This window comes from Phragmites australis, chromosome 21 (assembly GCF_958298935.1).
Source record: "Phragmites australis chromosome 21, lpPhrAust1.1, whole genome shotgun sequence".
Classification (NCBI taxonomy): domain Eukaryota; kingdom Viridiplantae; phylum Streptophyta; class Magnoliopsida; order Poales; family Poaceae; genus Phragmites; species Phragmites australis.
In genome coordinates, this window is record NC_084941.1 from 13,549,716 (window position 1) to 13,621,804 (window position 72,089).

Here is a 72,089-nt window from a genome sequence, read left to right on the forward strand (position 1 = left end):
ATTTGAGAAACCATTTGAATAGAGACATTCATATACCCTGGGAACACAATAATATAGCACGGGTTTGGGTAGATCATCTCCTAAGAGGAAGAACAATCAGCGGAGATGAGATTAGTGGCAATTGTGAAATACTACAGTTGGAAATCACGTTCTGGTCAAGTCGCTGCACAACAGGTGAAAGGCTCCTACATAGAAGACTGCATGGGACATGTTGTTACGTAGATGGCACATCCATACGGCTTCCGGATTAACGGAGAACGCGATAGAAAAATTGATGTGCATGGAGAACGCGTTCAGAAATAGGACTACGGGTATGTCAACCTTGATTCCGGCGGTTTGGCTGACCTACTGGTCGACCCAGTTGGTGAGGGAGTGGGCAACATGATAGTTCATTCTCTTGTGAAAGGGTGTTGCAATTTGACCTCTGGTCAGCTGGGAACGTCGATAACAATGGGCGATGGTGCAGCTGTCTGTGATGGGGCTAGGGACTTAGTATGATAGTAAAATAGGGGTAAGGAAGGATAAGGAGGGGTCCTCACCTTGCTTTGGCGATCGAGGAAGGAGGATTCACGGAGACGACGATGTAGTGCATCACGGGCGGCGACGACGGTGACACAAGCAAACAGCGGTGCACGGGCAGGGAACCTGTGGTGGCTAGGGCTTGGAGGCATATAAATGAGGTAGGAAGGACGTTCAACACCTATTTATAGGGCTAGGGGCTGCTGGATGAGGTGGAGTCCAAGCCAAAAACGATTTCCTTTTCCACATCTCTCTATTCTGAGGACAATATCTCCACCTTCCGTACTCCAAATTGGATGTTTCTGGACTCTAAATTGTAGTAATCGAAAATCTCGACAACTTTTGTACTCATTGGAACTTTTGGAAATGCCATTTTGATTTCCAAAAATCCGCCACAAGATAAACTATTTGAACTGAGACTTATCTGCGCAACACTGATTTCAGGGGCCATAACTCCTACCTCCATTATCCAAAAGGGGCCACAACTTTAGTATTGTCAAGATTTGCATTTGAGGCTGTCTTTAACTCTGAAACTATATGGAAATATAAGGCTGTCTAGAACTCCGTGAATATCCACTGATTTCGTGGATCCTTTGTGTTGGGCCTCCTAGATGACTTGTGTGTCAGCCAAGAGCTTTGGCTTGGGCAGGATTGGGTCTAATGGCACCGTAGGCCTATCTAGGGTTTTAAAAAAGAAACTTTTGTAGAGAATTTTGAATACGGTTTGAATTTGAATTGAGCTTGGTGTGAATTTAAGAGAAAAAAAAGAGGTTGAACAAGAATGTGAGTAGATAAGGAATTTAAATTTGGATTTAGGTAGAATTTGAGAAAGAGGAGAGATTGGCTTCAAACAAGGATTTAGATAAGATATGAATTGAACTAGAGAAGGATCAGGTATGATCAAGGATTGAGTAGATAATGAATTCAAAGATTTTTAATTCCAACCATTAAGATCCTTAACTAAATTACTACAGAGTTTTGTAAAAACCTTTTCAAAAAAAAATTTCACTCAAAACACCAAAGAGAAAGAAAAAGAAAAAGAACTCTAATGTATTTACCTGACTCATAGCAAAACTCAACATGCAATGCATATAAAATAATAATCTATATTGATTACTTGTTTATGAAAATAGGTTTTAAACCTATTCTACTGGTGAAGCTACTTACTAATGTTGTAAAAAAAATTTAAAAAAATTGCAAATTCTAAAACCAAGGTGTTACAGAGAGCTTGGAAGAGGAGGATTCACCTATGAAAAATAAGAAAAAGAACATGGACTTCACCGGCCTTTACTTCATGGTGGAAGACAACAACAGTGACCCCGAGCTAGATTCTTCTTAAGTGTCACCTTCTTATGACCAGCTTTCTGTTCAGGCTGATACCTTGAATGATGCGCTTGTTAGCCAAGATAGATTGCTCAATAATGTGGTTCGTGAAGTTTAGGAACTTAAGTCTAGGATAGAATGTTCATCTTCTGAGCTTAAGTTGCTTAGATCTAGGGTTAGGGACGAGGAGTGTGATAGTTGCCTTGTGGTCATGAGTGAGCTTGCCAAGCTTCTGTCTTTGCATGCTCAAGTCGCTAGTCCTCTTGAGATTGCTGAGAAGAAGCTCCTTGAGGAGGAATCTAAACATACTCACTTAGGCGCTTGTAAGAATTGTCATTTGCTCTCAAATGATGTTGATGTGAAAACCAAGCACATAAAGGGGCTAGAGTCTAGATTCGAGAGTGCTGAGCGTTCTAGTGATGTGCAACCAAACTGTTCCACATGCATCATCCTTAAGGACAAGCTCAGCTGTATTAGAGGGCAAGTTGAGAAGCTCATGGCTGAGAATGAGTATCGCCTTTCTCTTGTGGAGTAATGCTCAGAAGGCAAGGGTAAGATGAACTTGATTTTGGCCAAGACCAAAATATGCACAGATAAGGAGGGTTTAGCTTTGGGGTTGAATCCAAGATCAATATCACACCACAACTCACAAATGCTCTCGAAGGACGTGGCTTCGGGGGCATCGAGGGCTCTGGGGGACATGGGCTCTGAGAGACTCGGGCTCTGGGAGGCTATGGCTCTGGGAGGCCATGGCTTCGGAAGCATCGAAGGCTCTGGGAGACAGGGGCTCTGGGAGGCTGTGGATCTAGGGGCATCGAGGGCTCTAGGAGAAAGGGGCTCTAGGAGGCTTTGTCTCCGAGGGTGTTGAGGGTCCCTAGAGACTACCCCCACCCTTCCCTAGAGGATGTCTTCTTCTCCCATTTTGGGGATAGCTTCCGAAGGGACCCATGACCTCTGGAAGCTGGGCTTTCTTCTACGGAGATGAAACCCAAGGGTTCCAACAGAGCTCCTGGTGGAGACCTTTTAGTGATATCTATGGGCTAGGTTATTTCCCCCCAATAATACCCCATCATTTCCTGGACCGAGGTAAGGAGGGGTGAGCAGATGTAGAAGGAACTAACTCTAGCCCGGCCCCATATTCTGGATATCTCATGTCGTAGCCTCTATCAGTATAGGATTCTTTCGATGATAACCTTGAGCGACGATGTCAGAGCCGAATGGGGACGGCGAGGCTTAGTGGTGTAGGTGGCACCAAGGCCTAAGGCCGTTGCGATGCTAGTAGAGGCACCATGTTTTGGAGTCCGTGCGGAGGCCGGAATGAGCTCTTCAGCTTTTTTGATGGTAAATCTTCTTGCCACTTGAGCTGTTGTGGCGGGGGTTGTACATGGAGGCAAAAAAATTTCTTTGTCCTCGATGCAAGTACTGATGGCATATGGAAACGGCAGTGTGTCCGACTTGGTTATGTGCAGCCTCGCTTGGGGCCTTGCACCCATGACTCTTGCATGCGCTGAAAGGGGCTCAGCTCATGAACGCGATGAGACGTATGCGTGGGAACCCAGAGTGCCACTGTAGGGTGTTGCCATGTCGACATGGGTCAGCCGGGGTACAGTCACAAGCCCTTCAATTAGTGGTTGTGCGCCTGATAGAGTCATGTGCAGCCTTGCTGGGGGATCTATGCCCATGACTCTTGCATGCGCTGAAAGGCGCTTGTCTCATAAATGCGATGAGACGTGTGCGCAAAAGCCGAGTGCCACTGGGGTCAGTTGGGGTGTGACCATGGGCACCTCGTGGGAGTAATTGGAATTTCCATGAATCGACACCCGTGGCGATTCCACTTCCTTCCCCAGGCACATGCAACTAGATGGCCCGGCTATAAAGCCAGGGTTTGCTCCGTTGATTCATCACCATTTATGTATGTGAGAGGTTCTCCTTGACTTACCATGGCGTCTTCTTCCTCCTCATCATTGGAGATGTCAATTTTCTTGACAGCGAGGTCGCCCTTAGCGCCGACGCCGGTGTTTGCAGGATTAGAGCTAGCGACCATTGTACTCCCCACCTTGTAGAGGGGGCTACCACCCATTACTTTGTCTCGGTCTGTGGTCCAAGCAGTTGCTCCAGCTGAGACCATTGACATCTCTGATGACGAAGAGGATGTCCACTGGGGATCCTTTGAAGAGGAAGATTGATGTGGAAGAGAACATGGAGGCGAAGAAGGAGGTGGTCAAGGCAAAGAAGGAAAATGTCGAGGAGGGAAAGAGAGCCACGACAGAGCTTTTTCAGTCCTCCTCCTCCTCCTCTGGTGATTCAGTGATCAGCTACTATATTAGCTTCCGTAGTGTTAGGATGCAAATCAAGCGCATTAGCCACGACATGTGCCACTGATAAGGCTTGTAGTGTCCTTGATCGTCACCTTATACTCTTTCTCCCCCTGGATTCCTCTCTTAGGATTTGTTTTTCGTTTGTCAATGCCCCCTTTGTAAACGTCCTTCGGATGTGCAAACTATAAGTAATGAAATTGAATCCTTGGGAACTGCTTGATGTATTTTCTTGGATCAAAATGTGGGTGATCCCCCGAATAGTTCGCTAGATATGTGTTTTATATGCCTTCGATCCCTAACTATGGTACCTTCCCTAGCCACTTCGCAGGTAGTGGTTGTTTGGCGGCCGGAGCAACGAGCCTTCTTTTTTATCTGAAGCTGGTGCAGACTCTCACTCTAAATTTGTTCCAGATTTGTGACTCACGGCAATTCATCCGGAGCCCTACAGCAGTCGTGGGAGGCAAAGATGATGACTTGAGTGACTGTGTGATGGGCCGTAGAGGATTCCATATTAGCCTCTATGTTACGTTGAGTGGACTTTCACTTAATATCTGTATGCCTTCTCTCGTATTGGTTGGTTTATGCAGGCATGTTGATTGGCTATTTTGCGATCCCTTCGTCGGGTGTCAGAGGTGAAGCTGATGAGTAGGACGAGGGAGGCAAAGCCATCTGGAGCCTGGTGACAATTTGCTGGAGGTGAAGTCGACAAGTGGGCCAAGGGAGGCAGCATGCAACCCCCTCATCCCGTAGCTGCCACAAGGCTCCAGAGGCAGAGCCATCTAAAGCCTGGCGTCGATTTGTTGGAGGTGAAGCCGATGAGTGGCCCGAGGGAGGCCCGTTGGCTACACTAGCCTAAAACAAAAAAATTTCTACCACATTCACCCTGGAAATCATGCTAGTAGGAGATCATAGATTTTTACCGCTCGACACACAGTGCAGCGGAAGAAGAGTTGTAGGAGGCCGATTTAACGTCATGCGCATGAAACTCCTCGAGCAGCTTCTTGATCAGATCCATGACCAGCACCGCGCAGGTGGTCACGCTCCTCAACCAACTCCGAGCAGGTGGTCGTGCTCCTCGACCAACTCCAAACAGGTGGTCGTGCTCCTCGACTACAATTGGCAACCAATCCCGAACACATCACGTTCAACTCATAGAGAAGATCAGTGTCGCAATAGCAATAACACCTCTACGGTATCCACAAGTATTGGGCAGAAACACTGAGCGCTGATGTGCTAGCACTACACGCATGGCAACGGTTTTGGGAAATCATGTGGAAGGTTGTGGCTAGGGTTTCGGAGTGGCTCAACCTTAGCACGCCCTACTCATGCCTCTCCTTATATAGAACTCGTCAATGGGCTCCCACATTGGAAGCCCTTTAGGACTCCAACATCTCCTGGATCTCAATCCAATCAAAGCCCATATAGGAATCCAATTCGCATGTTTTGTTCCAACCCATTAAGTGTATGATCCATTAGGTTCTAGTACAAAAGGCTATGACTCGGAAACCCTTTCCAAACCGAAATTAATAGCGGTCCCTAGCAGGACATGTTGACTCTTGAGTATACATAAAAGATCATATCGGCTGAACCTTGATATACACATACACCAATCACTTCACCTCACGATACCAGTCAAGCTCAAGGTAAGATACGTGCCACCCTTGTGATAGCCCGACCATTCACTCAATCAAATAGTGGATTCATCATGATTAACTCTTTAATCATATTGGCATGTCCATGCACTTTCTCAATCCAACTACCTCGAGGGGCCCAGAGATATCTCTCCTGTTATCAAGGAGGGGCAAATTCTATCTTGATCGCTCATACCCTACGACATGTTTCATGGCAAACCCAAAAACTACCTTTATGACTACCCAGTTACAGAATAGCATTTCACAGCCTCAAAGTATGCCACTACACATTCTGGGAATCAATGACGATCTCAAGTCTAAGGATCCTGCAGATACACCATTTGAGATAACAACTGATGTCACATCATAAATAATAATCCCAGCAGTATCTCAAGGTGGGTCTATCCAACATCATGTTCTCTAACATAAATGTCCACATTATTGACCTGGTATCTCTATACCTATGATCTATGAAACGTGATCATCAATCAATTCAAGTGCTGGTCTTATGTGTCATCACAATGATATGTGACCAAGGATCGACAACGAATAACATCATGAAATAAACAAAGAGTTTCATGAATAAGTCACATACTTGCCAATCAATGTAAATGATAGTTATTCTTGGAATAACACATTATTCGGTACTATATGAACATAGACTTGTGATATAATCATCTCTATGTTTGCCTCTAGGGCATATCACCTTCAAGGCAGCCTACAACCCCCTCGGCCCTTACCATCATGAGGCTTTGGAGGCAGAGCCATCTGGATCCCAGTGTCATTTCACCAGAGGGCGAAGCCGATGAGTGTGCCAAGAGACGTAGCATGTGACCCCATCTGCCTTTAGCTACCATGAGGCTCCGTAGGTAGAGCCATCAGGAGGATGGCGATGGTTTGCCGGAGGGTAAAGCCGAAGAGTGGGCTGAGCTAGGCAGCCTGCAACCTCGTCGGTGTTTAGCCATTGTGAGGCTTCGAAGGCAAAGCCATCTGGAGCCTGGCGACAGTTTCCTGGAGGCAAAGCCAATGAATGGACTGATGGAGGCAGCATGCGACCTCCTCGGCCCTTAGCCACCACGAGACTCTAGAGGTAGAGCCATCCAGAGCACGACGATTATTTGTTGGAGGCAGAGCTGATGAGTGAGCTGAGGGAGGTAGCATGTGACCCCTTGCCCTTAGCCTCCATGAAACTCTAGAGGCAGAGCCATCTGAAGCCTGGTGATAGTTTGTTGGAGGCAGAGCCGATGAGTGGGTTGAGGGAGGCAGCCTGTGACCCTCTTGGCCTTTAGCCACTATGAGGCTCCGGAGGCAGGGCTATCCAGAGCCTGGCGATAGTTTATCAGAGGCGAAGCCATAGAGTGAGTCGAGGGAAGCAGCCTACGACCCCCTCGGCCCTTAGCTGCCTCGAGGCTCCAGAGGTAAAGCCATCTGGAGCCTGGTGATAGTTTGCCAGAGGTGAAGCTAACTAGTGGGCCGAGGGAGCAAGCCTGCAACCCCCTCGACTCTTAGTCTTCATGAGGCTCCAGAGGCAGAGCCATCCAGAGCTCAGCATTGGTTTGCCGGAGGGCGAAGCCGACAATTAGGCCAAGGGAGGTAGCTTGTGACCCCATCAGCCTTTAGCCGTCGTGAGGATCTGGAGGAAGAGCCATCTAAAGCCTGGCGATGGTTTTCCAGAAGTGAAGATGATGAGTGGGTAAAGGGGGGCATCATGCTACCCGCTCAGTCCTTAGCCATCGTGAGGCTACAGAGGCAAAGCCATCCAGAGCATGGCAATGGTTTAGTGGAAGCAGAACTGATGAGTGGGCCAAGGGATGCATCCCGCGACCCCCTCGACCCTTAGCCACCGCGAGGCTCCAGAGGTAGAGCCATATGGAGCCCGGCGACGGTTTGCCAGAGGCGAAGCTAACAAGTGGGCCGAGGGAGGCAGCTTGTAACCCCCTCAATCCTTAGCCACCACAAGGCTCCAAAGGCACAGCCATCTGGAGCCCGGCGTCAGTTCACCGGAGGGCAAAGCCGACGAGTGGGCTGAGGAAGGCAGCCTGGACCCCCTCGGCCTTTAGCCATCGTGAGGCTTCGGAGGTAGAGCCATCTGGAGCCTGATGTCAGTTTGTCAGGGATGAAGCCAACAAGTGGGCCGAGGGAGGCATCCTACAAACCCCTTGGCCCTTTGCCACCATGAGGCTCTGGAGGTAGAGCCATCTAGAGCCTGGTGTCGATTCGCTGGACGGCAAAGTGAATGAGTGGGCCGAGGGAGGTAGCCTGCGACCACCTCGGCCCTTAGCCATCGTGAGGCTCCGAAGGCAAAGCCATCTGGAGCCCAGCATCGGTTCACGGGAGGGTGTAATTGCTTCGGTGGTGCTTAGTGGCATTGGATGGTAATTTTGAGAGCTCCAGGTGCATCTCTGCCACCAAGGATGTCCCTCGGGTGCATGGCATCTACACTACCGAGGTTATGCCATGCCTTCTAGGAGGCCAAGGCATATTGTGCCTTCCAGGTGACCTAGGCATGCTGCACCTGCAAGTGTGTCTCTGCCACCATGGATGTCCCTCTGGTGCGTGGCATCCACACTATCGAGGCTATGCAATGCATTCCAGCTGACCTAGGAATACTCTACCTTCCAGGTGACCTAGGCATGTTGTGCCTGCTGGTGCATAGGATCCACTACCTACTGAGGTTATGCAATGCCTTCCAGGAGACCTAGGCTCGATGCCTTCCAAGTGACCTAGGCATGCTATGCCTATCTGTGCATGGACGTATCTGCCACCCGAGGATGTCCCTCAGGTGCAATGCATCTCTACTACCGAGGATGTCCCTCCGGTGCAAGGCATCTACACTACCGAGGCTATGCAATACCTTCTAGATGACCTAGGTATACTCTGCCTTCTAGGTGACCTAGGCATGCTGTGCCTTCAGGTGTGTATGCTCCACTGCCTACCGAGGCTATGCAATGCCTTCCAGGAGACCTAGGCTCGATGCTTTTCAGGTGACTTAGGCATGCTATGCCTATTGGTGCATGGGTGTATCCGCCACCGAGAATGTCCCTTAGGTGCGATGCATCTCCGCTATCAAGGATGTCCCTCCAGTGTGTGGCATCCACACTACCGAGGCTATATTATGCCTTTCAGGAAATCTAAGTATACTCTACCTTTTAGGTGACCTAGGCATGTTGTGCCTGTAGTTGTGTAGGCTCCACTGCCTACCGAGGCTATGAAATGCCTTCCAAGAGACCTAGGCTCGATGCCTTCCAGGTGACCTAAGCATGCTATACCTATGGGTACGTGGGCATCTCCAGTGTTCCACTGCCTACCGAGGATATGATATGCCTTCCAGGAAACCTAGGCTCAATGCCTTCCAGGTGACCTAGGCATGCTATGCGTATGGGTATGTGGGTATCTCCTGTGTTGTATACTATTTGAGCAAGGATGTAGCTTAAGTTTGATAGTCTACTATTGTCAGTGAAAAGCTAGTTATAGCATAAGTTATAGCTAGGTCAGATGACTGTTCCTAGCACATGCCAAACTAAGATATAACTTAAGTCTTGTTGTCTACTGTTGATCAGAGATATATGTTTAAGTTAAGTTTATGTACCTCTAGCATCGAGGCATATGCATTCAACTTGTCAGAGGGCCTTGTCGGCTGTGTGCTACATGGCGTTTGTGAGCAAGGGCACAATTCAGACTAAGTTTAATACACTACTATCTAAATTTGATATAACTTAGGTTTTACTGTCTATGGGTTTCACCTAGCAGTTGTCGGCTATAAGGGCTTTCAACAACTAGGCTTGCTACCTTCTATGTGCGTTGATCTTACTATATAAAAGATTAGTCAGCTAAGCAAACTATTACTAAAGGGTTATAGGCGTACCTTTGCCAAAATAAGGCCTCCTTAGAGGAGTCAGAGGCCCGGGGGCCCTCATAGCCCATAGCGGGGCAAGGGCTGATCCTTCCGGCCTATGAAGACTCCAGAGCCCATTAGGGTCCAGAGGCTCCAGAGGCCTGGGCCGGCCCCTGGAGGATTTTGACCTGTAGACCTCCAGAGCGCCCCGGACCCTCCTGCCAGGGCCTAGCATCCTTTTACCGTGATCGACTTTGCCCTCGCCAACCCTGACATGGGAAGGATCATCAAGGGCTCCGATCGTCTGGAGTTTAGGGTGCCTCCCCCCACCCCACATGTGCGAGACTCGTCGGGCTCCATTGAGGCCGGGCTGTTGGTGTGACTCAGTCCTCATCGTTTGGGTATTGTATCGACAGTGGAGCTGGCTGTGGCATAGCTAGCCGAGGGGGGCTCCAGGAGGCCCGAAGACCTAACCTGTGATCTACTCTAGTTTCACGACCCCAGGGTCGCTTATTACCCGCTTTTTCCCCCATCAAGTGTCTTGCGTGTCTCCCGAGGTATTCCTCCCAGAGAATTGTGAGTGTTCGGCAACCATCTATGTTGTGGCCATGTCCAACCCCGTGTGAAATACTCTGGTACCCCTCTAGTGGTACCAGAGCCTTTGGTTGGCACCGTGAGGGCTGGCAAGGGCTACGCGTACTGGAGCCCGTGGTCCCCGGGGTCCCTTTTCCACCAAGGGAGGCCGATGCGGCTGCCGAGCGACCAAGCCCCCAGAGCCAAAGTGATTCTAGCTATTCCTTCAAGATCGTGGCAGATTCGAAGCCCCTTGCAAGAGGTCAATGTTGTGACCACCGTGTCGAAGGCGTAGGCGAGGTCTGCGCACCCCAGGATCTTGGGCCTCCTTGGAGCCTCGTTCCGCTAGAGGGGGGCTAAGGAGGTTGTTGGGTGACCAGACTCTCTGAAGATGTCGACTCAACAAAGGCGCTTTGGGAATCATCACAGGAGACGCCTTAGGGCTGGGCCCAGGCATGGGTGCCCCTAGGTTCAAGCGCCCATAACCATTTGAGGGTGGCCCACCTGGCTGTGGCCTCGGGCGTAACCTCCTGGGGTGCAGCAAGGTCCTCATCGTGCCACTGCTGGAAGACCTCCACGTTGGCTTGGAGCTCCATGCCAACCCAAGCTATTGGGTTGGCGTTGTCTAGAGAGTCGATGTTCTGCCTAGCTGCAAAGCTGGCGAGGGCACATGGTATGCTTGGTCGCAGCTGCCACGCATATTTTTGCATGGGTGTGGTGGTGAAGAATGACCGCTATGGTTAGCGCCATGGTGTTTTTTGGTGGTGTCCTACCTCCTGTGGTATCTATGTTCAGCTTCCCACAGACGGCGCGCTATTGGTATAAGAGAATATCTTTCACGAACAAGTGCGGTGAGAGTACACTCACAGGAGTGTGCTCAAGCTTGGAGAAGAAGTGGATAGGGAGGAACACCAGATATGTGATGGTCAAGAAGGATTGGTCCCTTGGTCTGATGGCCAAGGGTCTGTATTTATAGTGTCATGCAGGGTCTAAATGTACAAATATACCCTTACAGAGATAGTGATATAAACCATCGCTATCCCGTAGAGATCTAGGACTGGTCGAATCACCCGGCATGGGTCCAGGTAGGATATATTTTATCCCTAACCAAAAGATATTATCTACCATGGCAATACCATAGTGCAAGTGGCCCTAGGGACATGGAGCCTAGCCGGTCGCCTATTACGGCGCCACACTATCCAAGGTGTCAGTCCGGCCTCCACTTGCACTTGGGATGTCAGGACAGCTCTCACATGCATCGTATTGAGTGTCGATCACATCCTTGCTAGAGAAGGATAGCTGGTGGGCCCCCTTTAGTTGATCTTTCTCCAAGATCAGATGACCCCTCCCTCTAGGTTCTAGGGGAGCCTACCCAGGTTCTAGGAGACAAGGGATCTGGAAGGCCGTGGCTTTGGGAGTGTCGATGGCTCTGGGAGATAGGGACTCTCGGAGACTAGGGCTCCGGGAGGCTGTGGCTTTGGGGGCGTGGAGGGCTCCACGAGACAAGGGTTTCAAGATGCTATGGCTTCAAGGGCACGAGGGCTCCGGGAGATAGGGGCTCCAGGAGGCTATGGCTCCGGGGGCGTCAGGGGCTTTAGGAGGCTGTGTCTCCGAGGGTGTTGAGGGTCCCTAGAGACGACCCCCACCCTCCCCTAGAGGATGGCTTCTTCTCCCATCTTGGGGATAGCTTCTGAAGGGACCCATGGCCTCCGGAAGCCAGGCTTTCTTCTATGGAGTTGAAACCCAAGGGTTTCCAACAGAGCTCCTGGTGGCAACCTTTTAGTGATATCTACGGGCTGGGGTAACTCTCCCCAATGCAACTTGCTTTATGTCTCTTAGTTGCTAGATGAGGACTTGGAAGTGTGCTTCAAGCGCAATGCTTCTCAAGTTCTTGATTCGTCGAGCACTTTGATTTCTCGGATTTCTCAAGTAGGGGGAGAGTCTTTAGAGCTGATTTTTCTATGTCTTTTGGTTCTTCTTGATGCTTAGCTCAAACCTCTTCTAAGCTTTAGATGTGGCATAGGAGACTAGGGCACATGAGTTTTGATTTGCCTTCTCGTTTGAGTGCCCTATGCTTTATTTGAGGATTGCCCAAGCTCAAGTTCGAGAAGAACCTTGTTTGTGCTCCTTGTTGGCATGGAAAGATAGTTGTCGCCTCTTATCCAATAGTTAATCTAGTGATGAATGAACAACTGGGAAAACATCTCCATATGGACATTGTTGGTCCTTCCTAGGTTCGTTCAGAGGGTGGGAAGTGGTATGTACTTGTCATAGTTAATGACTTTTCTTCGCTACTCTTGGGTGTTCTTTCTTGTGAGCAATGATGAAGTGTTCTCACACTTTCGAAGCTTAGCTTTGAAATTGTTTAAGGAACTCCCTGGTGCATTGAAAGTTATTCGCAATGATAATGGCACCGAGTTGAAGAACTATCTCTTTGATGCTTTCTGCCTTGAATATGGCATTGAGGATCAATTTTCTACCCCACGTATTCCTTAGCAAAATGGCATGGTTGAAAGGAAGAAACACACTTTGGTGGAGATGGCCAGGATGATGCTCGATGAGCATAGGACTACTAGAAAATTTTGGCCTAAGGTTATTAGCATCGCTCACCAATCAGATTTTCTTGTGCTCGATCTTGAATGTAACTCCTTATGAGCTGAGTTTTTGGAGGAAGCTGAAGGGTTCTCATTGAAAGTTTTTGGATATCATTGCTTCATCTTAAAGTGTGGCGATCTTGATAAGTTCAAGTCGTGTTCTTTTGATATGATTTTCTTGGGGTATTCTCTTCATAATCATTCTTACAGGTTTATAATCTTGACATTGACACCATCATGAAATCCTGTGATGTGACTTTTGATGAATCAATCCTGTGTGCTAGTTCTGCTTTCAAGTATGCAGGTGACAAAGATATCGGCGAAAGCATCTTTGTAGATGGAGCCATTTCAGCTCTCGGTGATGTTGAGGATGATCCACTACTTTCTTCTATTACACCTACTCTTGAGCTGGCTCTTACTTGTTCTACACCGGTAGAGGGTCCCACAGTCTCTACTTCCACTTCAGCTACTTTCAAGTTTGCACCAGCTACGTTTGAGGGGGAGGTGGTCTCATAACGCGAGGTCTCTCGACACATTCAGTGGATACATCCCCCTCAATAGATGATCAGCGACCTTGGTGAGAGGGTAACAAGATTCAAATCTGCTCACCATGCTCATTTTACTAATTCTGCATTCGTTTCTTCTTTTGAACCCCATGCTGTTGGACACGATCTTTCTTATTTAAATTGGGTCAATACCATGCATGAAGAACTAGAAAATTTTGAGAGAAACCAAGTTTAGGTCCTTGTGTATCCACCCTAAATGTTCACACCATAGGCACCAAATGGGTTTCCAAAAACAAATATGGGGGATGGGTTTGTAGTGAGAAACAAGGCTAGACTTGTGGCTCAAGGTTTCACTCAAATAGAGAGGATAGACTTTGGAGAGACCTTTGCATCGGTAGCTAGACTAGAAGCCATTAGGATCCTCCTTGTCAACTTATACCAAATGTTTCAAGTTATACCAAATGGATGTCAAAAGTGCATTCCTAAATGGGTTCATAGAGGAAGAGGTCTATGTCAAGCAACTCACCCCCCTAGTTTTGAGAAATCCAAATACCTACATAGAGTATGCAAGATTTAGAAAGCTTTGTATGGGCTTAACAGCACCTAGATCTTGGTATGATAGGCTTAAGTCCTTCTTGCTAGAGCATGAGTATGTGATGGGGTCAGTCGATAAAATATTGTTCACTCTCAAGCATGGCAATGATATCCTACTTGTTCAGATATATGTGGATGATATCATTTTTCTCATCTTCTTGTGTGCCCGCTACCAAGCGTCACCAAGGACATATCATGGTCAAACGGTAAAGCGCATATTGAGGTATCTTAAATATACCCTTGAGTATGGCCTTTGGTTTTTTGCATCTTCTTCTCTCTCTCTTCATGGTATTTCGGATGCGAATTTTGCTAGATGAAGAATTGACAGGAAGAGTATATCCTACTTGTCATTTCTTCGGTACTTCCCTTATGTTTTGGTCTTCTCACAAACAGTCTAGTGTTACATAGTCAACTACTAAAGCTGAATATGTTGCTACCGCTGGCTGTTGTTTTAAAATTTTGTGGATGGTTGCTACCTTGAGGGATTTTAGGTTACACTTCAAGAGTGTGCCACTTTTGTGTGACAACACCAATGTCGTTAGCTTAGCCAATAACCCAGTCCAACACTCCAGAACCAAACATATACATGTAAGATTCCGCTTCTTGTGAGACCACAATGAGAAAGAGATATTAACTTGAGATTCATAGATACCCAACACTAGCTTGCCGACATTTTTACCAAACCTATAGATGCAACAAGATGTGCCTATTTGAGGGGAGAGCTTAGAGTGTGCCATCTCTATAGCATTGTGTGAAGGGGAGTTACAGCTGGATATATTCTATCTTACTTTTGTTACATATGCATTGCATCTCATCTTGTAAGATAATCATAGTAGTTGAGCTTTAACTTGTATGTCTTTAGCATTTTCAATTAATAGACTTAAATTTGGACTAAGTTGAGTACTTGTGTAGAGCAATCTTTTAACTTAGGCTCCTCTTGATGCCTTGACATGAATCATTTCAAGCAAACGAGTTTTCCTAAAGATGAAAATTGACAATTTTATACATCATTTAGACTATGAAATGCTACATCCTTGATCACCGTATTTGTAATTTCTTTATCTTAGTCAATGCTTGTGTTAAGGCTAGTTCAGTGAATATCTTACTCTAGGCTTCTTGGTTAAGAACAGTGGATTGGGGAACATTGCACCATATTTTCTGTCTTTGTCAAATGTTTAGCTCATTATAGAACCTTAGGGGAACATGTGTTCTTTGTACTGTAAAGACACAACTTGATGTAATCTAAGTGAAAACTTAATAATTTGTGCAATTTGACTTGATCTAATGTCACGCCTGGTTTTTCAAAAGAACAACCAGGTGCATTCCACATGTATGCCAGGATCATTTCATCATACATGAACAACCAGGTGCATTCCATATGTATGCCAGGATCATTTTCATCATACATGCGGTGACATAAATAGTGATATACAATTCTATATCGAACAAAACAACTTTATTGAAAAGATTACCAAAGTTTTTTTTAAGCAACAGCGGAAGAACAAGAGGAAACTCCAACGAAAGCTTCAGGGCACGCCACAGGCAATCAACTGGGGGCAATGTGACCTTGGACGCTCGGTCTTCATTGTACTCTTCAGCTTTCTTGATCTTGATGAGGTCTTCTCTAACTGCGCAGCATTTATAATTAGAAATAGCAAGTGTGAGTACACCACGTACTCCGCAAGTATAGGAAAGTATGATATGGGGCTTAAGTCAAGAAATGGTTAGACACTGGCAAACTGCACTAAGCAACCTTATCCTATGACTCCAACAAACAAGCATCCTATTTACTAATTGTGAAGACTTAACCTAAACAAGAGAAATAGCTCATCGGATTTCATCCGACTACCAAACTCACCAGATATCCCATATCCGGCTACCAAAACTCACCAGGTAATCCCATTACCTTGTTACTCGACCAACCATACTAGAACCCTGATTCCATCTAATCCTGAAGAAGTCCAAGCTCGCTCTTGTCCGTGAGCATGGCTGATGAACTAGATTGATACTCTGCAGAGTTTGCACAGCTTTCCCCACGAGTCATGATTCCCGTGTTGCTTCACACTTCTAGGGTGTGGAGTCGGGCTCTCATTACAAGGCTTTTACAAAGCTCCCACCAACTTGTAGGCACCTACTGAGGTTTCACCTCTAACAGATGACTAAGTCACTGTAGAAGCCCCCTCTTGTGCCACTACTCCGTCCAATGGTGCCCACAGAATCGGAGGGTGACTAATTAGTCAGCCAAGCCGTACCCATTTAGACCTCATGGTTGTGCAGATTCACTTGGTTACATGTTCAAGAACCGGTCCTTAGGGCCCCACACAGGAACAATCACAAACTCGCTGTATAGCACCACCTCAAAACAACCATCCTGTTAGGATCCCTATACCATGTTACTACAAAAAATTACCATACCCGATTCTTGTTGCATAGACATTAGTCAAGATTAACATTTCCCTAACTATGACTGCATTAGCATATACTACCCATATTAACCCATGATCCATCAACGGCGATAAGGAATTATCATACAAAACTAGTAAACTCTAACATAGGATTCCATTTAGACAAGCATGCAATTGAAGGATAAAAACTACACATGAATCCTAAAACAGGGGCAAAATATTCAAGGACACTTGCCTGGATGCTGCTCAGTAATCTTCATAAACTCGGTTCTGGCATATCTCGAAGTCTCAACCTTGTAGCTCATCGAATCTCTAGAAATGCCATATTCTGCTCACAAGATCTACGGACAAAAGAGAAAGCACAAAACAACTAAGAAACAATACACCAAAAAGAGACAACACATCATAAAAACACTAGGGTTGGATAGGATATGATTTTAGAATAATTTGGGCACAAGAATCGCTCAAATCGGACATGGTGATGGCATGACATTGGCAGAGAAGAGAAGGAAGGGCTTGGTGCATGCGACGATGATATGGTGGTGGCGTATCGGAATTTTAGGGTCTTGCCGGATAGGATACAAAAAGGACGTCCGAGCAAGATGGTATGTGAGATCTTATTAAGCCCTAGCTAACCATTGGAAAAGAGTGGTACAATTGTAATGGGATTTTTATGAATTATGAACGAGGAATTGGATCGATTGGAATCTGTATGAAAAGGGGTGGATCAATCTAAGTTTGAGAATCACAAGAAACGATAGAAGAGAAAGATCGAGCAGTGTGACAAGTAAACCCAATGTCTAACCCAATGTCAAAGCTATCAAACATGAATTCAAATATTAAAATAGTACTTAGAAATTGCATAGACACAAATGTTGATTCGATATACAGATTTTCGAACATAACGACAGTGGTGGCATGAATGTATGAGCTTGGCGAATTTGGTCAAAATTTGCTGAAAAAGGATGACAAGATGAAATTGTATTTGAATTTTATTGAATAAGATTTGAACTCATGAATTCTATTTGAATAGAAAGAATGGACTGGAATTGGAATTATAGGCATACTTTAGGGGCTAGCATGCAACACATCCTACAGCAGAAAAAGAATAGAGACCGAAATTGTATGAGAGTTGGAGGATTTACCTACAAATTACCATAGAGAGAGGAAAAAATTTGGTGGAAGGACTTATTTGTATACATTAAAATCTTGCAGGGAGTATTCTAAGAAATTACCGATAGGAAAAGGAAAGCAACAGCTAGGCCTAGGAATTCGTCAACAGAATTTTAGAAAGATTAGAGATTCCAGGAAATAGAGAAAAATCTATGGATCGAGGGTTTTGGTAAGGGAAGGAAATAGGAAGAAATAATGATAGGGAACTTCGGAACTTTGGGAAAAAGGGTGACAAGATATAAAATGGAAGAAATTGACATAGGGATTTTGGATAATATTGGGAAAATGGATCAAGGATTTACCCAACTTTGAAATTCCTTAACATGTTCTAATATTTGATAAATATATTTTCATCACATAAAACCAATTCTTTTTAAACTCTAAATTTTTTGAAAAAGCTTTCAAAATTCAGGGAAAATGTTATTTTATTGATTTAAAATTCTCATAACCCAAAATAGAAATTTTGGGGTGTGACATCTAACTTTCTTGTGCTAAAATATAATCCAATACGGTTGTCCTGATGCTTTATGTGGTTTGCCAAAGAAGTAAACCTATAGTTGCTAAAGTCAACTTGAGCATAAATTGAATTACAAAGAAATGTCCACAAATGATCAATTTTGTTTCAATCACTTGATCTAACTAAGTCTTGGTTTCATATGTCCTGATGTTATATGTGAGCGTTTACAAAGCCTACTAGCATGAATACTTGCTTGTGTAGCTTGAGATTGAAGTTTGCTAGTTTTTAATACTTGTATTGCCTCACACAAGTAGATGCTTATGTGGTGGTCACTTTTAACATGATTTGGCTACTTGAACTTTAAATACCAAAAAAAATTCAGGATTAGCTTGTACAGCTTCATGCTCTTGAGTCACTATCTCTTTTTGAGCCTTCATGCAATTGTGAGCTCCACATTCTACTCTCCATAGCCCTTTGGTGTTTCTAGCTTGTGCAAATGCTTTGGGGTATACTTGTGAAAGCTCGTTAGGTTTGTATATTCATGCATTTCATGGCGTTTTTTGTCCTTGATGTTTGTATTGCAAAAGGGGGAGAACTTATGCACTAAATCACAAGGAAGAAGAATCATGAATTCTGTGCATTCATTAAGGGGAAGCTTTTGCATTTGGCTTGTCACTAACTCTCTTCAAGATTTTGTGATCCTTGTTATGCCAAGCAGCATCTTTTGTTTTTTCTTCAGTTTTCGGTTACTTGGATGAGCTTCTCTTGTTGAAAGTTTTCAAACCAAAATCTTTGTACTTTGAGGGTTGTCCATGCACCCATCAAGGGGGAGATAGAGAAACCAACTTAAAATGTGCATTGATTTATATGTGATGAGTGATTAACAATGACATTATTTTGGTTTGTTAATTTGTGAATTGCATCAGCATGGTTATGTACTGCAATTATGATCATGACTAACCAAAATATTGGAGAAAATGGAGTTAGCATTTTTTTTTCTCTAGGTCCAAAAAATTGCATACGCTGGATGGTGCGATGTTGGTCAATTTGTATGTAACACCCAGTTTTAAAGGAACAAACCCAAGTACAATACATGTATGCCAGGATCAAGTTTTAAACATGCATTAGATCATCAGTGTATCTTCACAGTGTTAATATTACAATAACGATAATAACTTATTACAAAAGGACCTGAGGGTCTAAAAGAAAACACAGCAAAACAAAAGAGAGCTTCAGTGCCAGCGGGTCTTCCATCTTCCACAGGTGTCAACTGGGGGCACACCAGCCTAGAAAAGGAGCTCCAGGTCGAAGTGGTCTCCATCAAAGAGTGCATCTTCATTAACTGCTTCTGAATAGTAAAGGGATGCAAGAAAGGGGGCAACGGGTGTGAGGACAAAATGTACTCTACAAGTGTAGGAAAGCATGATATGGGGCTTAAGTCAAGAAAAGGTTAGACACTAGTTTATTGCACTACGCAACTTTAACCTATGACCTTACCACAGGAATCCTATTTACTAAATGTGAAGACACAACTTAAATAAGAAAACCAACTCTTTGGATTCCATCCGACTACCAAACTCACCAGATATTCCATATCCAGCTACCAAAACTCACCAGGTAATCCCATTACCTGGCTACCCGACCATCCATTCCATAACCTTGATCCCATCTAACCAAGAAGAAGTCCAAGCCACTCTTGACCATGAGCGCGGCTGATTGATCAGGTTTATACTCTGCAGAGTTTGCCAATCCTTCCCCACGGGTTGTGACTCCATCATCTGCATTACCAGATGACAGCCTCCATGTTGCCGTATTGATCAAGCACTTACACACTTTTGAGGTGTGCGCTAGGAGATCACTACAAGGCCTTTATAATGCTCCCACCGACCCGCAAGCACCCACTAAGGTTTCACCGCTAACAGACGATTACATTGCTGCAGAAGCCCCCTCTTGTGCCACTCAACCGTCCAATGGTGCTTACAGAACCTGAGGGTGGCTAATTAATTGGCCAGACCAAACCCATATAGGCCCCGTGGATGGTTGCGGTTTAGCTTGGTGACATGTTCAAGAACCGATCCTTAGGATCCCACATAGGAACAACCACAAACCTGCTATGCAACACCACCTTAAACCAACCTTCCATTTAGGATCCCTATACCATGTTGTTACAAGATTACCATACCCAACTCTTATTGCATAAACATTAGTCAAGATTAACATTTACCCAATTATGACAGCACTAGCATACCTACCCTTCATTAACCATGACGCATCAACGGCGACAAGAAATAATCATACAAAAGCTAGTAAACCCTAACATGAGATTCCAGTTTAAACAAGCATGCAATGAAGGAATAAATAGCTACACATGAACAAGATGTTGAAGGACACTTGCCTTCAGCTGAAGGTTGCTCAAAGTCTTCAAAAGCTCGATCTTGCAGATTCCCGAACTGATCACCTCCTAAACGACACACCGAAAAAGCACACAAGGTAAACTACTAAGAACACTACACCAAACCATACCAAAACTAGGTAAAAATCCTATTACAAGATTCTACATGTCACTACGAACATTTGAGCGTGAAAATCATCCAAATCGGAGCTACAAGCAAAATGTTATAAGCTTTTCAAGTTCCATGGGCTTACTTGCTAATTCTACTTGATTTCCGAGAATAAACCGATTTGTTTTTATACTGAAAATCTTATTTATGATGTCATAAATCAAAATAAAATTATTTTCCAATTGAAAAATGCGTGGAAAAGGTTCATGGGCTCATAGACCACAGCCTGGAGGCCGGTCCATGGGTTTATGGTGGACCGATTACACAAATTGAAGGGGTATGTAATCTCGGCCGTTGCAGGAAGATCGAACGGCACAGAGGCGAAGGGGGCGGACCAGGTAGCCCTAGACATGGTTAGCAGCTGGCCGACTGTGGCGGGTGCCTGGAGCCTCATCGGAGATGCACGAAAACACGCATCCGGCCCCGGATCCTGACAGGGAGAGGGGGACATGGGGAATCTCACTGCAGGCTTTTCAATGACGGAGAGGGGTTGTGGAAGGCCAGCGATGGAGTGGGGCGGTTGGAGGAGCTCAGACATGGCGAGGACGACGCCCCGACGACAGAGAGAAGCCGAGGAGTAGCACGAGCTTTCGATGGCCCTGTGACACCAATGAGGGGAGAATTGGGGTCAATGGTGGCTCGGACACGGAGAAACGGCGCGACGGCGGAGCTCTTTGGCGTTCGTGAAGCAGATGGCACTGAGGATGAATCTGAGAGGGAAAGGGGGTAGAAGCAATTGGATTTGGTGTGGAACCTTGCCAAAGAGACAACGAGTGGCTTATATAGGCATGAACACGAGCGGAGCCGGGGCACGGAGTAGAAAGGACAACGACCGTGGCCATAATGGCGTCAGTTTTTCCGCGTTGATTGAGCAATAGAGAGGGGATAAAGAGGGGGAAACAAGTGGTAAGGCTTGATGGGGAAATTCTGCCTTGAGATCATCTTCTCTTTCCCAGGTTGCTTCCTCTTCTGAATGATGCTTCCACTGTACTTTGCACATACGGCTTCACCTAATCCAGGTAACCCGTTCTGACATCTCAAGAATCTCGACCGGATATTCTGAATAGGAAAGATCTTCTCGCACATCCAGTTCTGCTATTGGTAACTGTTGCTCGGGAACTCTTAGACACTTTTCAACTGTGACACATGGAAAAAATCATGCACTTCTGAGGGTTGGGGTTATAACTCAAGCTGGTAATCTACTTCTCCTCGTCTTTCCAATATCTTGTACGGACCAATAAATCGAGGTAAAAGCTTGCCCTTGACTTCGACTTTGCGTAGACCTCTTATAGGTGATATGTTGAGACTAGCTTGATAACTATTATACTACGAGAACTCTGCATAAGGTAAATTCTTCTCCCTATTATTACCATTCTTCCAATCACATGCTCTTAACATGTCTTAAAGGATTTGATTTACTCTTTCTGTCTGTTCGTCAGTTTGAGGATGATATGCTGAGCTAAAATTCAACCTTGTATCCATAGACTCATGTAAGCGTTACCAGAATCGTGAAGTAAACTAACTACCATGATCAGATACAATTATCTTGGGTATTCCATGCAGGCACACAATTCTGGATATATACAACTCAGCTAGTTTTGAATCTTGATAGGTTTCCTTAACTGGAATGAAGTGAGCTTATTTTGTCAACCGATCGACTATGACCCATATGGAATCATGTCCTAACTGTGTCTGAGGTAGGCCCACTATGAAATCCATACTAATCTCTTCCCACTTCCACTCGGGTACCTCCAAAGGTTGTAACAGTCCTACTGGTCTCTAATGCTCTGCTTTGACTTGCTAACAGGTGTCACACAAAGTCATGTATTCTGCTACTACACGTTTCATTCTGTACCACCAATACTAATCTTTCTTGGTACATCTTGGTACTCACTGGGTGAATAGAATATGCTAAGTCATGAGCTTCTCTTAAAATTGTATCCTGAATAACCTTCACGTCTAGAACACATATTATGTGTTTGCACCACACTGTGCCTTACTCATCTTCGGTGAAATCTAGGGCTTTGCCATTTTTGATAAGCTGCTTGATTTCTAAGATCTTTTCATCCTCTAGCTAACCGTTCCTTATATATTACTCAAGTGTTGAGTCTATTTCCATAGCAACTATCTCAGTGTTACACATCATTCCAAATTCAACTTCTCAAATTCCTTGCATAGATCAAGACTCATTTCTTGGAGAGTTATAGCATTGACCTAAGATTTCCTACTTAAAGCATTTGCTACTACGTTTGCCTTTCCTGGGTGAGATAGTTGATTCCCAAGTTGTAATCCTTGATAAGTTCTAACCATCTGCGTTGTCTGAGATTAAGATCTGATTGAGTGAAAAATATATTTCAAGCTCTTATGGTCTGAGCAGATCTCACACCTTTGACCTGTCAGATAGTGTCTCTAGATCTTGAATGCATGCACTACTATGGCTAATTCTAAGTCATGTGTCAGGTAGTTCTCATCATGTTTCCTTAACTTCCTGGATGCATATATCACAGCATGACCTTCTTGCATGAGCACACAACCCAAACCTTGATAAGATGCATCACAATACGCTGAGAACATCTTCTTAGTACCGGAGCTGAGGTTAATCTTTTCTTCAACTCATTGAAACTAGCTTCTCGAGCGGCTGTCCACTTTAACTCTACTCTGTCTTCTAGCAGTTCTATCATTGGCTTCGCTATCTTGGAGAAACCTTCTATGAACCGACGATAATATCCTACTAGACCCAAGAAACTATGGATCTCCGAAACATTCTGCAGTGGTTTCCAGTTCAGAGCATCCTTCATTTTGGATGGGTCCATAGATACACCTTCTGCTGAAATAATATGGCCTAGGAAAAGAACTTCCTTCAACCAGAACTCACATTTACTCAATTTAACATACAGTTGGTTCTCCCTGAGTTTCTGCAATACCATCCTTAGGTGTTCCTCGTGCTCTTCCTTATTCTTAGAGAAAACTAGGATATCATCGATAAAGAGTACTACAAACTTATCCAGGTACTCTAAGAATACTTGTTCATCAAATACATGAATTAAGCAGGGCCGTTTGGTCAATCCAAAAGACATGGTCGTACACTCAAATACATGAATTAAGCAGGGGCATTTGGTCAATCCGAAAGACATGGCCGTACACTCATATAGTTCATAATGGGTGATGAAAGTTGTCTTAGGGATATCTGATGCTTGAATCCTCAACTAATGATATCCTGAGTGAAGAACGATCTTGGAGAACACACATGCACCTCTAAACTGATCAAACAAGTCATCGATCCTAGGAAGAGGGTACTTATTCTGGATAGTCACTTTTGAGATCGAAGTGTAGCCTCTGAGTATTATCCTTTCTTGGCACATCGTATTACTCCATTACTCTTGCTGATTAGCCGCTTCCAAGAACAACATCTAGCTCTTTAGATTCCAAAGACAATAGATTGGCTAGAAAGTCTATCCCCCTTAAAAAGGTTTGAACTAAAGCATACACATCTTGCTCATGTTTCTTTCCGAAAACTTTATCATTGACATTGATAAGGTGAAACTTACAATAGAACTTGATTCTTGAAGGAAAACATAATCCATTCTGGAAACTTTATTACAGAGTTGATCAATGAATACATCACAAGGGATTTTCTTATGCATGCTAATCTTCTTTAGTCTTGATGTTGTTGAGCTGATACTCATCACGGTTTGGTTGAACTGGTCTTTTTTAAGTCGGAGTTTGAGACTTCCTGTGGCTAGGTTGAGAATTTCCTCTGAGTATTGAGGTCAGGTTGATCCATAGTAGGATACATTGTTGGACATTTGTAGAGTCGATGTAGGGGTTCTCCACAGTGAAATCAAGCTTTCTCATTGGGAGGAGCATGGTACCTATTAGAGCACACATTGACAAAGTGTCCTTCATCTCCACAGTGTAAACACACTTTCTTCGCGTCAGGAACAAGAATTCTCAGGGGACATCAGTTGGCATAATATCTTTCTTCTCCACAACAAAAACATTCCTTGCTTGTAGGGGTACTGTGGGATTTGCTTTTGACCTGTGGAACTTCCTGGTTGACAAAACCAAGTGCTTGTTCTGGCGTGGGACACAGCTAAGAACTGTTGTTTTCTTGTCAGTCTTCCAAGGCTATTTTCCTCTTCTTCGGTTTCTTTGGAACTTGACTGATAGAATTGCCTTGTTGCACTGATCCAACTTGATTTTTGCACTTCTTGAAATGTTTGGCCTTGTTCGGTTGAAATTTTTTGTAGGTGATCATCCAATCACTGATGTTGAGATCCTGAGGATCACTTTGCGTCCTGATGTCCTGTTGTCCACAGTTGTTCTGAGTGAGCATCTGGCTTCCATTACGTGCTTGGGTTTGAGATTGAGTATGCTTCAGAGTGTTGGTGTTGGCCTGATTTGGAAACTTCTTAGGACACCTATTCACATAGTGTCCTTCATCTCCACAATGGAAACATCCTTTGCTTGAGGCAAGAGTAGATGAGCTATTCTTTGCTTGAGGAGTGGCAAGCGGAGTAGAACAGTGTGTCTGATAATCAGAGTATTGAACAGGTTCTTGGGGTTGAGGCATGCACTGATTGTTAGGATGGAACATAGGCCCTTGCCAAGGAGCTTGAGTTGACACACATGGACATGTATTGCTTCCCTATCCTTGGAATGTTATCTTCCTCTTCTTCCTGTTGTCATGCTGACTATGTTCGTCTTCTGCACTCAGAACTTTAGTGATCTATAGCAACCTTTCCATATTCTGAGCCATGCTTTAGAGGATCTGAGTCTGTGTTTCTAGAAGTTGCTCCTAGTTGAACTGTGGCGATGTATACTAGATGTTGCCGTTGTTGCTAGGGTTGATGTCCTCACCATACTGGTCTTTCTTTGTATTTACCATCAGGTCAAGATTGAAGCGAAAGGTTGGAGCAACAAGAGAAAGGGCTAGAAGGAGAAAACCCAGCTATACTCTTAACTATAGAGATATATAAGGAATGTCGCTATTACCAGATGCTAAAACATCCACAACGCAATTCAAAACTCAAACAAAAAATCCAAATCACTCAAGATACAACACACAAAGGCACACTACCAACATCGCTCTAACATTTCCGAGGAAAAAGGGAAAGTCCTCCTATGACTAAAAAAACTAGAACCGGGAGGAACGCGGAGATAGAGCTTCATGCCTTTAGTGTTGTGGTACATGATTCCTCCTTGTAGCGAAGAGTCTTCACTTCATCATCGGAAACTTCATAAGAGGTAGACGAATCTAGTGAGATCTTCAGGTGCATCCTTCTCCATCGGAGTAGCCGGGATGGGCTCAACATCTAAAATTTTGAAAGGGAGAGTGTTGAAAATTTATTTTATTCAATAGATTGGAATATGAAAGCAGAGTGGGGAAAATCAGAGAGACTAGAAAACCATAGCGAAAGCATTTCAAAATAGGTTTTAAAATAAGTCCTTACATCACAACCATTCTATCTAGGCTTGCGACCTACGGTCAACACGGCTCTGATACCACTTCTGTAACACCCGATTTTAAAGGAATAAAATCAACAACACATGTATGCCAGGATCAAGTTGCATACATACGTTACATCATCAGTGTATCTTCACACTGTTAATATTATAATAACGATAATAACTTATTACAAAAGGACATGAGGGTCAAAAAGAAAACACAGCGAAACAAGAGAGAGCTTCAGCACCAGCGGGTCTTCCAACTTCCACAAGCGTCAACCGAGGGCACACCAGCCTAGAAAAGGAGCTCCAGGTCGAAGTAGTCTCCATCGAAGAGTGCATCCTCATTAACGGCTTCTGAACAGCAGAGGGATGCAAGAAAGGGGGCAACGGGTGTAAGTACAAAATGTACTCTGCAAGTGTAAGAAAGCATGATACGGGGCTTAATTAAAAAAAAGGTTAGACACTAGTTTATTACACTACGCAACTTTAACCTATGACCTTACCACAGGAATCCTATTTACTAAATATGAAGACACAACTTAAATAAGAAGAACAACTCTTCGGATTCCATCTGACTACCAAACTCACCAGATATTCCATATCCGGCTACCAAAACTCATCAGGTAATCCCATTACCTGGCTACCCGACCATCCATTCCAGAATCTTGATCCCAACTAATCAAGAAGAATTCCATACCGCTCTTGATCGTGAGCATAGCTGATTGATCCAGTTTATACTCTGCAGAGTTTGCCCATCTTTCCCCACGGGTTGTGATTCCATCATCCGCATTACCAGATGACAACCTCCATGTTGCCGTGCTGATCAAGCACACTTATGAGGTGTGTGCCAGGAGATCACTACAAGGCCTTTACAAAGCTCCCGCCGTCCCACAAGCACCCACTAAGGTTCCACCACTAACAAACGATTACATCATTGCATAAGCCCCCTCTTGTGCCACTCAACTGTCCAATGGTGCTTACAGAACCGGAGGGTGGCTAATAAATTGGCCAGGCCATACCCATATAGGCCCTGTGGATAGTTGCGGTTTAGCTTGGTTACATGTTCAAGACCGGTCCTTAGGATCCCACACAGGAATAACCACAAACCTGTTGTGCAGCACCACCTTAAACCAACCTTCCATTTAGGCTCCCTATATCATGTTGCTACAAGATTACCATACTCGATTCTTGTTGCATAAACATTAGTCAAGATTAACATTTACCCAACTATGATAGCACTAGCATATCTACCCTTCATTAACCATGACTCATCAACGGCGACAAGGGCATGACTCATCAACGGCGACAAGGAACAGTCATACAAAAGCTAGTAAACTCTAATATGGGATTCCAATTTAGACAAGCATGCAATGAAGGAATAAATAGCTACACATGTATCCTAAAATAGGAGCAAGATGTTCAAGGACACTTGCCTTCAGCTGAAGGTTGCTCAAAGTCTTCAAAAGCTCAATCTTGCAGATTCCCGAATTGATCACCTCCTAAACGACACACCGGAAAAGCACAAAAGGGAAACTACTAAGAACAGTACACCAAACGGTACCAAAACTCGGTAAAACCCTATAAAGATACTACATATCACTACAAACATTTGAGCGTGAAAATCACCCAAATCGGAGGTACAAGCAAAAAATTATAAGCTTTTGAAGTTCCAGGGGCTTACCTGTAAATTCTACTTGATTTCCGAGAATAAACACGATTTGTTTTTATACTAAAAATATTATTTATGATGTCATCAATCAAAACAGGATTATTTTCCAATTGAAAAATGCGTGGAAAAGGTTCATGGGCTCATGGACCACAGCCTGGAGGCTAGTCCATGGATCTACGGTGGACCAATTAAAAAGATTGAAGGGGTATGTAATCTCGGCCGTTGCATGAAGATTAGATGGCGCAAAGGCGAAGGGGGCGGACCAAGAGGCGCTGGACATGCTCGACAGTCTGCCGACGGTGGTGGGTAGCTGGAGCCTCAATGGAGATACACGAAAACACGCATCCGACGACGAACCATGACGGGGAGAGGCACAAAAGAGAGAGGGGGACACGCGGAATCTCACTGCGAGCTTCTCGAAGGTGGAGAGGGGCTGTGGAAGGCTGGCGATGGAGAGGGGCGGTCGAAGGAGCTCAGACACAGTGAGGAGTGCGCTCCGGCGGTAAAGATAGGAAGAGGAGTGGCGGGATGAGCTTCCGGCGACCCTGCAACACCAAAGAGGGGAGAATCGGGGTCAATGGCGGCTCGGACATGGAGAAACGGTACGGCGATGGAGCTCACCGGCATTCGAAAAGAAGATGGCGCCAAGGACAACTCCGAGAGGGAAAGGGGTGGGAGCGATTGGATTTGGTGCGAAACCTTGCCACGGAGACAATGAGCGGCTTATATAGGCATGAACATGAGCGGAACGGCCGGGGCTCAGCGTTGAAAGGGTGGCAACCATGGCCATAATGGCGTCGATTTTTCCATGTTGCTTGAGCTATAGAGAGGGGATAAAGAGGGGGAAACAGGTGGGAAGGCTTGATGGGGAGTTAAGGCGTTGATCCCGGCCATTTTGAGGAGAGGAGAGGGCGCGTGAAGGCACGAGATTTGAACGGGCGGTGTGAGCTCGGGCGGCAGGAGGAAGAAGGCAGCCAGCCTCGAGCGGCTCGGTGCGGGCCCACACGCAGAGTGACCGAGGAGGGAGGGGGCGGCTCGGGCGCAAGGCAAGGCCGGCTCAGGCAGGCGCAGGGCAATGCAGGCCCGAGGCCCAACGGCAGAGGGAGGCGGCCCACGTGGGAAAAGGGGAAAAAGAGAGAGGGGAAGGAAGGAAATTGAGCTGGGGAAGGGGAAAATTGGCCCGGGAGCACTTTTACTATTTTGAAAAGCTTTTCTTTTAAGATTTTGAACCAAATTAAAAAGGAGTTTAAACGAGCGCTTTCTAGCAAATTTTTGCAAACATTTATTATGCATAAAACCCTATGCAACTATTGCAGCATCAATGCATCAAACTAAAATATAACCTATGGAAAATTTAAATTTAGAAATAAATTTCTCTCTAAATTGAACAAAAATTCTACAACACCTATTTAATTCTAGCAAATTTTAAACTATTGCAAAAATTAAAAATTTAGGGTGTTACATTGTACACGCTGGATGATCCAGCGCTTAGGAAAACTTCACGCCAGAGCATTTAGCTAAGAAGCAAAAGTTAAAGTACATGTCGGATGATCTGGTTATGAAATGAAGAGAATGTCGAACTACTTCTTGCAAAGAGATTGCAAGAAATGTACACACCAGATGGTCCGACGAGGGAGTGAAGTGAATGATGGAGTTTTTCTTGCAGAGAGGTTGCAAACTAGCTCTAATGGACTTGTACCCGCCGGATGGTTCGACGTTCAAAGGGATGAATGCCAAATGCTTCGCCGGAGCATTTCTTGTAGAGAGGTTGCAAGATGGCTAATCCAGAGAAGAAGTACATGCCGGATGGTCCGGTGCTCAGAAGATGTGAACACGGATCATCTGGCATTCACGATTTTTCTAAGATGTGCTTTGACTAAGGATTTTGAGTTTGTACTAATCTATAATTGACTTGGAGATATGTGTGTGTGCTTGTCTCGTATTATGCAAGTGATGGATGCAACTTGGCGACCGATGGTGGGATGATCGGGACTAAGCGGAGTGCTTGGTGCCAGACGGTTGAGGAGGCTGGGTGGAATCAAGGGTAATCCTAGCTGTACATGTGGAGGTCAAGCAAAGTGTGTGAAGATGGATGAAGATGACGTATTGACAAAGTCAAGTGAAGGGGATGCTGGTGCAGCTCGAGAGATCGGGAGTGGGAGAGACTTGTTGACGGTCAACATCACAATATGAAATACACGTGTTGACATCAGGATGCTTGATTAAGGTGTAAGCAAGTGGCAGGGAGTCACGCTTTGAGAAGTGTGCAAGGCTGTTTCGTGATTTGACCTTAAAACCGTGGAAGGAAGGGTTGCATGTAGCATCATCGCAAAGCTTGTGTCAAGGCGAAGCTAAGTTATGAAGAAGCTATGGATGTTTGATGGACGGAGGGAAAAATGGATTAAAATACCCGGTGGTAGGTAGGAGGCCAGAGGGGTATTTTGGGAATAAGGAAGCTTAAGGGCTAAGCAACCTCTCTAGGCCTATAAATAGAGGTGCAGGCCTGTGCGAGAGGCTTGAGCCAGACACTTGAGTTTGTATGCTAGGGTTTTAGAGGAAAGGAGAGAGGAGAGCTTAGCCTTTGTAATATGTAAGAGTTTTTTGTGAAGAAAATACCTTGTAATCTGCCATAAAAAGGGTTGACCTTTGCAAGAAATTAAATGCATAATTCCTCTGATGCTTGTGATCTCCTTCTAGTTTTCTTCTATTGTCTCCCTTGCTTTGTTGTAAGTTATTTTTTATTTTTGTTTGTATTTTTTGTTTTGGTTGATGAGCTGAGATTTTCCCACCTTAGGAAGTTGTTCTCCTTGTTGGCAGAGGCATAAATTCACATATAGACGTATAAAGTGGGTCTTGAACTCCCTTTCCTCTAAATCATCAACTCGAAAAAACTCTTCTTCTGGTGATCTTTTATTTGGAGCAAAGGTTTTGTTCTTCAAGTTGCTATCTTTCTGTGGCAATGACTTGTGGGATATGTGCCAATGAAAACTAGAGTTTATTTACACCCATGAGAGCCATACTTTGAGTTTTTTTTAGCAACTAGTGTCTCTTCAGTTTTTTCTTTCGCTTTGTTTTAAGGTTGTTGGGTGACCAGAATAAGATAAGACCATCAAAGAAATTTGTAAGGCACATATTCACCCCTCCCCCTCTAGTCGCCATTTTTGCTCCTACAGATTGAAAGAAGCATTGTACTCTTTCTCCCTTTATGAGTTTTTACCAAAAGTTTTCTCAAATGAGGTTTTAAATGAGGCAATGTGTGCACTATAAGAATGGTGTATATGTTTCTCTTTTTTTTCTACTGGGCTTTTGGATGAAGCAGTGTTGTGAAACTGGCCCCACAGGAGGGGAGATCGGCTCATCCAAGAAGGCCGCCGGTTGTATGGTGTGTAGGGGTGAGGCCCACCTAGGCTCCCGTCCTCTGTGTCCTATTCGGTGTTGGCTCTTTATCAAACTTGTCCTTTAAGCGGGGGGGGGGGGGGGCTTCATTCACCCCTTTTATATATGTAAGGAGTTCCCCCATTGTATAACAAGAATAACGGAAGGAGAAAAGAGAAGAGTAAAGAAGAGAGTTCTACCCTTTATCCTTTGTCCTTGTGCTTTTTATTGGGTATGTGCTTGTGCTTTGTTTATTGGGAAAGACACAGAGGGAAAGGTCCTAACCACTCGCAATGTGAATTACAATATATTGTACAATCTCTTTGTTTGTCTTGATAATCATAATTATGTTAGTTCAAGGCCTGTTGACTGTAGCTGATGTTTATCTGACAGATTCTTTGTAAGCTTACGAAAGACCACGTAGAGATGTTCCATGATCCATTTAAACGCTGTGATAAGTAACATATGTTAGCATTACGAAACAAGAAAGAATGAGTAACAATGCCAGGGCAATGAATGAATAGTTCTACTAAGCCTTTGTCAAAAAAGTTTTCACAATAAATTACTCCTACCTAATATAAATTGTGAAAGTCATAGTTTTGTTCCTCCGCAAGGGATCCCATAAGTGAGCTTCTAAGCCTACTTTCTCCTTTCAGTAATCTTCAGCATCGTGATTAAGCTGCTCCTTTGCGCCAACTACAAAGCAATGTGTGATATTCCCATGGACCAGCCCAAACAGAATTCAAGGCAGAAACCTGGGTATTTCCATGGGTAGAGATGCTAGGGAAATAGAAGTCTCCATAAAATCCCTCAGGAACATGGAATTCGATAGACTAAAAGTGACTCCTAGAACTTCGAGAAAATGCAGAACAACTGACTTAGAAAAAGAGGCGACAGATTACAGTAGTGATCAATCAGATTATGAACCATGTGGTAACCTTCTAACCCACTTGGTGAATGATGTTACTGAGGTCAACATAGACGGGTGGTGCTTGGAAGCAGAATCTGCAATCTAAGGCAACCCCTTAGATATCCAAGTCGAACACCAAGAAAAAAAAGGTCCTGTTGGTAAATCAACTCAAAGTCAAAAAAATAAAACAAAACAAATGTTTTAACATGAGAGGCATCTTTTGGAATAGCATAGGTCTTAGGGGCTTGATTAAGATTCATCTTATCACAGATTATGTTCATGAATATAAATTGAGCTTCCTTGTCCTTTCGGAAATGGGGAAACATGATGTTGATATGGTATTCCTTAACCGCCTTTCTAGAAGCATGGAATTCATGTGGCATTGTCTACCCCCATAGGGCAGATCCAATGGTATTTTACTAGGGGCCAATTTTGACTTGTTCGAGGTCCTGAATATCTTTGATGCGGAATTCTTTGTCAAATTCCATCTTCGGAATAAGTCTTATCATTTGGAATCTGATGACAATCTATGGACTAGTCCAAATAGAATTCAAGGCAGACTTCCTTGCAGAACTCTCAAACATGTGTCACAATGATGAGTACCCCACACTATTGGGGATTACTTCAATATGCTGAGGTTTTCCCAACAAAAAACAATGATAGATTCCACAACATTTGGAATTTGCTATTTAATGTTTTCATTGACAGCTTAGACCTAAAGGAAATTCACATATCATGTCGTCAATTCACCTGGGCCAACAACAATCAAAACCCTACCTTTGAAAAACTTGATCAGGTATTAATGACCATGGAATGGAAAGCTAAATTTTCGTTGGCTTCAATTTACGCCCTAGAACAAACAGGATCTCAGATCATGCACCCCTTCTCTTAGATACTGGCATTATACAAGGCTAGATATATGATCCTCCTTCATATTTGAGTTAGGGTGGCTCAATCGGGAAGGGTTTAAAGAACAAGTGTGGATGGTGTGGAATAGTTCCTAAAAAGGATAAACTCCAATCCAAAGATGAAATAACAAACTCAACTCTTTGAGACGAAACCTTAGTGGTTGGGCAGAGAATACCACTAGAACATACAAAATCCAAACGAAAAATTTACTAAAATTCATTAATGAGTTAGATGAAGTGGTTGAGCTACGAGGGCTAACCGACTTCGAGATTGAACTAAAGAATCAATCGAACGAATAGCTAGCCTAACTCTTCGGAGAGGAGTTGAAGTGATATCAACAAGCCAAATCCAAACATATTCAATGTGGAGCTAACAAAACAAAATACTTCCATATGTGGGCAAATGGCAAACACAGAAAACATCGCATCTTTTGTCTTGATCAAGACTAAGGTACAATTGAGGGGGAGGATCAACAAAAGGCATAGATCACAAAATACTATAAAAGTCTTTTTAGTCCACTAGATGATAATCTCTTCATGATGTTAGAATCACAAAGAGATCACATTCCACATGTGTCTGGTGTCGAAAACAACTTCCTCACAGCTCCTTTTCTAGAAAAGAAAGTTCATGAGGCAGTGTTCCAAATGGAACATAATAAAGCACTCGGACCTGATAGTTTCCTGGCTAAATTCTACCTAGTTTTCTAGGATGTCATTAAGTATGACCTCATGACGCTATTCCATGAACTACATTCTGGAAGATTACCACTACACAGCTATTACCGAAACCAAAGAGGCAAACAGAATTCAACAATAGAGACCAACTTGTTTGTTGAACGTTATCTTTAAAATATTCACATAATTCAACCAACCACATGAATAGTTTGGTAGATGAGATAATCTAACCCACTCAAACAGCTTTTATGCGGAGAAGGAATATATTGGAAGGAATTGTCATTCTACGTAAAACAATCCATGAACTTCATCATAAAAAGTTGAACAGTGTTATCTTCAAAATTAACTTCGAAAAGGCGTATGATAAGAACAAATGGTCTTTCCTCTTATAGACTCTCCGGATGAAAGGTTTTCTCCTCAGTGGTGTTCCTAGGTGGAGAATTTTATCTCGGGAGGTAGTGTAGCTATAAAGGTTGATGATGACATTGGTCTTTTCTTTCAGACAAAGAAAGGAGTTTGTCAGGGAGATCCTCTCTCCCCTTTTTGTTTAACGTTGTGGCAGACATGTTAGCAGTCTTAATTGAAAGAGCTAAATCTGATGGCCAAATCAGCAAAGTTGTTTTGCATCTCATTGATGGTGGACTCTCCATTCTTCAATATACGGACGACACAATCCTTTTTATGGAACATGATTTGGAGAATGCTAAGAACATGAAGCTTTTGTTCTCTTCCTTTGAGGAAATGTTTGGCCTAAAGATCAACTTCCATAAAAGTGAGTTGTTTTGTTTCAAAGAAGCTTGAGATGATGTAGAGCAATATACTCAGCTTTTCGGCGGTGAGATAGGTGAACTCACACTACGATACCTAGGTATCCCAATCCACTATCGAAAGCTGAGAAATGCAGACTGGGAAGGAGTAGAATAATGGTTTGCTAAGAGACTAAGTTGTTGGGAAGGCAAGCATCTGTCATCAGGTGATAGGCTTGTTCTTCTTAACTCAGTTCTCTCCAGCTTGCCCATGTACATGATGTCTTTCTTCCAAATTCCACGAGGTGTCCTTCGAAGAGTCAACTACTTTCGATCAAGATTCTACTGGCAAAGTGATGGTTACAAAAAGAAGTATTGACTAGTGAAATAGAGGATTCTCTACCAGCCTAAAGATCAGGGTGATGTAAAGACCTCAAAGTTCATAATATTTCTCTCCTTTGTAAATGGTTATTTAAACTTCTAAACAAAGATGGAATGTGGTAGGACTTAATAAGAAATAAGTAGATGGGGTCTAAAACTTTATCTCAGGTCTAATGGAAACTACAGAATTCACATTTTTGGGCAAAATTGTTGAAGGTGAAGCGCTATTTACTCCGCTCTGGCACTTCCACCATCAAAGACAGTACACAAACTAGTTTCAGGGAGGACACATGGTTGGGGAATTCTCCACTTTGTGACCAATATCCTAGCTTGTTCGCCATAGTGAGACATAAGCAGGAAACCATTGCCCAAGTTTTACAACCATCTCCACCGAATGTTTCATTTCGACAAAACCTGGTCGGCCCAAAGTTGTTAGCTTGGAATGATCTTCTTGCAAGGCTAAACAACATTAACACAGGAGTGGGACAAATTCAACTAGAATCTGAACCAGAATGGTCAATTCCTCCCAAATATAAATAAACAGTTGTGAAAACTGAAACTGCTATCTAAAAGTAAAATATTCCTATGGTACCTCTGTCAAGGAATACTGCTAACAAATGATAATTTAATATAGAGAAAGCGGCAATGTAGTCAGAAGTGTTACTTTTTATCATAAAAACAAGACAATTAGGCACCTTTTCTCTGATTATTGATTCACTCGTTTCGTATGGTTTATTGTCCAGGTCACTTCAAACCTTTACCCGTCCCGTAGCGTAACTCATATGATAGGAAACTAGCTATGAGGCCTTAGTAAACAATTGAAAGCTCATATACTGGTGGCAATGATGGCATTATGTTGGTCACTTTGGCTATGCAAAAAGGATTTTGTTTTTGATAAGAGGAAAATCTCTTCTCCTTTACAGTTTATCTATACATGTATGCATTGGATCCGTACTTGATTTGTGCTTCTGTAGCTAGAAGCTCGAGAGGTGGATTTTGCGGCATGTACGTGATTGAAGCAGGTGGTCAGGAGTCTTTTTACCCTGTATGGATGGGATTTTGGACTTTAAATTTTGAACCCTCCACCTTACTTTCCCTCTTCTGTTATTTGTTTTATTTAGCATATCTACTTTGTTGCACTTGGTTTTCTTTATTTTTGTATTTTGGGCTATGTGCATCCTAATCATATAAAAGTTGGGGAATAAACTTATGTGTGATTGTATTATCTTAATATAATAATTAGAGTCAATAAAACTTCCTTTATCAAAAAAATTGAAGTGTATGCCATTTCTCCAGCGTGGGTATCAAGTATAGACACTAGTGGCTTGCGCACACCCCTGTGCGCGGAGAGCTTTCGATATGTGTTGAGAGTTCATGTTACGCTAAGGTTGTCTGGTTTTGTCTTAAAAGGAATGTGTAAGTGTTATGGTGTACATGTTTGAACATCTAGGAGCAACAAGGTCTTTTAATAGGTAAAGTATATAAAGCATAATATGGAGTCTATATAGCGTACTCAAATGAATCATGTTCAAGCATCATAGAAGTAAATCAGACATTAGAAGCATCTTAGGTGATGTTGATAGAATGTTAAAGGAGTGATGCAAATATTATAATTTTTTCCACCTGTTCAACAAGAAGGTTTTGGAGCATCAGTCGGGTGTCTATATAATATAGGTAGACACTAAGCGATTAGTTAAAAGAGGGAAATGGAAAGAGTTGGTATGTTTTATACAACCATTATTCTACATTTTTTTATCTAGGTAAAAAGAAAAGGAGTGTTATGTCAAAAAAAAAAGGATTAAAATGTTAAGATACAGAAATTGTACTTTACAAGAGTAATGTAGGTTGTACTTAATTTAGCGGACAAAATGCATATGGTAGTTACTAAGAGGACTTTGATATTTTACATTTATATATCTATTTGTGCATCTGTATTGATTTCCATTGTACAATATGATAAGAAATAAGACAGTAGATGTGACAACAGTGTGATATCTGAGCATGCAAAAGTAAGTGTTGTGAGGTGGTCTGATATGGTAAATTGTTGTATGCAAGCATCATGGAAAGCAAAAATCTAAGAATTATTGTTCGAAATATATTGGTAGAATAGTAAAGCGAATCAAAGTGGGTTGTGCTTTTTTGTCCAACAGTTGAATTGAAGTGATGCATTTAGTAGTGTCTTATATCCGAATCTAGAGGTAAAAAAAAGGTCACAACAAGGATGTAGGATGCAGTTAACTAAGGGAACATAATGCATGTGGCACTTATTAGGGGCAAATTTATTATCATGAAATGTGATAAGGGAGGGAGGGTTAAGATGTTGGAATACAGAAATTGTGCTTCATAAGAACAATGTAGGATGTACTCAATCAGGCCAATAGAATGCATTCGATAGTTAGCAAAAGGATTTTGAGATCTATATATATACACATCAATTTGTGCATTTGTATTGACTTCCATCACGCAATATGATAAGAAATAAGGCATCATATTTAAAACCGATGTGACATCTGAGTATGTGAAAGTAAGTATTGTGGCATAGTCTGATGGTGGAAATAGTTATATGCAAGCATCATGGAAAGTAAAAAAAACATGGGGATTAATGTTCGAAATATATTGGTTTACTGTTAGAGTGAACCAAAGTGAATTATGCTTTTTTGTCCAATAGTTGAATCAAACTGGTGTATCAAGTAATGCATCATGTTAGAATGCAGGGGTAAAAAAGAAAAACAATAATGGTAAAGGTAATGATATTGTGACACAGGAAGTATACTTGACTACAATGATGTAGGATATACTTAAATAAGGAAATAGAATGCATGCAACAGTTATTAATAGGAAATTTGTTATGTGTACATATATACATAAAGTTGTGTATGCGTATCGAGTTTGATGATGCGACATCATGAGAAATAAGTTATCATATCTAAGGTCAGTGTGGTACCTGAGCATGTGAAGATGAGCGTTCTGTTGTGATCTGATAGAGAAAATTGCTATATGCAAGCATCATGGATATGTCTATAGATGATATGATATACTTTCAGCAGGCGTATGCAGGTCAGCTATATTGAGCATCCTAGATAGTATTGTTGGTTTGTAATTATATACACTGATTAGTGTACCAGAGGAGGATTAGTGGCAATATCATCTCCTGGGGATCACGGGCTAAGAGCTTGAGGAACCAAGGTCCAAAAGTAAGTCCAAAAGGGAGGAAAAAAGAAATAGAATAAATGTGAAAGAGCAGGTTCCTTCATGCGGCAATTGCAAAGATTGTGTGTAGAGAAGCGGTATGTGAGTGAAAGTGACCTTCATTGGTTGGTTTTTTGTGTGTGAGTAGCTTTGAATTTAGGCACCTTTGTGGAGCTAGATGTGATCTGCTGGGAAATAGCCTGCGTGGATTTAAAATGATGCAAGAATGCTGTTACTAATGTCAATTATAAAAGGCAACATGTAAATTTTGGGATAGGAGGAGTTTCATTTTGGACCTTTGGCCTATCAGGTGAAGCAATGGGTCAGATGTTCCTCTGAGATTCTCTTCCTTGCTCTTTTTTTTAGCATCTTTGTCCTCCTAGACAAGTAGGGAAATGTATGAGTAAAAGTGGATTAGTAGGATCTGTTTATGATGGTGAAAATGCATGAAGGATTGGGTATTGAAGTGATGAAAGTATGCTTGCCTTTCCAGAATCTGTTGTATCTTCAAATATCCCTTTTCGAGCAGTTGGATGTTTAGACAAATCATTAGCATCCTTGTGTGTTATATATATAAAGACTCAATATACTATTTCATAGAGTGATGAGGATATTGACTTCATGTGTACTGCTTGTGGTCACTTACAGGAGCTCAGATTTCTTTAGAGGTGATTCATCATGTTCCAGCGTAAGGGGAGGGGTCTGCAATATAACTTCAATGTATCATTATTATATCATGGTAAAGAAGCATTGTATGTTTTATGTGTAACTAAATGGTTGATAAGAAAGAGTGCGATGTTACATTATCTGGTGGTACATTTTTTGTGGCTGCTTTCTGAATTTCTGACCGTGAGGAAGATGTTGTGCTCCTGAATCCAGATGAAAGAGTAGCATCGGGTAGAGTAGAATGAGGATTGGTGCTATAGTTGTCTGGCTAAAGCATTGGTTGGGCTGGGAGATTGCTGGTTCCTTGGGTTGATTGAGTCTTATATGTGGAAGTGCATGTTGTCTTCCATAAGAAGTGATATGTTTTTTGGGGATTATAGTAGCTCTGATCTTTTATGGCAATTGCAAAGGTGAATTTTAATGATACTATAGCTGCAATGTTGGGGGTGTGTCATTTGCAAATCTTGCTGATCTTAGGACCTCCTGGACTGGTTTACCAACAATCCGGCGAGCAACTTCGCAAAAGCTATCATTTCAGCTTCGGCGGTTCCATCACTCCCAATGAAGGATAGTTTGTACCAATAGAAATGGAATTGCACGGTGCACAAATCAATGTAAATTTAGTTTAATGAAAAGGAAAAGAGAATGGTCCATACTTGAAGTGGTAGCCAGTGCAGGAGCACGTGTTGCATCTATAACAATTGCCATTCGGTATGCAGGCTCTACTGCACCTGTTACATGATGGGAACCACCATGGCGTGTTCAATATTAGGCGTGTGATAGTAACGGTACAGCGGCATCCAGCTTCCGTCGGTGAATCAGGAACCAGGGGTCCCTGAATCCCGAGGCCAGGCCAGCAATCCGCCACGTGGCACCCTCCCGCGGAGGTCATCTCCGCGAGGTAAAAAAGACTAAGTCCCAGGAAAGGGTGCTCGGGGCCACAGTCAGTAGTCCCCGAGTACCCAGGTTCCCCGATGATCTGCGAAGGCCAAGCAACCGGGAAGAAAGTGCTCGGGAGATGAACAGTGACCGCCGAGCACCCAAGTCCCCCGACGACCAGGAGAACCGAGTACCGGGAGGGGTGTGCCCGGCGCTGCGAGTAGTGGCCCCCCGGGCACCCAAGTACCCCGAGGACCCAACGAAGGTAGTTCCGGGAGAGAGTGCTCGGGGCTGCGAGCAGCGGCCCTCGAGCACTCGGTTCCCCGAGGATCCGTACAGTCAAGCCCGGGAGAGAGTGCTCGGGCCATGAACAGTGGCCCCTGAGCACTCGATTACCCGAGGACCAAGAGAGGGCGTTTTCAGGAGAGAGTGCCGGGGGAGGTAAACAGTGACCCCCGAGCACTCGGTTCCCCGACGACCCAGGAAGCCCCCCGTCAGTGGCCCCCACAGGGGTCCAGCGATGAGGTGTCAGCCAGTGAAAGGCCCGATGCCGCATTTAAGAGCGCGCGTGGCCTGTTGCCTCCAACTGCTCCCACCACACTCGGTGTCAGTTCCTGCCATCCTCTGGCAGAAGGGCGTGGGGACATTTAATGCACAGGTCCCATCCCGTGTCATCCGGCACGCCTCAGGATAGAATCGCGAGGCCCGAGGCGTTCCGTCTGCCGCGCTACTGTGGCAGGCGAACAAGACCGGGCGAGCACGCCAGGCCGCTCTGTGGCTGCCCGGTGGGCCCTCTCCGCGGCGCCCGTTGCCAGCGCCATCATGACGACTGAAGACCGGGCGCGGGGTGCATTTTCAACCCCCGTCACTTCGCACAGAGGCCATGATGACGCCATTTCCATTTATGGCGCCTTGGAACTTGTGCCCTTCCTTTCGGGGCACGCTACCACCAGCGGGTATTTAAAGTGGCCGGCAGGCACGGACAAAGGGAGTCCAAGACGAACTCTTTCAGAGGTTCGGAGATCGAAGAACACCTTCGTACGAGCATAGAGACCACTGAAGAACAAGGAGCCCGAAGCTCTAGGATAGACAAACATTCTTGTAACTAGCACATTCCTGAGAGACATTCTCAGGGCATTTATAGCATCCACACAAGAGTAGGGTGTTACGCGCAGTGCGGCCCGAACCTGTCTAAAAATCCCCCCAGCGCATTTACTCTTTTCTGCATCAGATCATTCCATCCCACCTGCCATCGCATTTACATCCATTTATTTCTCCGGCAAACATATTCAGAATCATCTCCCCAGCCGAATCTCTAAAAAGGGGTCCCTCAGGATCCCTGCGACAGGAGTTAACCCTCCGACAGCTGGCGCGCCAGGTAGGGGGGTTGCATCCCTGAATTTGTTTGTTTGTTTTCTCCTGCAGAAAAAAATGGCAGGTGGCCATCGCCTCCAGCGCGCCGGCTCCAGCTCCAGTGCGGAAATGGAGCCCCTCGCTCAGGAGGCCCCAATCGCTGCTGCTTCCCAGCAGCAGCCGCGGTCCGCACGCACGGCGTTCCCCTCTCAGGGGGACCATGTCGCTGGGCCCAACAGGGCCGCCGTCGCCGTTGCTGGTGCACCATCCAACCCTCAGCAGTGGCCGAAACTCCTGCCGCCAGATCCACATCTGGACAGCGCCGGGCGCCGTTGCGGCGTAGGCTCGCCTTTGGCAAGGCCAGTCCCGGGAGCACGCTGCTTGCGGCGCAAGCTCTCCTCAGGCACCCGCCAGTCCAGGATACCAAGACAAGATATCCCCAAGCCCAGAAGCTACTCTACGCCATGCTTGTTGCTTCCCGGAAGCTGCGCCACTACTTCCAGGCGCACAAGGTCTCGGTGGTTACCACATACCCACTGGGGCCCATCCTCCAGAACCGAGAAGGCACCGGGGGCGTCATCAAGTGGGCGGTGGAGCTGGCGGAGTTCGACCTGCACTTTGTCAGCCGCCAGGCGATCAAAAGCCAGGCGCTCTCTGACTTCGTGGCAGAGTGGACACCCATCCCCGAGATCGACCAAGAAGAGATTTCCGCATATCCCGGGCACGATGTGCCCGGGTACTGGATTATGCACTTCAACGGTTCCCTCACGCTGAAAGGCGCGGAGGCCGGAGTGGTTCTCAGCTCCCCAACGGGTGAAGAACTCCGGTACGTCGTGCAGCTGTAGTTCCGAGCAACCAACAACATGGCGGAATATGTGGGCCTCGGGATTCATCGCCTCCTGGTCAAGGGAGACTCCCAGCTAGTGGTCAACCAGGTGTCGAAGGAATACCAGTGCACGGATCCTCAAATGGCGGCGTACGTGGCGGAAGTCAGGAAGCTGGAGAGGCACTTCGACGGCCTGGAGCTGCGGTACATCTCTCGCCGCGACAACGCTCTGGCCGATGACCTTTCTCGCCTGGCCTCTTCCCGTGCGCGTGTCCCTGCCAGAGTCTTTGAAGAAAGACTCACACGGCCTTCCGTCCTACCTGCCGAACAGGACGAAGGGGAAACCTCGAGCCTAGTTCAGGGGACCCCGGCGGTGCCCTCAGTGGGAAGCCCCGACAGGGTGCTGCCGCCCGGCGAATGCGCTGCACTTGCTGGCTATTCTCAAGATGCCTCATGGATGGACAAGATCCGAGGGTACTTGAAAGAAAAGTTCCTCCCCGGGGATGATGCCTCTGCTGAAAGAATTGCTCGGCAGTCCAAGCGCTATGCCATAGTAGATGGGGATCTCTACCGGCGCGGCGCAGGTGGCGTCCTCCTGAAATGCATCACCCAGGCAGAAGGCGGCGAGCTTCTCGCTGAGGTCCACGAGGGCGAGTGCGATGGCCATGCATCGTTCCGCACGTTGGTCGGGAAGGCCTTCCGGCAAGGTTTCTACTGGCCTACAACTCTCCAGAATGCTTCTGAGTTGGTTCGGCGCTGCAGGGCATGCCAGTTCCATGCAAAGCTAATTCACCAGCCAGCTCAGGCTCTTCAAACCATCCCCCTGTCATGGCCCTTCGCGGTCTTGGGGCTGGACATTCTGGATCCGTTCCCCCCGAGCAATCGGGGGCTATGAGTACCTCTACGTCACCATCGACAAATTTACCAAGTGGCCGGAGGCGATTCCAGTTGTCAAGGTAACCAAGAACACGGTGCTCCAGTTCATCCGCGGTATCACTAGTTGCTTCGGCATCCCGAACCGGATCATCACCGACAATGGCACTCAGTTCACAAGTGCCCTGTTCGGGGACTACTACGAGGACCTCGGCATCAAGCTCTGCTTCGCCTTTGTCGCTCACCCTCGGAGCAATGGGCAGGTCGAGTGCGCCAATGCGAAGATACTGAAGGGGCTCAAAACCCAGACCTACAACGTGCTCGCAAAGCACGGGAAAGGGTGGATCGACGAGCTGCCTCTTGTGCTATGGGCCAATCGGACCACGCCAAATCGCGCTACCGGGGAGACTCCTTTCTTCCTTGTGTACGGCGCTGAGGCGGTCCTCCCCTCCGAGCTCACTCTTAGCTCCCCTCGGGTGCATGCCTACTCTGAAGGCGAACAGGAACAGTGAAGGCGCGACGACGTCGACTACTTGGAAGAGCGCCGACGGCGTGCCGCCGTCCGAGCAGCCCGCTACGAGCAAAGCCTGTGGTGCTATCATCAGCGTCACATCCAGGCCTGGTCTCTCGAGGTGGGGATCTAGTTCTCCGATGCGTCCAATCATGGGAAGGAAGGAATAAACTATCCCCTATGTGGGAAGGCCCCTTTACCATGATCGGTGTCCCGCGAGAAGGCTCCTTTCGGCATCTACGCAAGTTCTTCCCGTAGATGGCATGTATGTGCTCAGGCCAACCAGGCCGGGGGCTACCAATAACCGGGTAAGTCACCTAGTCTTGTAAAAATTGTCAATACAATATATATGTTATCAATGTCCGGTTCTTATGTCAAAATTTTATTTTTTCTGGAAACCATATGTTTAATCTGTCTGGTGAGATGCTCGATTGTGCAAGAAAAACATGCTCTCTCTTTTTCCCCGTTGATAAAAGAATCCCGATCGGTATGCGTGCGGGCAATTGCCGCTGACCTATGTCTGTCGTGGTAGGCTGTGGTGTTCGGTGTCGCGGCAGTCCCCCGGGCATCACCGTGCCCCTGGGGTTCTCGGGTAATCCTATCGCTCGAGCAAAGAGTAGTCCGGAGCCTAGGCCCCAGGGGCGGGCTGTCGGTGCTCGGTCTGGTCTGTCATACCCGGGCGCCACCGAACCATAGGACCTCTGGGTTATGCCTCTGCCTGTATAGTCCACCGGTCCGGGTATTCGAGAGGTCTCGGGTCGAAAATGAGAGCAGTCTATAATGAGTACCGCACTAACAGAGCGCACCAAGCAAAGAATCTTTCTATTTTCTCAAATCACAGATCAACAACCAAGAGCAAAAGTAGCTCGACCGCGAGGGCCTCAGTGCCCAGGTCGCTGCTCGGGCCTAGGGGTCCTCGGGTGGTCCTACCGCGCGGGCATGAGTAGTTGGGATTGCCTGGCCCCGGGCTCCCCATCACGCTCCCCAGCGCTCGGGCGCTCCGACCGACGGAACCAAGTTCCCGGGCACCCCGAGCTCGGAGCGCATACCTCTCCTGGATCGGTAGGCCGAAAAGCTGACAACTGTCCGATGAGTGGTTAAAGTCATACGAATTTACATTCAGTAAATCTATTGTTCCCGAGTTATCCTCGGGGCCCTCGTATTCTAATATGTTCGGCGAGATGGTCTCCTCGCGCACAAAAACCTGCCCACGTGTCCGCTTTTCCCGGAACGACAGAACGGACAGTAGAAAAGTGTACCGTACGAACGGCGATGTCTGACCAAACTCCTTCATGGTGGTCGTGGTGTTCGGTCCACTTAAAAGGCCCCGAGCACTACAGAGCCTCTAGGGTTCTCGGGTAATCCTACCGCTCGAGCAAAGAGCGGTCGGGAGCCTAGGCCCTGGGGGTGGGCGGTCGGTGCTCGGTCCGGTCCGTCCTAGCCCAGGCACCACCAAACCGTGGGGACTCTTGGTCGCATTTCCGCCCGCAGCGTCTCCGGTCTACTTGTTCGAGTGGTCGCAAAATGGGAAAGCGTTCACTGGCCGTGGCGTGCCCCGGGCTGGATCGACCTATCTCCCGAGCAAGGAAGTTCGTGCCTTTGTCTCTTGACTTAGCCGCTACAGACTCGCGAGGGCTCAGGGGCTGAACGCGCGAAGAAGGTCTCACTACTCGGGCGATGAGTGGTCGGGGTGACTTTGTTCTCGGGGAGGGAAAGGTCGGGCTCGGTCTGACTGAGTACTCCTCGGGACATCAAGCAAAAGGAACAGAAACTTCATCAAGCATCTGAGAGAACACTGGAGTTGCGACCCCAAAGAAAGGCTTCCATTATATTCAAAAAGAAGGGACAGCTGTTTTGATGGATCACTCCTATATTTACATCAAGTCAAAGAAAAAGAAAACTACAAAAGCCTAATCGGAGTCTGAATCGGCAGGCTCAGAAGGTGGCGCGGACTCCTCGCCGCTACTGCCCGCGTCCAGCGGCGGTGGCGCCTCCCGCATGAAACAAGCCGCCACCTCAGCGGCGATGCCCCGTATAGCTTCTCGGGCGGCCTCCTCCTCGGCCTCGACCACCCCTTCCCGAGCTGGCTCTAGCGAGAAGTTCGGGTCCCAGCTCCGGTAGCAAGCCAGGACGTGCTCGGCCACCGCTTGGGCCAGACCACGCCCTTCCCAGACGGCCAACTCCTACACGGCCTGGGGAAGCGCCTTGAGTCGCTGGCTGATCTCCTCGAAGCTGAGGGCGATGTGGCCGATGGTCGCTCGCTCCATCCCCTTCTTGCCCACGTGGACCCGCCCGAGCCCGGCCACCCTCACGGACCTCCGTGCCTGCCGAAGGATGTCTCCCATCATCAACTTCACATTGGTTCGCTCGTTGTTAATGGTCTCGAGCTCATCCTTCAGGATCTGTAGCCGCTCTTCAAAACTCAGTCCCTCGGCCGTGCTAGTCGGGACGACGCCGGGCGCCGAGACTTTGGCTTGCTTCTTCACCTGCTCGGTGAGGGCAGTGAGAGCCTGCTCCTGAGCAGTCAGCTCTGACTCCCATGTGGCTGCCCGCTCCTCCCAAGCAGTTAAGGCCGCCGACGCCTCGGCAGCCTCCGCCTCCCGGTGAGTCAGCAGCTCCTCTCGGGCGTCCAGAGCCATCGCCGTGATGTCGACGTCGGTCTCACGGATCGCGACGTCGTCCTCCTGATGCTGCAGCTCAGTGCGGCGCTGCTCAACCTCGTCCTTCTGGCGGGCTAAGTCTATCTGGGAGGCCTCGACCACCCTCTCACGCGGCAGGATTGCGTCCTCCCGAGCCCACACCATTCTCTCCCTGGCGAGTACCTCAGTGGCCCGCCGCCGCGATATCTCACCCAGGCGGGTGGATTCTTCTTGCTCGGCGATGGCCTCCGCGCGTACTTCCTCCAGGGCCTCCCGCTCCGCGTCTATCGTGCGTCGCTCCTTCTCGTGGGCGGCGCGCGTCGCGACGACGCGGGCCTCTAAAAGGAGGCTGACCTCGGCCAGCCGCTCAATCTCCTCAACAAGGGCAGCGCGGTCCGCCTCAAGTTGCATCCTCTCCCCAGCCACGGCCGCCTCCAGCCGCTCGATCACCTCCCGAGAGCTTCCTGGCACGTCCGAGAGGGGTTCTGCGGCCCGGCTGAATGACGGCCGGGCGCTGGGTCCCCTGCGAGCCCTCTCTGAGGGGCTCGGGGTCCCCGAATGCTGCCACAAAGGCACCACCCTCGACGAGGCCATCCACCCCACACTCGATGTGCTCGGGGCGGGCTCGATCGGCGCTAGCTGCTCGGGCGCGGCCTCTGCCCTCGGCTCAGGGCAGGGCGGCGCCTGCGGCTCTAGTTCGGCCCGCGCGCTCTGCGTCTCCGGCTCCACCAGCGCGCTCAGCTCAGGCACGCTCGGCTCGGGGGCTGGAGCCGGCCTCGGCACCTCCGGCCGTCCTTGGTCTCCGGTGGCGTCCTTAGGCGACCCGAAAGGAAAAAATAGGTCAATCTCCGAACTCACTCCAGGCGGAGCATGCTCGGAGAAAAGGAAGAAACTTACGCAGTCTTCGGTCTTCGGTATTGCCATCGCAATTCCGGGATATTGTACTCCGGGCCCGACGGCTTCGGCCCGGAATCTTCCCTCCTCCTCTTCGCCGAGGGGCTCTACGGGGCCGCCGCGGAGTCCGTCTCTTGCGGCGGGCCGGGTTGGGCACTCGCTGTACACACGCTCCCGTGCCGGCCTTGGCCTCTGGGCTCTGACGCCTGGGTGCCCGTCGCCGGCGGCGGGCCATCTTGGGCACTCGCTGCAGACCCGCTCGAGTGCCGGCCTTGGTCTCCGGGTTCCAGAACCGCAGATGCCGCCCATCGCGGACCCCGCACTGGATGATTGGCTGCCCCGGCCTCCCTCCTTTGCGCTGCCCATCGGCGGCCGCTGCCGCGGAGGCGACGGCGACGACGAGGATGTCGGCGTAGGAATGAAAGTCCGGGGGCATTTCCCTCTGTCCCCCGGTGATGTCGCCGCCCCACTGCCGGCGGCGCCTCCTCCAGCGGCCTGGCGGCTGCTGCCTGCGGCAGCCCCACGGCCTGCCTACGGCCTGCCACCCGTGGCGCTCGCGCCATCGGTCTACGCTGGGCCGCCCGCAGCCCCCTTGTCGCTCGTCTGCGGCCTGCTGCTGGCGGTGTCCCCACCGGAGGTCCTCGTAGCGTGGCCGGTCGCCTCATCCACCCCGGGAATCTGGATAGTCCCGGGGTTCCAGCGCCCTGGCCGGTCGACCAGCCCCTGGGCGTCGAACTCGGGCAGCGTCGCTTGCAGTGCCACCCGATTCGGGTTAGCGCAGAGCGCCAGCTGCTCCCAGGGAAGCTCCGCCCGGGTCAGGTCCTCCACGCCGGTCACCACCCGGAGCAGGCCCCCCAGCGCCGCATCGTCCAGGTCCCACTATGCACCGATCTGGGTCCTGGTGATGTCCTGGGAGCCCGTGTACATCTAGTAGGGCCAGACCTGCTCCCGCAGAGGCGCCAGGCGACGGTGCAGGTAGTCTGCCACCACCATCACCGAAGTAAGGCCGGCCTGGCGTAGGAAGTCAATGCGATCCAGGACCGGCTCCATCCGATTGTCCGTCTGAGGTGGCGCCTTCCACATTGACCTCTGGGGCTTCGCCGCTATCTCTGGCAATGTAAGGCGGTCGTGGGGACTGACATCGACGTAGAACCATTCGTGCCGCCAGTCGTCCCATTTGCTCCTCAGCACCTGGGGAATGTACTACTCCGCCAGGCCGTCCCGCAGCCGGAAATTGCAGCAGCCGGTGACATCAGTGGTGGAGAAACCCCTCTTCTTCCCGGCTGGCCGCAACACGAAGAAATGTGGGAAGAGCGACACCGACGGCAGCACCCCCACGAACATCTCACAGAAGTGGGCAAAGATCGCCAAGGCGACGACCGAGTTCGGGCTGAGGTGCACCAGCTGGATCCCGAACGTGTCGAGGATCTGGAGAAAGAAGGTCGAGAACGGCGGCACCAGCCCTGCCGCCACGAAGGAGGCAAAGAGAACGATCCGCCCTGGCTGGTCCGTCACCGGCGGGAAGCTCACCGGCCTCACCACCGAGGCCTCCCGCTGGCCTTCGGGCACCATCATCTTCCGCACTTTATCCGCCGCCTCCTCATTGATGAACCGGGACTCCGGCAGCACGCTGTCAGGTGTCTTGTCACGGCGGCTACCTCCCACTCTCGGCATTTTGTCAGGGTGGGGGATGAGTTGGAACGGTGGGGGAAGAGAAGTGCGCTGATCGCCTAAAGGAGGGCGAGAGATCAGGAGCGCAAGGAAGAAGAAGACTTGATCGCAAAGATGGCGTAAAGAGGGGGGCGGTTCGCTCCCCTCCTCCTTTTATACTCCAAGGAAATTCAAACGTCGCCTGCCGCGGTGCGCTTGGCGAGACAACTTCCTCGGCCAGCGCAACCGCCAGGCGAATCTCCCTCGGGCCGCGCGGTTGTCAGTGGTTGCTAGGCGCACTATCCTCAATCTGCGCAGTTGCCACGCGCGCCGCCTGCCTCGTTATCACACACCACCCGCCTCGTTATCACGCACCTCGGGAGTCGGCTGGACGCGCGTCCGTTCGGCTCCCCGTTTGGGCCATACCAGAAGCCCGGGCCGGAAAGGCCAGCGCCTAAAAGCGTGCTGTGTGGCGTCGGTGCTGGGTTCGGCCTCAATGACGACGAAGGGCCCATTCTCAATCTCTGGGCCATTGCCTGCCAATGGACCCAGGGGCTGCTGTCGGTGAATCAGGAACTAGGGGTCCCCGAATCCCGAGGCCAGGCCAGCAATCCGCCACGTGGTGCCCTCCCGCGGAGGTCATCTTCGCGAGGTAAAAAAGACTAAGTTCCGGGAGAGGGCGCTCGGGGCCACAGTCAGTGGTCCCCGAGTACCCAGGTTCCCCGATGATCTGCGAAGGCCAAGCAACCAGGAAGAAAGTGCTCGGGAGGTGAATAGTGACCCCGAGCACCCAAGTCCCCCGATGACCAGGAGAACCGAGTACCGGGAGGGGTGTGCCCAGGGCTACGAGCAGTGGCCCCCCGGGCACCCGAGTACCCCGAGGACCCAACGAAGGTAGTTTCGGGAGAGAGTGCTCGGGGCTGCGAGCAGCGACCCCCAAGCACTCGGTTCCCCGAGGATCCGTACAGTCAAGCCCGGGAGAGAGTGCTCGGGCCATGAACAGTGGCCCCCGAGCACTCGGTTCCCCAAGGACCAAGAGAGGGCGTTTTCGGGAGAGAATGCCCGGGGAGGTAAACAGTGACCCCCAAGCACTCGGTTCCCCGACGACCAGGAAGCCCCCCGTCAGTGGCCTCCATAGGGGTCAAGCGATGAGGTGTCAGCCAGTGAAAGGCCCGATGCCGCATTTAAGAGCGCGCGTGGCCTGTTGCCTCCAACTGCTCCCGCCACACTCGGTGTCAGTTCCTGCCATCCTCTGGCAGAAGGGCGTGGTGACATTTAATGCACAGGTCCCATCCCGTGTCATCCGGCACGCCTCAGGATAGAATCGCGAGGCCCGAGGTGTTCCGTCTGCCGCGCTACTGTGGCAGGCGAACAAGACCGGGCGAGCACGCCAGACCGCTCTGTGGCTGCCCGGTGGGCCCTCTCCGCGGCGCCCGTTGCCAGCGCCATCATGACGACTGAAGACCGGGCGCGGGGTGCATTTTCAACCCCCGTCACTTCGCACAGAGGCCATGATGACGCCATTTCCATTTATGGCGCCTTGGAACTTGTGCCCTTCCTTTCGGGGCACGCTACCACCAGCGGGTATTTAAAGTGGCCGGCAGGCACGGACAAAGGGAGTCCAAGACGAACTCTTTCAGAGGTTTGGAGATCGAAGAACACCTTCGTACGAGCATAGAGACCACTGAAGAACAAGGAGCCCGAAGCTCTAGGATAGACAAACATTCTTGTAACTAGCACATTCCTGAGAGACATTCTCAGGGCATTTATAGCATCCACACAGGAGTAGGGTGTTACGCGCAGTGCGGCCCGAACCTGTCTAAAAATCTCCCCAGCGTATTTACTCTTTTCTGCATCAGATCATTCCATCCCACCTGCCATCGCATTTACATCCATTTATTTCTCCGGCAAACATATTCAGAATCATCCCCCCGGTCGAATCTCTAAAAAGGGGTCCCTCAGGATCCCTGCGACAGGAGTTAACCCTCCGACAGCTTCCTATGATCAGAAATTGTTTAAGTAATTGTTAGAAGGTGAAGTTAGTGGCGGAAAGAAAACTGATTCTGATGTATTATTTCAGTGTAGGGGGTAGTATTATTATGGGAAGAATTGCTATTTCAATAGTTAGTATCAAAGATGACATGCATCGTGCATACCGGGAAATCATATGGATCCATTGTTTCTAAATCATGCAGATGCTTATCTTCGGTTGAGGTGGTCCTTGCAGTGGTGTTGTTTGATGTGCAGGAGCGGTGGTACATTTGATTGTGAGCTGTTGGTTGTGAGTGTTGTGTATACACACATGTTTGTGAGTAAGTATGTATTGATGGTCTAAGGGAAAGTGGTACGTAGAATCATCATAACAATATTATATGCTGGTAAGTAGCAGGCAAAGATCTGCATACCTGTTATAAAACTCTTCATCTTCTGGAATTGTGGGGTTAAAATACCAGTGACATGCAGTATTTTCACTTAGGTATTCTTCACCTGTTTAAGTTAGGGAATTAGTAATGAAGCTGTGTAATTGTGAAATACTGATATTTGCTGGGAGTAATGTATTACTCACCTGCGAAACTTTTCATGAGATTGCCGACAACGAGGAGAACAATTGGTTTACCTTCTTCCTCATTATAAATTTCATCAATGGTAAACTCAGCAGCACGTTGTCCCCATAGGGTCAGTTTAACCTCGACATTGCTATGGATAAAGATAGTTAATTCTTAATATAGCTTTGTCTTTTGTATATGTTATGGAATGTAGTGTATTTAACTATATAATTTCAAGGGTGTAGTTTGGTTACCTGAGATCCTTGAGGATTATATTTCTGTTTATAGTGGTAGTTGATTGATTTGGAAGTTGCAGCAAGGTCATGTCAAAAACTTCAGAGATGATGCCAAGGACATCTGCAGTAGGTGTGTGTGTGTGTTCTCTGTAAGATTTGTGGATAGGGAAAGCAGGAAATTATTCAATTTTAGACAGGGATGATACTGACCTAAGAAGTGTCTATTTTCACTAGCGTATTTTGGTAGCTCTGTAAAAGGCGTGAGTTTATAGACATATCTTGGGAATGTTTCTGCCATATTCTTTGCTGGAGATATCTTGGTGTAGCAAGTGAGCTCGATCATGTAAGGCGCATCAACTGGCCTGTACAGAGACTTGGCCCTTGATACTCTAAAACGGCTGATGATGCCACCTTCTTGGACCAAAGGGCTTATAGTGTCTATTTCAGAGCTTGGTATTTCATCATATATGGCATTTCCCTGTGTTTTAGGATAAAAGCTAAGTAGTTTATATTTTTTAAGTAACTATTGTAGGAACATGTGCGCAAATATAGTCAGAGTTATAGATGAAAGGCGTGTAAAGAAACATAGTAGTGTAGTGTATGAGATATATAAAGGAATGTGATATAACCTTTTCATCAACAAGAACAAGGTCTATGTGAGCTATTGGTCCATTGTCCATTTGCGTGAAACACGGACAAACTACCCAGTGCTTATATTTTGGATGGAGCGTGGAGTGGATCAAATGCCATCTTCAAGTCCTGCAGGTTGGACATTGATTCAAAAATATAATCTTGCAGCGGTTATGTTATTATGATCAGTAAGCAGGAAATAAAAAGATAAATGGGTTGTTGTTTTAGTTTGTGGCAGTTAAATATGCGGCTGGTGATAGTAAGCTTAGAACATCTAATGTAATGCAGGAATTTATAATACTCCAGTCATTGATTTTACTATAACAACAAAAAAATTAAATTTGATCTTTTTTAAACCAGAGCAATCAGATGTTCCAAAGATAAACACAATGACTGCATTTTCCTACCAAAACTAAAGCAAGTTGATATGGCATAGCGCATAAGCTACCATGGATTGATTCAATTAGTTCAGTCCCCTACTGAACGTAGTTATCAAGCTAAAGCAAGTTGATATGGCATGTCACACAAGCTATCAAGCTAAAGCAAGCTGACATGTAAGAATTTGGGCTATTATGAAAAAAATGGTAAGCTGTTGGTTGCTCAAACCGATGCAAGAAAAACCATCACAACTGACCTCATTTCCTTGAGGATTGATGTGGTAAACATAGAAATTGTGAAGCAACAGCGACGCAGCCTCTCTGTTGGAATATGTGTATATCACTTGGAAGATTGTTTTGGGGATTAAAAAAAAGAGGGGAAATGGGCTGATTTCTAAGTTTGTGGTTGTGAAATGTGTTGTTGAAGATAATAATCTGACCACGTTTTGATGCCGCTGCAGAATTTGCTTCTATGTGCAAAGTCGGGAAACATAGTTTCTTTGTTTGTGGGGGAATTTTAATCTATTTTATGTGTGAGTACTTGGAGGCAAGGTAAATGACAATACTTCTTTGTAAACTATGTTATGTGTTGTATCAGTACAGATGCCGTCATCATCTTGTATTCATATCTTGAGCCCATGTTTTGAAGTAACATAGGACACTGCAACATACAGTTGACCATGGGTGAAAACAGGTTTTTTTAGGTAGACGCCTACCTTGTCAAGTGTTTGTCCTTGACTTATATTGATGGTCATAGCATAGCAGGCGTTCAAGTATAAAAGTTAGTTTGGGGTTTTTTAATGTCAAACAAATGCAAGGAACAAAGACAACCTGACATGCGTGAGTGCCAACGATTATATGTGCTTCAATGACCATATCACCCATTGTTGTAACTATTAAGCGTGTTCCATTGCATAAACCACCAGATTGATTCAAATTGCGAAGTAACATTATTGGAACTCTTTTTTTAAGGTTTAATTTATGGTGTGGGAAATTGTTTCCATTTAATGAGTTCAAAAACTCAATGGGATACAGTAGATCATATGAGTCATGTACACTATGTGCCTTTGATATTTTGTCACAAATTAGATATTCTTTTTCCTTATCAGAAATAAGAGATATTACATGCGAATTTATTTGATCAGCTAACTCGTTAGTTGGAGTTAATATGGCTCTTGCCTGAAGGTATGAAACATCAAGAAATTTTGTCTCTAAATCTGGGTATATGGCATTTACTAAGCAAGCAACGCTATCATCATTGATCATTAGCAACAAATCATGTGGTATCTTTATCCATGTGGGCTCTAATTCATTGTCATGGGCTCTAATTTTCCTTCACCTAGGTCTAGCACCCACTTACTAAATTCAGCCATTCCTTGTTGGGCTTGTGGGTTTAAATCTGGGGAAAGGAGTCTCATTTTTTTTAATGTTAAAATGGTAACATACTTCCATAGGGGTGAGTTTATTATTGCTGCATTTATGATCTATGCCCTGGTACCACTTTCAGTAACTGGAAGGATTTGCCTTATATGTCACAAGGAATTTTGAATCGAGAGTGAGTTGTTCTGCCACCTAGCAATAGTAGTGATGCGACACCAGAGGAAGCAACTGTAAGCACAAATTTTTTACGCGCTCGCAAGTATGTTACTATGGCATTCCATAAGTAGGTCTTACCAGTACCTCCATAACCAGAAACTAAGAAGAAGGCAAGGGTATTATTAAGCACTGCACTTGTTATGGATGAGGCATGATGTTGTTCATCATTAAGTTTTGAAATCAAATGATCAGATTCAAGTAGTAGCTACTCGATGTTGTATGATAATTCTTCATTTATGAGTCGATTGGTGCATGTTGTCTCAATGCTACCTGTTTATGTGGCAAGTTGTAGTCTCTAATTCTCCCTCCGTTTTTTGCAATCAGAGTTGAAAGGTCATCAAGTAAATAATCTCTCAATTCAAGATCAGTCATTTGATAATTTTGGTTGTTGATAGCCTGTCTAAACCTATACTGGATATCATCTACTAATCCTCGCCAAACTTTTTCAAAGAAAGTGTATTCGTCGTTAACTTCACAAAATAGAAGCATTGTCACAATCTAAGCTGTGTAGAAGTAGCCTAGGTTGCTGCCTCGTCAAAAGCATTATACCATTCCTGATCGTTACCAAGGAGTCCACATGTGTTGCATGCTTCTTTGAACATCGCATATGTAATATCGTTGTATGTTTTAACATCATCATAGTGCACCTTTAACAACCATTAGCAGCATTCTGAGGTAATATCGCTCGTCAACAGATGGGTGTACATAATATAAGCGACCTATGCTTGATCCTATCTTCCTAGGTTGCCATATTCATGATGTTTTATCCCATCGCCACATTGAAGGGAATTCGCAATATGTTAGATTTCTTCTTTGGGGGTATGTTTGGTTGGCCATGAACCATTCGGTCAGCATGTTTCTACACAAGAAGTCTAGGGAAATGATATTGGCTAAATTAGTATCAGCGTTATATGTCATATTGTTTCATTCGGCAAGTGGACTAGGAGTCTTTGCACAGCTGGAAAATGTCAATGGATATCGAATGCGAAGATGCTCTAGCATGCATCTTGTTCGCAAATATAGCGGCAATCTAAGTACTCTTTAACTTCATTTATAGTTTGGGTTTCACTGTCATATGGCGCATCCTGCCCATTTCTTATTCTCTCAATGTAAACATTGTCGCAATCTATACCTTTTGTCACATATTTAAACAAATATTTAATAAAAATGCCTTTGTTACACCACTCTACGTTGATATACGCTTGAAATTTTTTTAGCAAATACATATTGTAGGGGACTATCCATCGGTTGTCTAGCCTTGTATTCCCTTTTTGGATGTATCGGTCATTATCAGGTCTTTTATATATTGTGAAGCCATTTTCATCTACTGTGGTCTTAGGCTCAATAGATTTAGGGTACCCTTTTGAACATTTGCCATTTTTCATGCATGGACTATCTTGATGCTTCTGACCGCATGGAGCATGTGTCATAAGCTTAGCAACTAATGCGTATCCTAAGGGATCAATCTTTGGGTCTGAAATCTCTGTGCTTATATATGAATCAACGAATGCAGGTGTTGGCTGTGAAGTGTCATGGGAGACCCATACAATGATGTGTACATGAGAAAGGCCACGTTTCTGAAATTCGACGGTGTGCAATACTAGGGATGTGAGGATAAATTTCATGTGTTAGTAAGCATAAAGCAATATAATCATTGTTGAAGTTTGAATCAACAGAGAGGAATCCTGGGAAACACGATATGTAAATAGCAGTACGCACTTGCAGTAATAGGCCCAAACACTACACCCTTTTTTATATCTTCTAAACATTCTTAAAGTTTCATGTTGTATACTGTAACGATAATATCAGCTCTGTCTGTTGGCTTTTGGCCTGGCTCAAAACTCAGCGCTTTAGAAATTTTTGGCCATTTTGAATCGCATGTAAACGTCGTGAAGAAATCTGGTGGGCCATACACTCTACATATTGCTATGTCGTCATGATAATTTTGGATCTTGTATCATCTACCGCCAATGTGTGAAGCTGGTAACATAGTTTTGTCAATCTCATTGCCATCTATACAATAGCGACTAATAGCATCAGTTATACCTTGCAAGTTTTCTATTCTAAGTTTAGCTTGGTTCTTAAGTATGTACCATAATCTTGCCTCGTCTATGCAAGAACGGGCATCAACCTTGGCCTGGCTGAATAGAAGACTGTAGCATAGATATGGATTCGGTTGATTTTTTCTATAATACAACATGTAGCAAAAGTAGTCCTGCATTGTCATTTTAGAATGCGCTCTTATACAAGATGGAAAGACACCACTATAGGGTACTCCAATTTGGAATCCGCGTTCACCATATGGAAAGAGAAGAGGATACAGAAGTGGCATGTAAGCAGGATGCAACGCGGATATTTGTTGAAGCTGGCTAGCATGAGTTTGTATCACTATGTCTCGGTTGAATGTGTCCAATGTGAAGTCGCCACAACAAGTATGGCAAGTTGATCGATCGTAGGTAAGTTATATTGTACTGGATCACCTTCTTTCGCGTCTATGATCCTAATAATGAACTCTTCATTGACATTGTACTGGATCACCTTCTTTCGCGTCTATGATCCTAATAATGAACTCTTCATTGACGTGGTCTCTTAGCCTATCTCTTGTAAGCCTGAATTTCTTTGCAAATGGATTGTGGCTATCTAGCATTTTTATTAGATTTTCAATTATCCTTGGGTCCAAAGGGTCACCTGGTCTTTCATCTGGATTGAAAGCATACAATCTAATTCTAACTTCGTTAGCAGTATCATATATGTGCAATTGTATGAACTTAGGAGGACTTCCATCCTCTGGAAGCAGCGATCCAATGTGGTGGTGGACTTGCCCATTAATTTTGAAAATAGGTGGGCCCTGACCATCGTTCATAGAGCAATCTATGTGTGCCACCCATTGATGTAAAGATAAATAAACAGTTGTACTGGTGTATATTTTTTAAAAACTTTTTGGCACGAGCATCACCATTGAATTTAGTCAAGCTATTCAGCAGTTCAGGTCAATTCCTAAATAGTGGTATACAAATATTGCCTCCTTTACAACAAGAATTGTAAATGATACTATTGTTTCGTATGGATGAATCAGATTTTACCCTTTCCCCAAGCCAAAATATCGCATGGCAATATCTACACTTGTAATCAGGTGGGCCAAAATAAGAGCGATGAGGATACGTAGCTGTACAGTCATATATTTGAATTAGAGTGTAGGACATGGTGCAACATAGTTGGACACCGCCATGGAAAAACACGCAGGAGTAGAAATGATTAGTTAGATAATAAGCATGCTAAAAATGTGGAGAACTAATCATTTATTTGCAATAATTGGGGAAAAGGGCATAGCGGGGAGCGGGGAACCAAAAAGGAGGGACGGGGCATTAGGAGACGAAATGATATTACGGGGAGTGCTGGTACATTGTGTTGGACACACATTCCTTTCAATGCGTCAATGTAATCTTGGTTGAACCGTCCACATTCTAATGGTGGCTCGTTGTTTTTAATGGTCCTAGAATAGCATGGCAATAAACATGGCTTAGATAGCAAAAGAATGTACCATTACAAGGCGCAAGAGGAACATAGTAATGCTAGGAATTTATAGTGATCACCTGTTATGGCCAATCTTTGTTGGTCTTGTAATTTTTGATGTCGATGGTGGCATTCAGCTGGGTTCAGAATTAAGGGGCAGTGCTGCGCAGCATCTTCTGCAAGATCGCCTATGGACCAATAACAGCTAGTTATATCTAGGCGCGCAATAAGTTTCGTAGCAAATCTAGTATCGCGTGGTTAAAGAACATACTTCATTTTCTGCGAGCTCCACTCCTAGACCGTGTGGGGTGCAGAGATGAAGGTGCTGAATGTCATCAAAATAGTAGACACGGGAAGCAGATAGAGTGGGGAGGGAACAGGGAGAAAAGGTGGCCAATAGTGCGGAGTTGGTAAGCTTAGAAGCAGCACGCACTAAATACACCAAACAGAGGTAGAATCAAAGAGCGAGGTTGACGAACGCACATGCCGCAGCACCAGTGTCATTGTGCGTTTGAATTGCACATGCCTCCATTAGCTACCAATGGGGAAACATATTTACCCAGGGGCCAATCGCGGGGGGAGGGGGAAAACAAACAGGCAATGGAAAAGAGGCTATGGCAGCTTAAGGCGACGATATAAGGGACAAATGGTAATGAACATTTTTTTTATCGATAGCAAACAGTGAAAATAGTATTTATTAACCAACAGTGTAATGCTTAGCAATGCAAGTTATACACAACACATCGGACGAATAAGGGAAAGATGACACTGCAACTAGAAACTAAGCAAACAATTAAGCGATACAAGCTCCTTCAAGCAATGGTGGGTGTCGGAGGGTGAACTCCTGTCGCAGGGATCCCGAGAGACCCCTTTTTAGAGATTCGGCCGGGGGGATGATCCTGAACGAGCTTGTTTGGGAAATAAGCGGGAAACGGAAATAAATGCAGTGGCTGGTGGGAGATGATCGTCCTAGTGCGAGAAAGATGGGTGCACCGGGGTTTAGACAGGTTCGGGCCGCACGGGGGCATAACACCCTACTCCTGTGTGAGTGCTATATCTATCCTTGAAGGGAATTCTTCAAGGATGTATTTGGTTACAAGAGAGAGCCACTTACAGAGAGCTTGAGGCTCTCGTGTTCTAGCTTGGCTTGAGCTGGTTCGAGCGTCTGCGTCCTCTTTCTTTTTCCCTTCACCTTTTACGTGTTCTCCATCCTTTCCTTTTATAGGCGCGCCGACCTCGACATATCCTGAATGGGAAAGAGGGGGTGCGAGTGCCAAGGTGCCACGGAGAAAGGCGTCATCATTCCGTCTTGGCGAAGTGACAGGGGCGGTGGAAAAATGCGGCGCGCATCCGACCACCCGCCATTGCGGATGCCCTCGGGCGCCATTAAGGGGGCCCACCGGGCAGCCTCAGAGGTGTCCGGTGCGCCCACCCTGTCTTGTTCTTCTGCCAGGGCAGGGTGGCAGGCGGAGTGCTTCGATTCTGGCAACGTTATCCCGAGGCACCCGGATGAAACGGGACGGGACCCGTGCATTTAATGGACCCACGCCCCCCTGCCAGTGCATGGCAGGGTCTGACACTGGGGCGTGGGCAGCTGAGAATGTCAGGATGTCAGGCCGCGCGTGCCTATTAAATGCGGCATTGGGCCCTTGACTGGCTGAAACCCCGACGATGGGACCCTTCGGGTCGTCGGACGATCTTGCGCGAACGGTAGGACCTTCGGGGAACCGAGTCCTCGGGGGCTGCCACGTGCAGCCCCGAGCACTCTCTCCCGAGCACTTCGGTGTTTGGATCATCGGGGGACTACAGTACTCGGGGATAAGTGAGAAACCTTCCGAGCACTTTCTTCCCGGTACTTGGACTCTGTGGATCATCGGGGAACTGGGGAAGGGACTTAGTTTTTTCTTATCCTGCAGGGTGGACCTCGCGGGATGGTGACATGTGGCGGATGACCGGCCCGGTCTCGGGATTCAGGGACCCCTGGTTCCTAATACACCGACAGTGGGGTTGTGCCTTATGTTGATTATAGGACTACAAACCACCATCCCTAACACTTGTACCCATACCTGATAAACATGGAGAGTCAACAGCTATGCTCAACGCAGCAGAAGTTGTCTTTTGTTTTTTTTAAATATTTGAAAGAGATAACCTCTAAAAATTATAATCAACCACAACAAAACTGTATATGCTCTAAAGGTAGGCAACAGCCTGAAGAGCAGCCTGCTCATAAGCGGTTGCGCACCTTGCCTCAACGCATGACCAAAAAAAGAGCTGGCATGGGCTGCTCTGGAAGCTCAACAAAGGCAATTCAATTTCTACCCTACAAAGAATACTTTCATCATCAACAACTTCACAGATCAATAAAGCGTATGGCAAGCGGCATCTAACAACTAACCGCAATAGCTTGTAGGAGGAAGATATAAGAGGCTCCAACGGCAAACATATAGTTATTCTAGGTTACTCTGCCTAAGGGGAGGAAACAGGGTACCAACAGCGCCATACCAGAACCGACGAACAAAAGTAAACTCCAACAGATCTCCCTCTGTTAGTCCTTTGCTGCAATAGGTAGTGAAGCACAGCTCACCCCGGGAGGGAAAAAAGAGGCTTCATTGCGCATGCAAACAAACTTTTTAAAAAAAAAAACTTAGATGTTCAACTGACAAAGCATTCCAGAGACGAAGAGGAAGAACAGACCGGAACGGATCCCCTTTCGCTACTTCGTCGCTGCAACACATAAAGGAGCACAGCCAAAGTAAAAAAAAAAAAAAAAACAGAGAGAGAGTTCAGTTTGTGCTCCATCCCTGTGTACGGGAACAAGCTAAAAGGGGAAAAAAAAAAAAGAAGCTATATATCCAACCAACAGGCAGTAAAGAGAGAATAGCATCAGGCTATAGAGTTTCAATCACAAGGAGGAACAGACAAGCACCTGTCAAAACGAACACAAAGAAATAAGCAAGCACAAGAAGAATGGCCGAGAAATAGCAGATTCGAGTGGATTCCCTTTCGCTACTCCATCGCTCCAATAAGCGTAGCAGCGGGGCATTAGTACAGATTAATCAGAAGGAAGAACAAGCAAACACACGACAAAACCAACACAAAGAAATAAACAAACACAAGCACAACGGCCAGCCACATGAAGGAACCGAAAGTGACGGGCGGAATAAACGGCACACGAGCCAAATATCCAAGCAAAGTTTTTTGGGAAAAGGCCATGAAAACCCTAAAATCGTGGAAAGAGAAATCGATAGTTACAACCAAGCAGCACAAGAAAACATTAGAAAATGATCTGGGGAGGGTGGGCAAAAAAGAGCTAGCAACACCTCCTTTCGATTCCATCGACAAAGAAAGCGACCACCCAAAAAGGGGTAACAAATCAAAGAGGAGACAGGAGGACCAATATGGCTGCAGACGATTAAAAAGCAACCAGCCAAACAACCCAGCCCACCGGGATTCAACACGGACCGCAAGCGCAGGCACAAGCACAGCCACTGACTGAAGCAGCCAAGAGCGAGGAACCAACGTCGGAGGCTAAGAAAAGCAAGAAACATACCTCGCAAGCAACAGAGAGACAAAAAAGCAAAGAGAAGAGAGGGGCAGGGAGCCTGGATAAAAAGCAAAGAGAAGAGAGGGGCAGGGAGCTTGGATCCCATCGCCGAGGGGGAGGTGGGCCGATTTCCGTAGCTAGCCATGATCCGGACACGTAGCGGCACCAGAAGCTTCCCGTGGCACCCACCCCGGTGCGCGCGATGCGCGATGCGCCCAGCCCAGCGCACGCAAGAGCGGCCACAAGATCCAAATCGGGTGATCAACAAAATTTTGGCGACATGGACAGCGCGGCTGGCTGAGAACCGCGCAACAGAGAGACGAAAAAGCAAAGAGAAGAGAGGGGCAGGGAGCCTGGATAAAAGCAAAGAGAAGAGAGGGGCAGGGAGCCTAGATCCCATCGCCAAGGGGTAGGGGTCAGTTTCCCTAGCTAGCCGCGATGCGAACACGTAGCGGCACTGGAAGCTTCCCGTAGCACCCACCCTGGCGCGCGCGACATGCGAAGCGTCCAGCCCAGCACGCGCAAGAGCGGCCGCAAGATCCAAATCGAGCGATCAACAAAATTTTGGTTACATAGACGGCGCGGCTAGGAACCCGCGCGGTTTCATATTAAGTAATAGGGGAATTTGCAAATATCTTTCTGGTTTTTTATTTTTTACAAAGATGTCACTCGAATGATAGTTTTAATGGTATTTTTGTAATTTTTTAGTGATAAATTTACAATAACATCAGGAGTAGTAGTTTCTTTGTAATTATCTCTAAATAATATGCATGCAAGCCCATCAAAACAAGCCTCTATTATTTTTATATTACCGAGTACTATGAATAGTAATGTGCACTATAGTCCCTAAACTTGTGCGGGCACATCACTCGATCCCTGAACTTATAAATTGCAAATTTAGGTATGTAAACTTGTATAAGTATACCGAATGAGATCTAAAACAAATGGGGGTGTATGGTTCGGCTATTTTACGATGTAATCAGAATAAATGCATGGTAACTTTTTTACATAAATTTTTTTTATATCAAGTGGGACGTAATAAAATGACAGGATACCTCATATCGGGCCACTTCAAAGCCAGTAACGCTCCAAACCACCAATTCCTCGTACCGTTGTAAGGACGTGATCCCATCTTTTCACACATGTCACGCGACTACATGGAGTACGTTTGGTCCATGAGATATTTTTCGATGACATATGATCATTCAGTTTTTTTATGGTATTTGGTTAGATGACAATCTGATCAAGGCCGGTCCTGAGGAGATCGAGTGGGACGGTCGCCCTGGCCTCTAAAATCATAGGGTACTTTTCATATACCTGTGTATTATATATATAACAATTCACATGATAATATATAGAACTAAGTCTAAAATAGTAGATAGGTTTAATAGTCTGTATAGTAGGATGCATGTGATCGGGTTCTTTCGATCCATAAAAAATCAAATGACATGTCTGTATACTTAGCCTATTTGGTTATTTGCCTGTTTCGTATTTTATTCTATTCAGATAATCTAGTTTTCTACGTTCCGTGGAACCACGACTCCAAGGCATTCCACATGCGCGCAGCTTCGATCGAGGACAGGCATCAACCATTGCCATATGAGTTTTCATCACTGGTTTTTCTCCTCTATAGTTTCTACTCCACTCAAATGGATCCGACCCTTGCTGAGATCGCACGTTTGAAATAGGAAAAAGTCCCCGCTCGCTCTGGCGATCGATGGGTCCTGCTCCGTTGCACGGTACAGGGGCGGCTCCCGCGTGCGCCCAATCATCACTGTCACAAAACCTGATCGTTCACGCTACCAATCACTGAAGCATGTAGCCAATCAACCACCAGCAGTTGAACCTAGCCATTTAGCAGTAAGCAGCTGCCTACCAGCGCAGCATTTGTGATGTGATGCTGGCACCTGTCAGATAGCTCTAAAACCACACTATGGTTACAAGCTACCTACTTCATGTACTAGTGAGTAACTAGAGCTATACGCAGCAAGTTGTATATATGCATGCAGATACAGCTAACCAAGTGAGTATCTCTACCTAGCTAGCATGTATTAACGCAAGAATACGTACGTGTACTCCGATCTTTTACAATTTTATTCCCGCTAGCATTTATGATAATTTTGTTTCCACAATCATTTACGATAAGCTGGAATAACTGGAATACATCTAATCATCAACTGGAACAACCTAGAATACGTCCGATCGGACGCATTTCAAGTTGTTCCAGCTTACCGTAACAGACGCATTTTAAGTTATTTCAGCTTATCGTAAATGCTTGTGGACTCTACCTGAAATATTATCTTTGCAATTGATATATAAATATTTCAATGTTTATGTTCAATAGGGTCCTATTTTTAGTTTCGTCCCGGACCTCAAAATCTCAGGACCGACCCTGAGTCTGATGAGATGGTTTGAAGAAATATTGTTATAAGAGGTTGGATGAGCCAACACGCCAAAAAATAGTCATTTATATTTTGAATGAGCTTTATCACTATTGATATGGTATATTCTAGTTACTTAGAGTAGATATATTTTGTAGCACACTTTAAATAATATTATCTTATTGGTGATCCGATTATATCATTGTATTCATTACAATTAAATATATAAAACAAGATCTCACGTGATTATATTTTGATAAAAAAATAAAATATATAAAAAACGAGTTTTATAAAATTTTGGCTAAACCCATCCAAATTATATCCCTAACCAAATAAGAAATTAGAGTCTATCTATATTATCAAACTATAAATTAGATCGTCACATCTAATAAAATATAAATGATCATATCCTATATAACATTACGCTCTAAACAAATGCACACTTGGTCACTTCCATCACCCATGTTTGCACGCTGGTCGCACAGACCCGGTGGTTGCCAAGATCCCAGAGAAGGGCCTAAAACAATGGCTTTTAGGGCATGTTTGTTTTAGGCTATTTCTGATTTCTGCTTCGGTTAGAAATCCAAATAAATAGGTTTACTAAAAAGTAGTTTCTGAAGAAGTCAGAAGCCTGCTTCTAAGGAAATAAACTAAAAGCTGAGAAGCTAACTGAAAGTAGCTTTTCTGAGAAATAATGTGCTGAGAAGCCAAAAAGTTATTGTAAAATCCAACAGCTAAAATCCAAAAGCATCTTTTCAGAAAAACTAAAAGCACAACTTTTCAGAGAAGCTAGAAGTAGAAGTCCAAACAAACAGGCTCTAAGGTTATGCGGCTAGATAGTGCATATTTACTAGGTCTCACCGACGCTGCATGCATGCACATGCGCGCGCACACACCGTGTGATATTTGTTATATAGTATATACTTCCTCAAAAAGGTTATGCAGCTAGATAGTGCATATTTACTAGGTCTCCAAGTCATCGCCTACTCCTTACTCTTTTGTTATATTTTATTCAAACTAGTTATATACTTATACGTTGTAACAGGAGCAAAATATTTTAAAGTAAGAAGTAACTGGATTGAGCAATTGCCAAGCACAAGCACTATTGCAATGAGAAAGAAACAAATATACATGCACAATCATATATGTCATGCTTTCTAAACTTTCTCATTAGAAATCATATCATCATTAGGTTGCAAACATGACATGTTAATAGACTCGTAAAAACCCATAGTCGAACAATACTTGCCATCTAAAAGTTGATAAAATCAAGGCTCATATAAATCATACAAAAATATATGTCATCATAGGCTAATACAAGTGTTATAAAATTTCAAGTTTGATTGTACATATCAAAATTTCAATCGAATGAGGTCATTCGAGTTCAAACTGATTGTCTATTGTAATTTTCCATCATGTCCAGTATCAGAACCTTTGCATAGCAACCTGGTAACATGCACAACATCTATCCTAACCACAGGTTATTTATAATATGTCTACCATGAGCATAAGAATAACTTAAATGTGAGTCATATTGCTGGTGCAAAACTGCTGAATATTTGTTGCGATCTCTTATAAGCAAATATGTCTTGAGAAAATTTATTCAGCTGTCTAAGATATAAAAAAACTACTTAACTCTAATAAATCTTATTGAATTAACCAATCGTCGCTCACTGCTGTTGTCAGCCAAGAAAACCGAGTAGCAAATTATGGAACCAATTTTATTGATAAAATAGCGGCATTTGGATTTACTTATTTAACTTTTTCATAGTGAATTCCTGCCCATAAAACCATGTGGTGAGTCCATGAAAAAGAACACAGTTGCATCAGCATTTACCATAAATTCTTAAAAATTATCTTCCTCCATAACTGCATAACTAAAATTATCCTAAAGATGTGGTAGCTTATTAGGCCCAGTCCATATCAAAATTTGAGAACTGATACAAGCTAATCGACTCTAATACATGCCAGATTAACTACTTAATCCTATTTCTATGCCAGGCAGCAACTAAGAGATCATATGCAATAGTGAATAATCTTGATTCACTCAAACTATTGCTCAATGCCAACTATGGTGAATGTGTTTTAAATTTGTGCAATATTCCCTTATAAACTGAAAACCAACATGACAAATCAAATTATTGTGCCCATCTAAACAAAGGTAGCAATTCCAATCTGACAAGGAAAAGTCATGATATACTTAAAGGAAATATTAAGAAACCAAGACTACCTAAAGGGAAAAGTCCATCTAAAGATATTTCAAATGTTGATGTGCTAGAAAAGCCCAGGTAATTATTTATGTAATCCATGAATGAAAAGAAGGCATGGTAAGTTCAGGAAAAACAACTGAAATATTTCAGCAGCTCTCTATGCAAATTTGAGGAGCACTGAATTTAAACTTAGGATGCAATATGAAGAATCTGAAGCCTCAGATGGCTACCTTGGTGCACTTGCAGTCGAAAAAGATGCTAAATGAAACAATTAGGATGCAACCGATAATTTGCAAGGGTCCTATGTTGACCATATTGCTGACCTGTAACAAATCATGGCACAAATAGAGATTTGCACTGCCCCTGGATGTTCCTGCAAAAGAAAACAAGGATGTGAATTCTTGGCTACATTTAGAACAGGAGTGCAATTCCATCCAGCATGAAGCAAACAAGATTGGCATTGTTAATTTTTCTTTCATTTGAAATAATTTCAGGCGCTCAACACAAAATGAATTAAAATAATATTTCTCCAAGAACCACCAAAATTAGCGATCCAAAATGAAACACTCAAAAAACGAAAGCATATATTTGACTATGCAAAATGATTCGCAGGTTCTTTATTACTACAACAATAAAATGATCCATATGAATGTACTGCACCACAACCATCTAGCAAGCTTGTTGTTTTTTACTAACATCTATGACAATGCAGTCCTGCGTTGGAGTGGGGCGTAGCTCCTCTCCTAATATGTACTTTTGCATTCAAGTTGTATGGCAGAAAATACAGCTGGCTACATGAACAATTATCTAACAATCAATAAGACAAAATTTATGACTGGAGGTAAATTTACATGAAAAGCAAAGGATATCCTGTAATAAATGGAAAACAAAAATAATGATAACGTGTAAAATAAATTAGCCCCCTGTGAAGTGGAAAGGATTGTAGTGTTTCAAAAATTTAGTGAATATAACACTTTTTTTTGTAACGAATCAACTAATGGAAGCAAATAATTTTAGACAATGCTTGTGTGTTGCCATGGAAGAAATCTAACCATAACAACCATCAGCAATGGTTACAAAGATCCTCACTGCATCACTGAACACTGAACAACAAACAATGAACACACATGAACACGCCAAATCCGGTTTAGAGATACAAAAATAATTACAACTACACCCCCAATCAATAGTATTTGATGTCTGATACTATTGAGCCTACGCATGAGGAAATATATGCGTAACCTAGCTCATCGATTCACCAGTTCCATGCTGCATTCAGGTTAGAACGGATAATTCAGAGTAATCAATTCAATTTAATTTAGAGTCTAAATATATTCCATATATATTTGTTTGTTAGTTATTCCCCTGCTCCTCTTACCTTTTCTGTATGTTCACAAAATAAACTCAATCATGTTGCACAAAAGGAGTGAAACAATTGTGTGAGAAACAATTGCTCAAAATTCATAATCTAACAAACCAAAATGCATCATTGTTAACAATTTGCATCATGATAGGTTCACAAGGTTTGATCATACATGACATCTAAGCATGACTGAACATGCACAAGAAACATTCATATGTAAAGTCAATATCAACTAATTCATGACTTGGTAACTACAAATGAAACATGTACACAATAAAGATTTTAGTAGCTCACTTCATCGTACTACCTCGATGCCGCAATGGATGACGACAAGTACAAAATGGGAGCACTATGAAACAATTTGGTTTTAACTTAGGAAGAACTCTCGCAAAATCAGATTGGTAGATGAAGGCAAACATTGCTGTACTAGAAAAATGAGAGGCAACACAAGTAGTCGGTTAAAACTTATGCGTCTATGCAATTTATTAGGGAAATATTGCAGAGCCTTATCTAAGAAATATGGCAACCACCTTGCGTGTTGCATGCATGAAAACCTAATAAGCTATATAAAACAATAGAAGCACTACTATTTTCACCACATAACACCTAAATCTTGCCCCCCCCCCCCCCCAAACTTGCATCAGCACAAAATCCCATCTGGAATTGGTGGATCAGACCACCCATGAATGACAAACAAACTGATACAAGAGGTGTTGTCAAGATCTCACCGAGGAAAAGGACATTTTTTATGGTCGTGAGGTTGAGGTGGCCGCAATGCTTAAGGCAGCGGAGGTCGCGTTGTCAGTGGAGAGATCCTATGGCACGGTTCACAAGCGAGGAGGGTGAGCTACTAGATCTAGGCGTTGTGCTCCTAGATTCCGCACTCGTCCTGCACCGCTAGTCCCAGCTACCCTAGATCGAGAATTGATCCATCGGGGGAGGGGGAGAGGGCTAGGGGTTTCTGCGTGATGTGTGTTTGCATCTAGTGATGGAGCTCCATGGAGACTTCTGGCAAGAAGGTAATACGAGCATTAGAAGGCTATGGGAAGGGCAAAAGAAGATGTGTGGCAAGGTGGCATCTCACCGGAGAACTCAAAGGGTGACATGAGAGCAGAGGGTATATGGTGGCCTAGGGAGTGGAGCATGCGACACGGTGGGACTCTTCCGTATCGACGACGAAGCGGTTGAATGGCAGTGTTGATCCACCACTGCGGTCCATACACGGATGGCGCTTGAGGCGTGGACGCGAGGCTAGGGTATGTGGTAGCAGCGAGGAAGGGGAGGATGCGCAGGCTAGGGGACAAGCGATGCGAACGGGCGGTTGTTGGTTGGTCAGGATCGTGGCCCACTTATCGGCCCTCCATATGGATTTGCAGATTGCGGAACGCGGAACGATCAGCGAACCTAGAACGCGGAGCAGAGGGGGAGCGGAAGAAAATTGATGCGGGATATATGAGCCGTCCGATGGTGCAAGGACGCGGCATTCAGGATGAGAATAAAATTCATAGGATTTAGGAGGACGCGGGACTTATGGGATTTAAGGTGCGTGCAGGACTCATTAGAGATTTTTTAAATAGCAGAGATAAAGATATACGTAAATCACAAAATTAAGATGTACACATGTGAAGATCTAGTTTTGGAATGGTTGTGTTCATCTCATGATGACCGGGATATCTTTAAAAAAAATAGAACACAGCTTTTAAACAAATTATGACAATGCAACCGATGCATTAACATCATCCAAAACCCTATACCACTTCTGAAGAGGCTCACATTGCAGCCTTCTCTAAAAGTCTTACTACGTGCCGCTTCTACAGTTCATACAGAGCCGAATCAAATCAGCAAATATATTTTTTTAAATAATGTTTCAAATAATCGCAAGAAGAATATGACGTTTACAAATTCTTCTAAATCTAGCGATCCGGTGCAACACATGACAAAATAAGCCATCGTTTCGTTACCTGCAATGGCCGCATTGTCCCATTCCTGTAGCATGTCGCCGATGGATGCGACGACGGTGGCATTGGAGGTTCTCTATCACAAGAGAATGTAAAAGAGAAGGGGAAAAAGAAACATCACAATCAAATCAATGAAACTTTCGCTGGTAAGATTATTACAGAGATCAAACATTGCTAATGAATCCGGCTCTGACCTTTAGCCGTTGTCATCCTCTCGATCTCCGAGGTTCGGCGAGAGCCCATCGAGAAGACATTGTCAAGCTTAGCGACGCGACAGGAGATTTAGAGCGCCGCTATACCATTCGCTTCATCGCAGCCATCGTCGCCGTCACGCGCCCTGCCGCTGCGTCGCATGCCATCTCGGACACCGTTGCCGTGGATCTGCGTCGCTGCCGCTGATGTTGCTGCTAGGCATGCGCTCGTGTTGTTGATTTTGTTCCGCCCTGCTTGCGGAAACAGAACGGAATAACGGAACATCACGTTCGCTAGTCGAGGTGAGACCCGAAGTGGGCCCCACATAACCTCTTAGCTCGGAGAATCAGTTGCCCCGGCCCTGAGGGCCCATCCGATCGCCACCTAGCTCGAGTTTCATCTTGTTTTCCCCCGACAAAACCCCACCCCGACATGGCCCACCTCGGCGCCTCTGCCGCCGCCAGTGGCGGTGAGGCGTTCTGGACGGCGTGCCCGAACTAAAGCATCTCCCCGTATCTGTTCAAACAGGCCACACGATTCTTCAAACACCGTAGGCGCAAGGACGTATACCATCTCACTGGAGAGCGAAGTACCCGAGCTGCGGTGCTTCAGGCCGATGGTGGCGTGGATGGCATCTAGCGCAGCGAATGGTTGCGCTTCTCTAGCTCGTCGGAGCCTTGGGCTCCCGCCTCCCTGTAGGATGACGGATTTGGATCCTGGAGGCAACAGCGGTGCAAGCAAGGGGTGGCACACGGGCGTACGAGATGAGGAATTGAGGAGAGAAAGAGAGCGTGAGGTGTTTTAGAGTTGGCAATGGGCTATGGGTTGATGTTGTTCGGTCTCACCTGGATTTCGAAACAAGATGTTATAGCCCAAAGTATCAGAAAGATATATCGGCAAGTATCGACTAGGTATCGTGAATATTTTTTTCAAATCATAATTTTCAGTTACTCTCTGATACCCGTATCGGTGTATCACGTCGTATCAGATACAGGTACGTCTGCCTCAGATCCGCCACTCAGTGACACTTAGGCAGCGGCATCGACATCAACGAGGCGGTGTACCTCAGCGAGCTGGGCTTCCGCGTCGACGAGATGGGGTCCTCCACGATTTGCCGTGACCGAGGGAAGGAGGCAGAAAGGTTGTGCCTTTTGATCACAATATCGCTCTTGTTACTGCTGCTTACTGACTAGCTAGTAACTGCTCAACAAGGTAGATGTTGGAAAACTGGAACCACAGTATCGAATCGGCCTGCCTTTGTTTGTCTTAGTTTCGTTCCTTAATGAAAAACGTAGGGTTAAGCGCTGCAAAGTTAAGAGTTTCGATCGCTTGACGTCGTGGCGGTGGAAATGCTGAATGTGGCTCCTTTTGGTGTGGACTTGGAGGTGTAAAGGCGATCGATGCCTTCTGGTATGGAGAACTTTGCTTAATGTTGCTTCAATCTACTTGACATCCGTTTTTTTTTTTTTTTGGTTCCTGGTTTCATCGGATGGTACTGTTATCTTCATGATATTCTTTCGGTTGTCGTTGGTTTGCTGATGAATGGTGAATTAGTGATGTTCTGTCCTGCTCACGTTGCTTGTTTATGGGCTTTCTCATGCAAAGATCCAGGGAATTTTATACAATTTTGTTTATTATCAATGCTAGGAAAAGGTCTGATGTTGGAAAGCTATCTAATTGCATTTAGTTGGAGTTGAGTGTTTCTGCTATTTTACTTTAGTGTAGCTTCATTTTCACTCTGGTTGTACAACGAAAAGTTAAAAGTTAAAATGGATTTTAGAAGGCTTTCTCATGGAAGTGGCTGATTTGATCTGTTACGCAATTATGAGGATGGAATCACACACATTGCTGCATGTGTCCGTTGCTTTTTTGTTTAAGTTGTGTGTGTTTCGGGTTGTAACTGGAGATGTGCGCAGTGCAAATAATAAGTTGTAACTCACAGTGTTAGTTTCTCGTGTTGCAATTATATATTTATAGATGTGAAGTTGTAACTGGTCTACCTAATAAGTTGTAACTCACAGTGTTTCGAGTTGTAACTGGAGGATGTGCGCAGTGCGAATAACAAGTTGTAACTTACAGTGTTAGCTTCTCGTGTTGCAATTATGTATTTCTGAACGTGAAGTTGTAACTAGTCTACCTAACAACTTATAACTCATAATGTTTCGGGTTGTAACTGGGAATGTACGCAGTGCGAATAACAAGTTGTAACTCACAGTGTTAGCTTCTCGTGTTGCTATTATGCATTTCTGGACGTGAAATTGTAACTGTTCCACCTAACAAGTTATAACTCATAGTGTTTCGGGTTGTAACTAGAGGATATGCGCAATACGAATAGCAACTGCGCATAGACACATAATATCCTATCTTTGGCCAGTGATGATATAATGTTGGTAGTGTATATATATCCTATCTTTGGCCAGTGATGATATAATGTTGGTAGCTTCTTGGGTTATAATCTTGATATAATATTAGGGCTCGCTCAGTATGTGATCTGTCAGGTTTACAAATTTTGACAACACTGAAACATATAACGTATATTGTCGGTGGAATCACATAACACTTGCTACATTTTCTCTTTCTTTTCTTTTCAAGTTGTGTGGGATCTTCTGATCTTGGCATCCCCATAATGTGGATGCTGTGAGATTTGTTGGCGAAGCTTGTGATTCTCATTCAGAATGTGATGTTTCAGGCTTACCAAGTGTGACGATATGAATATCAGCATCTCACACACAAAGAAAAACAGAATATTCTGTAGCTTATGTCATGGTACTGATTTTACTTCTAATTGGAACATCTGGTGTTTATAGTTTGTGTTGTTGGTGAAAATATTGTTCGAAGAGGTTGCGACTTTTGTTAACCTTATATACTAAGGTTTTTGCATCCAACTGGGACATTTGGTGTTTATCAACATTGGACATAAAAATCTAGAGCGAAGAGATTGCGACTTTTGTTAAGCTTATAACTTAAGGCTTCTGCTTCCAATTGGGGCATTTTGTGTTTATTTTGCATTGAACATGAAAATCTTGTCGGGATGCTTATCTCAGTGTCCATATTTCAATTGGTATTGTGCTAGATGTTTGCTTGATAGAAATTTAGGATGCCAACTGCTGAGCTTCCAAAGGCAACATAGGATGATCGAGACATGGACCAATTTCTACAAATTGGATAGTAATTCTGTTCTTTGGGTGTGGTCTTCGCAACATGAGAAATGTACAAGGTTGGATTATGGTGTGGCGTTCTATCTTGAGGCCACAAGAAATGCGTTCTGCGATGTTGGTGGGTCTAATTCAGGTGAGTGATTTGTTTGTAATTTTTAGTGATCTGCAAGGCAGTGTTCTAGTGAAATATATGTGTAAGATGCTCTGCATTGTATTGCATTGCGCATCCTATCACGTTTCGATTCCATTAAGCATTTTACATTGTATGCTGTGTGAAATTCAGACACATAAAACTAGATTT

The 72,089-nt window shown here is 45.4% G+C and overlaps 1 protein-coding gene across 5 annotated transcripts; it reads right to left on the bottom strand.

Moving 5' to 3' along the window:
* Positions 1-31,480: 31,480 nt before the first annotated feature.
* LOC133903854 (replication factor A protein 1-like) lies at positions 31,481-59,582 on the bottom strand. Of its 5 annotated transcripts, none has more exons than XM_062345325.1 (9): positions 57,254-57,803; positions 57,063-57,170; positions 51,496-51,625; positions 51,077-51,344; positions 50,885-50,987; positions 50,651-50,781; positions 50,490-50,571; positions 38,090-38,172; positions 31,481-37,993 (listed from the first exon to the last, which is right to left on the bottom strand). In XM_062345325.1, the coding sequence occupies exons 3-8, from the start codon at positions 51,544-51,546 to the stop codon at positions 38,100-38,102; spliced, it is 708 nt and encodes a 235-aa protein (XP_062201309.1). In that variant the 5' UTR covers positions 51,547-51,625; positions 57,063-57,170; positions 57,254-57,803; the 3' UTR covers positions 31,481-37,993; positions 38,090-38,099. The 5 variants fall into 5 exon arrangements, with proteins under 5 accessions (XP_062201309.1, XP_062201310.1, XP_062201308.1 ...); XM_062345326.1 differs by lacking the exons at positions 31,481-37,993; positions 38,090-38,172 and adding exons at positions 38,278-38,350; positions 38,440-38,495; XM_062345324.1 differs by lacking the exons at positions 31,481-37,993; positions 38,090-38,172; positions 57,254-57,803 and adding exons at positions 38,542-38,662; positions 59,485-59,582.
* Between the last annotated feature and the right edge of the window lie 12,507 nt (positions 59,583-72,089).

What these genes read in the sequence shown, in the direction of transcription:
- LOC133903854 (XM_062345324.1), bottom strand. Translation starts at nt 51,546, where the DNA reads ATGGACAATGGACCAATAGCTCACATAGACCTTGTTCTTGTTGATGAA. An exon ending in TTGTTCTTGTTGATGAAAAG is followed by an intron (nt 51,345 to 51,495) that starts GTTATATCACAT and finishes CCTAAAACACAG; the next exon opens with GGAAATGCCATATATGATGA. An exon ending in TCTCATGAAAAGTTTCGCAG is followed by an intron (nt 50,572 to 50,650) that starts GTGAGTAATACA and finishes TAACTTAAACAG; the next exon opens with GTGAAGAATACCTAAGTGAA.